This window comes from Hippoglossus hippoglossus, chromosome 14 (genome assembly GCF_009819705.1).
Source record: "Hippoglossus hippoglossus isolate fHipHip1 chromosome 14, fHipHip1.pri, whole genome shotgun sequence".
Lineage (NCBI taxonomy): Eukaryota > Metazoa > Chordata > Actinopteri > Pleuronectiformes > Pleuronectidae > Hippoglossus > Hippoglossus hippoglossus.
Genome location: NC_047164.1, coordinates 22,101,803 through 22,173,891, shown reverse-complemented (window position 1 = coordinate 22,173,891; position 72,089 = coordinate 22,101,803). Strand labels below are relative to the sequence as shown.

The window sequence follows — 72,089 nt, the reverse complement described above, 5'->3', positions numbered from 1 at the left end:
AATGAAGACATTATTAAATTCAACGCATCTTGATCAGCTCAAAGGTAAAGATGACAACAGGAAAGCGAACATAAAGGGAGTTTTTGTCAATCAAATAACATACCCTGAAACCACCACCTTTATTAAGCCTATACACAATAACTGAACAAAATCTCCGGGACACAAGCATCCAGCCTCCATGCTGACTTGTAACCAGTGTGAAACTTAACATGACTCAGCAGCTGATATTTCCATGTGTGGGCTCTAACTGTGAATAATCATGACTAACGTAAATGACCTTTCTAGTCCGGCCAACACCACGTACCTTATGGCATTATTCCCTCTGACATCATCTTCAGCAGCCACCCACCAACACCTGATGCAAGCGAGCGGCCCGTCACAGTTGTCCTTTGGGCATCGTCATCAAGATATTGCCTCTCGTCAGTAGCTCCCATGCCTCATGCACTGTGTCAGCTCTGTGTGTGTGTGTGTGTGTGTGAGTGTGTGGCCTTCAGAGTGGGAACATGAATGAGTCATCCACCTTTCTGTCCCCCTCATCTGCTCCTTCGTGTTGCTCTTCCACATTCCACTGACAGGGTTGAAGGGGAGCTGGGTTTTACTCAGGGTGAGTCACTACTGAATCTCCAGGTTCAGATTCCCACTGGGTCTCTTGAGTGAGCGGGGACACAGTCAGTCAGCATTTGGCCATGAATCAGGGCTCATTCATTGGAGGCTTTTATTCGCTGTAATATTCAGTGTTACAAATCTGGATGCAAGCATCAATCATCTACGAGAAACACTTTAAATCTAAAATTGAATCCATCAATTCTGATTGCACATGATAATGGATTTTTGTAATAAGAAAACTTTTGGAATCAGTCGGGTAGGTCGTCTCCACCAGTAGTTTTAATGTAATCTTACGGGGCAACTACGACAGTCGACAAAATGTCTACTTAAAGTGTTTATAAGTGTTATTCTGGGTCTTTACTAAGAGTCTTGCAACATTACTCACTCTCAACCGTGCAGCAGCTCATTGTCCCCCCCCCCCCCTACTTGTTGCCACTGTTAATCTCGCTTGTTCAATTTGCAGGAGCTCTCAGTTCATACTCCTGCTCAAACAAGTAGGGACGACCATCAAAGTCAACTGCCTTATTGACATCATCCACATCAGAAGAAGATTCAGCCATAATAGTTTCTCTCAGTAAAATCCAAACTCTTCTCTTCAATTCTCTGTCACTCTCACTAACGTTTCCACATTTGTCTTCCTGCAACAACCCAAGTCCCCCTAGTGGGACTTGTGTAAAGTTGTGTAAAGTGTAAAGAATTACAATTTGAGCCTTTTATTGGTGAAATAAAACTTTTTGTGAATATTTCTGACTGTCAGAGTTGCCACATAAGAATACATTGTAGCCACTGCTACAATTGTATTTGTATCGCCCATGTTCTCAAATGACAATTTGTCTCATGGAGCTTAATAAGGTACAACAACCCTCAACAAGAGTAAGGAAAAACTAGCATTTATAAACATAGGGCCCAGGTTGAAAAATACCCTTTAAGGACTCCTCAAGTTCCTTTCCTCTGCCTCTGTGTGTTTTCCAGTCTGTTATATGCCCACAGCAATGTTGGGCCCTACAGTACATCAGCTTAAGTCAACATGCACTGTTGGCTCATGGTCAAATTGCAGTGACAACAGGTGGCGCGGTAAGAGTGTAGTGCAACAAACTGTGTAAGCTGATGAGTCAGGAATACAAATGTATTGCAATCAAAACGTGTTCAAATTCTACAAAACCTGCCGGTGTACGTGCAGCTCTAATGTTCAGTGACGTGATGTTGCATCATCATGCTTTAAAGAGACGTACCGTGTATGACAATGTTTGCTGTAACTGTAACCAAGTATCAACTGAGGGGAGGAGTGCTGCAATCAAGTCACACACACACACACACACACACACACACACACGCAAAACTGCAAATTAATGAGATAATCACCCTGGGTTTAGTTTTTAACTTTGACCTCTATTAATTATCAATTCTAAATGAATGGATATACAATTCATTGTCTCAAACTATTTACTGCTTCATAATTGGCTGGTGGAGCATAATCTAGTGGTGTATTACTGTTTAGAACCAAGCCAGCTGAGCTTGGATTGACCCTCATGTTAATTCATTAGTTGTTGTTGACGGCACTGACTGCAGGCTCCTGCGTGCCCCACAGGCACAGACAGCTCCAACCCTCCACATCATCAGGAATATGAGTACAACACCTTATTCTGGTTCAGTGTCAGTACAGCTGCCAGGTGGCATCGGTCATTGTGTTGACACCGAGGCAAAAGGGTGCTCCAGTGTGAGTTCACAGCATCACTACCTACGCACTCTTAGATCATGTTAGGTGAGAAATGGTGTGGCGAACACTCTCTCAGTCACACTGTGAGAATAACAGTTCTTAGAGGTGACTGGTCTGACGTCATTCCGGAGTGTGAGACCTTTACATTACCGGAGTCACCGCGGAGACCAAACTGCTCTGCTGTCAGCTGCAATACAGTGACCGAGGTTTGAGATGTGTGTGGTAAAAGTAGGTGACGAGCATTCAAAAATAAAGGTGACTACAGAGGTTGAATTGGTTTGAAATGTAGGGAGGGGGGGGGGTCTCTGTGGTTTCATGGTTGCCATGGATACATTGACGTAGTAGGGTAATTAAAGGAAATTTATAAGCTTGTTCCTTTTCATTAATTGATGACCTATTTCTCTCCCTACTTTACCATCCACCATCCTTTTTAGGAAACTCTTTTAAAGAAAAAAGTGTTTAAGTTCTCCCATCTCTAAAGACAAGTATCTTCCTTTAAATCTCTTGAGATTCACTTTCATTATATGGCATATTCTTAACTATTTTTAATGTTTTTAATAGTATTTTATTTTGTTTTGGATTTTAATGCAATCTGTCTTCTAAAACACTTAAACACTTAAATTTGTTTTGAAATGTACTATATACATAAAGTTATTACTATTATTATTTTTCAATACTGTTTGTATGGGGTAAAAGTAATGATAGCAACAGCAAAGTCACTGAATACATTTAAGTAAAATAAGTAATATTCCTGAGGGAAGAAGAAAGAAGACATGAGTCAGTATCAGTCCTTCCTTCTGTCCTTTGTCCTCCTGTCTGTCCTCTGTTCTCCTGTCTATCCTCTGTCCTCCCCCCCCTCCGCTGCTGCTGTGATTCACTGTCTGCATGAACCACTGAGAGGGGAGGTAGTTAACTTTTACATGATCACTTAGACAGACAGACAGTTTTCATTTTAGCTTCTCCTTAACAAGTCTCTCCTAGTTTAACCAATGTTCTGTGGTTGTGTAAAACATGACAGGAGACAAAAGAGTTGAAAACACAGGCGGCACTAATAAGAGTCTAAAGGAAGCAATGCTTCTACAGAATGTTCGTGGACACATGCTGCAGCTTTTTGTGAATGACTTGGCTTGATGGTTGTGCACACAGTCATTAAAGGGAAAGTTGACTGAAAAATGAAAATCCACTCATTATCTACTCACCACTATGCCGATGGGAGGAGTGGGTGAAATGTTTGAGTCCACAAAACACTTTAGGAGTCTCAGGGGTTAACAGCATTGCAGCCAAAGTGACTCCTTCCTCAGACGTAATAAAACAACATAAAAACATAACATGCCTACATACTGCTCGTGTGGTGTCATCTAAGTGTCCGCAAGCCCCAACATTCATATTTGACTCGAAACGGCGTCATCACACCTTGTTTTAAGCCTAAAAGTGCACTACCAGAAGTAGCGATGCTAGCAGACGTAGCAATGCTTCCGCACACCCTGCGCGTGCCCTTGGGCAAGAGCTTGTGTGCAGTGTGTGTGTGGTTTTCCCGTGTGAGCGTGCGCACATGAACGCAGCTCAGAGGAGGATATCAGGACTTTTAGGGTAGGCCTTTTCAAGTCCAATATGAATGTTGAATACAAATGTTTTTACGTTGTTTTTTACATCTGAAGAAGTGGTCGTATTTACTTCAATTGTATTGGATTTGGCTCCAACACTGTTTACCCCTGAAACTCCAAAAGTGTTTGTGGACTCTAACACTTCAACCACCCCTCAATCGGCATAGTGGTTAGTAGATGATGAGTGAATTTACATTTTTCGGTGAACTATCCCTTTAAGGGTTAGTTCTTCCTGCTGTAGCCTGAAAACAATGTTGATAAGAGCACTGAACCGAAATAAGTTGTGGCCATAAAAATCCTAACAATGAGCTGAGTGTCCTTTAGAGCTGTGAGGTGCTGCAGTCTGGTGAAAATTAGTACTGATTTTCTCGGACCCCGCTTTGAGCCGCAGCAGAGGAGGAGGAAGAGGAGGAGGAGGAGGAGGAGGAGCAGTGGCCCTCCTCTCGGCTGTACACCCTCGAGGACCATGTTATTTCCAATCAACTCTCCCTGGATTAAAAAACTGAGCTGCCATAGGGAGAGAGAAAAGAAGCATGTTATGGGGGTTAATTTTATTCAGTTACTGTGAAATATTAATTTGAACTACAATGGAGAATGAATATTGTACCTGTGTTTATTGTAAATAGTTTGCAGACACATCTGATATCAATACATGAAAATACAATAAAGTGTCCAATCAGCATTGCTATGCGCTCTCTGAGTGCCCCTCTTGTTCTCTGTGGAGTCGTCACTACAAGCAACCTCTTTTGCATTCAAGCAGTCATTAACATTTTTAAATCTTAATAATAGCTGCTGTAGTAATATAATCAAACCATTTACATTTGGAATTATTTTTGAGTACTGCAGGAACCAATCATTCTTGATTCAGGTATTTGAGGGAAATGGAGAACTATTAAGAATGCTGAAAATGATGATGATTAGCCAAATCCTGGAGGAGTGCATTAATGGGTTCATCATTTTTGTTCACGTGCCTCTAAAGAAACTGAAGTGTTTTAGTGACCTGTTCTCATTCCACCGAGGCAATGATTGAAACTGAAAGCAGCGTCACCAGCTTTGTGTTTACACTGGGGGCAATGAGAGGGCTGCACCCTCCATCAGTTTTTATCAGACATTCAAACCGTAATTCCAGCAATGAGTCCATAAAGTCAGACTCATATTGGTTTACAGTGGAGCAGGGATCAGTGTGAGTAATTAGCTGTGGGACATAGTTGTTAAATTAACAACTGGGCTCTCGGAGGTTCCAGGCGGAGTGGGAGAATCTGTTGTAGGTTTACAGTTTTGACGTAAAACATCTGCTCCTCAGAAAGTATTTCAGTTTCATCACAGTTCTTCCTCTTTGCTGAGGGATTTTTGTGGTGACCTACAACATGAATAAACTAAACTGTCTGGCTCGTTCTGATTAATGTTTTAAATAGTCTCCTTTGGAAGTGCTTTTTTCATTTAGTTTCTATCGGCAGTCTCATGATTAACACAGTGCTGCAGATATTTTATTTAAACAATCCATATCAGACGAGAAGGTAAGTAAAAGAGGTTTTTCCATTTCAGACACACACCTGCTAAGTGTGCGTAACTTTTATTCTTCTTTTTATTCTTTTGTTATCCTAATGAATTGTTGAGACATCTGCAGATTTACTGGTTTTAGAATTTTATACCTTTATAAAATTTGCTCATACATCCCAACAAATAGTCATTATCATAAACCTGCACATGGCAAAGAGAAATGAAGGTGAAATCAGCAGCAAAGCACCTCTCTACATCATTTCTTTGCGTCTCCAAAACCTACCACAGTACATGCAAGTAATGTTGGTCATGCAGTGACCTTATTAAGGTCCGTCCCATCTGTGCTGTCAGAGAACCACCATTATCATTCAGTCGTATTGTCACAGGGGGGCGTTGTTGCTTCCCGTTTGTTCATTAATGAAGAATTGTCTATGTAAGACCAGCCTGCAGTCTTTCTTTTGAAGTCGAATGCAATAAATGAATATAATATAGTATAAATAATAAATGAATGACAGTGGCCATTGACCTTTAGCAGTGGCTGAAGACCATTTTCATGTCTTTGGGTTTTCAACAGTTGGTCAATTACTCCAAGTTGTATTTGGTCACAATATCCTCTGTCCATGTTTCACCCCCTGAAGTGCTGAGCGTCTGTGTCCCCTAACACTGAGATACATCTCACTGACATTACATTGTTGTTTCATCCTTGTAGCAGGTATACGCTGCATTCTTCTCTCAGTTTCCTGTCAGAGTATTATTATCTATATCACACAATATATCATCATATTCATATAATAGTTCCTCAGCTTCCTCAAGTGCATATAGGTTTATGGTGGAAATAAGTGAAAGTTATATTAAATCAAAGCACTACACACAAAAATAAGGAGAAAAGCATGTCATACATAATTATTATTGTATATTTTTACTGTAGTTTATCATTATCCCCTTGACAAAACAACCTGATATACTTTATATGTGTTACTGTGTACATAAGTCTGTGCATGTGTTTGTATCCATGTTTACATGATGTGCATTACACAGTATTTGGAATAATGTTCTTATTCTGGTTTCAATGTGGAATCTTACAGACATGAGCTAAATAAACAAAGCAAATCAGGGTGAATAACTGTATATTAATCTTATTTTGAATGGATATAATTAAAAAAACTGACGTAAAATGCAACAGCGATAATAAAATGAATGAGAATGAGATTATTGCATTTCATGTGGGAAAATTGATGCAGCCTCCTCATCTATTTGGGATGTTGCACTGGATCGGTGGCTGACTTTGACTGGACACTAGAGAGCAGCATTTCCCTACAACCTGGACAAACATTTCTGTTTCCTGTTGACAGTTGTAAACATGCTGTATGACAGAAATATACAATATACATTTCAGAAGAGTAAATCTTTGCTGTAAACAAATACAATGAAATAACATATGATAAACTATATATTGATATATAATTTATTGTGTAATGATAACAACCTGTTGAGATATTAAATCCAGCAATCTGTTGTTTTCATGGAAGAATGTGTCAGAGGAAAATGATGCAAATGATTGCACTCTTCTCCCACACGGGAACACATAGCCGCACAGGTGTGTGTGTGTGTGTGTGTGTGTGTGTGTGTGTGTGTGTGTGTGTGTGTGTGTGTCCCCTATGGTTGACACGTATAGTTCACATGCAGCTTCAAAGCTGCTTTATAGAAGCAGGAGCACTGACAGAAGAAGAGAGAATGAAGCTGTAAATCCAGGGTATTACACAGTGTCAGAAACTGGCTGCCAGTAAACTGCAGCCTGGCTATTTTCTTCAATGATTCTTCCTGCTGTCAGGGTCAATTTACAATGACCCCAGTCTCCCCCCCACCCATACAACCTATTTTTTTTCCATTCCACCCAGGACAGACGGGCAGTGACTTGGCTGTGGGCAGGTGTATCACACCAACAGGTAGCCTGTGAGCTTCCTCTGACCTGACAGAGCAATTAAATCACTTTCACAGTGTTCGCTGTGTGCAGCCGTGGGCTGAGACTGTCATCTGAGCATTTAGCAAAAGGAGAGTGCATATTGTGCTGAGAGGGGAGAGGACAGAGGGGGAGAGGCATGGTTTGCTCTCTGGCACTGAGGCTGCGAGTGGCTGAAAACAGTGGATTAAGGGAAGGGTCATGGCCTTGCTGACGGGATTTTTATGAAAATATAGCCATGTCCCACAGCAGTGTTTCCCTTTAAAATATATAAATAACGTTTGACATCACGGGTGTATTATTAACCGTGGTGGAGGGCACTGTTAAAAGGTGATGTTTCTTCTGGTCCATCAGACCTTATAATGTGTCTGGATCCTTGTCAGGTTAAAATGAAAGCTTTGGTTGAGAAATAGAGACTCAAGATTACAGTTACTAAATCTAAATGACCTCAGCAAAATAAGGGCACTAAACATAAAATATGATGTTTGCACATCATAAACAATGAGTATCAGTGTGCATGTGAAGATAAACCAAACAACCAATTCAAAACCAGAGAAATCTTCAGTTTCATAAATCCATTTTAGGAGTTTTATGTCAGGCAGAGAGAGGTAAGTAAAGTCGACTCTGTAAACAAAAGGGAGAATAAACTGAGCTCAGGGCTTCAGTCCACCGGATCCAAAGGAGCTTTACCCTCCTTGCTCCTCTTGAGCTATAGTCTATATTTAATACTGTTGTGAGATGTAAAGCTGGAGCATTGTACCACGTGACAGCAGATAATCCATGGATTCTATGGATATATTGTGCTCATGTGAAAGCTGTCCGAATTTCTTTTGTGCTTTATCCTATACGCCATTCTGTATGTTGATTTGATGACTGACTCCTGCAGACATCAGGAAGACCACCTTAAATGTGCAACAAAAGAGAAACGTCTTTTTGGATGTGCCCTACATACAACCATCGTGGAATGCATTCAATAGTTACATTACAATACTATAGGGTGAAGACTGGCAGATGTGGAGCCTGACCACTTGAACACTAAAGTGAATATTTTACTTGATCGTTCTATTTCATGCCCCTTTATACATTTCAAAGGGAAACATTTTAAATTAATTTCATTTACTTGACAGTAGGGCTGAACGATTAATTGCATTTGCGATAAAATCGCGATATGATAAAACGCGATTTTCTAACCGCAACGTGCGCGATTACAACGTGCGAAAGAGAGTAGGGCACTGGGCTGCATCAACATTTCATGCTGCCCTTTAACCTGTTACAATGGCCTCTGGCTCAACGGGATAGTCAGAAACTGACACAACTGAGACTTTAGTCACGAAGAGGAACAGCACGTCGGTGGTGTGGAATTATTTTGGCTTCAAAAAAGATGATGCTGCGCAGTGTCAGGTGTTGTGCAGAGCATGCCGTGCTACCGTTGCTACTTCACGGGGTAACACTACAAACTTGTTCCAGCACTTAAATAAATACTATAAAACCATGTACGACAGTTGTATGGCCAAAATGCCGAGCACCAGTGCGCCAGACAAGCCAAATACCTCAAGACAGGGATCACTGACCGAAATGTTTGATAGTGTCACTCCATATGACGTCGCAGCGAAGCTTAAAACGGTGGAGTTTTTTGCTACTACTACTGATATGTGGTCAAGCCGCACATCTGAGCCTTACCAGAGTCTTACAGTCCATTTTATTGATGAAGATTTCAACCTCAAAGCTCGCTGCCTACAAGCTGCGTACTTCCCAGACGACCACACAGGGGAAAGTAGTGCAGCCGGCCTGAGAGAGGGGCTTGCCAGCTGGGATCTCCACGAGGAGAAACACGTCTGCAACACGACGGACAACGCGTCAAATATGGTGCTGGCTGCACGGCTTAATGAATGGACGAGGCTCCAGTGTTTTGGGCACAGATTACATCTTGCCATTGGTAAGCAGTTAAATAAAAATGTAAAATGTGGGAAAGAATATTTTACACTAAATGTATCTAATATTGTGTTGGTCATATTTAAATCATTCATTACATTTTGTTGGGGAAAAAAAGAGGATAATAAAATAAAAAGAATCGCATATTAAATCGCAATCGCAATATTGGGGGAAAAAAATCGCAATTAGATTATTTTCCCAAATCGTTCAGCCCTACTTGACAGGTGTTGTTACATTTATATGTAAAAGTTAAAATGAGATAACATTAAAATACTGACATATTCAATCATATATGAGATATAACATGCTGAATGGGGCCTTTCTGTCTAATTAATACTTTTCCTCCATATTTTTCTTCTTTTTCATGCAAACAGTATCATGGTCTCCTAAAAAACATCACATTTCTTAGGATAAATTATCCATCACTATGTAAAATAGGTAGAATTACTTCCACCATGACCAGAAAAAACATTAAATGTTTCAGTAATATTTCTATATCAGTCCATCAATCATTATAATAAATTATCAAGATATACAGAAACATGTTAATCATGTGATTTTCAAGGACAGAAAATCAGTAGTTAATATTTTTTTATTGTGAGTATTAGTCATTTGTGACCATTTGTTGTTATAGTTGTTATAAAAGGTGTTTGTCATCTATTGAAATTTAATTTCTCATTTTATTTGGTCAAAAAGTTACTCAGTAATTAATATATATCTAAAACATTCTTATTATGACTTATTTAACTCTGATAAATAGACATTTGCAGTAACCTCATTTTACAGAAATACATGATGCTATTAATTCAATTCATTTAAAACGTACACAGTTAATGTTGTAGGACACAGCTCCAAACATAATAAAAAACAGGGTAGAATAGTTGCATGTTTATCATGGAGCCTCTGTTCAAATTGTGTTGAGCTAAAAATTGTGCAGAAAATCCTCTCAAGATCCACAATGGAGACTGGCCCGGACTGCCGGCATTCCTCCATAATCTCAACCCTGCACACACCCTCAACATTTGTTCACATTCACTCTCCCTTTCTTATCCCATCACATATCTAACCTCAGCATCCTCCTCTCCACTGCCACCCAGTCAAATAAAACAAAGGCTGGTTACTGTTTTCCGCTCCAGGTTACTGCTCTTTCAAAGACTTCATATGTCGGAACAGTTTGATTGTGGAAAGGGCAGATATGTGTGGACGGAAATAGAAAAGAGCGGGGAGGTTGGTGTTTAAAGGAAAAAGCCCTCGGGGATGTCTAAACTTTTACAAAGAGGAGATCAATAAAAGCAACTGTAACAATTCAGAGAACTGAAATAGTCTTTTAAACAGACTTCACATTGTTGTTTTCACTTGGTCCAACTCACAGTCAAGCATCATGGGATGTTCTGTGGAGCTACTTACTGGAAATCAGTGTTACACTCAGTTTGTGGATTCCTCTTTATCTGCATAAATCTTTGCCCACAAGTGCCTTTTATAGTGACTGTTCAGTCTGTGGAACAATTTTTTATCTGATGGTGGAAAGTGAGAAGTGTGTGTTTCAGCATCAGGTTTCTACAGTGGCTGGCTCAGTATACAATGTTTACATATCAATGAGTTTTAGTGCATCAGAAATCATCTGTTACCAACACATCAAACTCTGAATCTGAAAGCACGAGCAGATAAAAGACACTATAGCAAACTAGCAAATGCTGCTTGATGAGCGAGTGATAAAACGTTTGTGTACTCCATGCAATGTTCTTTAAACCTGTGTCACAAAGGAAAAACTCAACACACACTTCTGTTTAAGATTTCAACGAATTCTAAAAGACTGAGGTTAAAGTTTGTGACTCTGAGTAAGACCTTTTAAACCTAGAACAGTTTCTAACAATAGGTTTCTGCAACAGCAGACATTTTGATGCCGTAGTCAACTGAGTTCAGTTAAGGTTTCTCAGTAAGACTTGACTATGGACCAGAATGAACAATACCAGCCGTTGTTCATTTCATTTTTCCTCGTTGTGTTTCTCTGCGGTGACATGTCAAAATATCTGCTGTGAAAACACTTTTCACCACAAAACTCTCCGACTGAATTAGAACAAATCAACTTTCTGGCAGATTGGAAGTTTTCTCCCAAGAGCCAACTTCAACACAACTAATGAGAAGCCCCAGCACTGACAACAAATACACATAATGTCGTAAAACAGGAGCAGTAAAGGCTGCAAGGGGAAAATGAGACATCAGATATGCTTTTCTAGTCTTGATGAACATTCAACCATTCACACACACATTCATACAGTGCATCCATGTCTATGTGGATATCTATGTGCAGCACTTCCTCTATGAGAAGGGGCAATTTTGGGGTTCAGTATCTTGACCAAGGACACTTCACCATGACTGAGATCAAAGCGCTGGTTAGAGGACGAACCACTATCACCCCTGATCAATATAAGCTTGAGATCGTCTCTCTAGCCCAAATATTTATGGAGATAGCTTGAAGATACCAGACCATATATTTTGTTTTCTTAAACTTTGACTCAACAGCTCCAAAAATGTATCATCTGGAGAAACAATAATACTCAGTGATATTAAAACAGTAATACACAGGTTTGGTTAAAGTCCCACACACATGCACCCACTCAGAAAATACCCTGCTTCCAGCTATGAGAGTGCACAGGGAAAAATCTGAAGTTACACTGTGCCAGGAGCCATTAAATGAAGTAAAGACTGGTCCATTGTTACAGCAACAATAAACAAGTTGTGTCTTTAGTTATTCTTACAGAAAGAAGCCAGGAAGTGTCCACCTCTGTATTCATAAACATATGTGACTGAGGCAGCTGTGTTATTTAGAAACCTTAGTAATCTGTCACAAACAACATCTGACCTGCAACAGTAAAACAAGTCAGGCTGTTCTCAAAACCGTGAAGAGATCTTTGGTTTGATAAAAACAGCTCAAATAAACTGTGTAACGTTCACCAGAGTCTAAAGGGACAAGCAGCAGACTCTCACCGGAGTAAATGAAAAATAATTTTGTTTGTCACACCAGAAAATACATTTAAAATAACCTGTATTATGTTATAACGTGAAAAAATGTGCACGTTATAAGATAATATGGATAGTTTTTTAATGTTTCTGGTGTGACATTAATACACCTCCATAGCATTGTCAATGTTACTTGTATAAATAGATTTTTGATCTTACCTGCAGCATCAGTCCTACTTTCTGGTTTACTTCCTGGTTTGGCCAAAACAGGTAGCTCAGGTGATGCCTGATTAAATACAGAGGTCCAGCTACAATAAAGCTCCCACAGCATTTACCCCCCAATGGTGTTACTTGGTTTTAGTTATTGTCTGTGTTGTTTCCCCTTTCTTTTTTCAATTGGTTTGATCAGCCAGTCCACATGTCTCGTTGGTTGACTCTTTTTTTTATATGAGCCCAGTTTTTAACTTTATTTATTTGTATTTTGATAATGTTGTGAGTATAAAAAAATATTTTTTTATAAATGATCCTGTGCTCACTTGTTCTTTTCCTGCTAGGCCCCTGACAGAGCTCGAATGTGGTCTGGCTGGCCTGTTGTGTTAGTTATTTCATCTTATATCACAGGGACTTACTTATGCTTGGACAGAAATCACATCATTTCCAGGGCAGACGGAGCAATGACTAATGAGCACCTGTGAGAATCTGGGGAGCAGAATAAATAAATTCACCAGCAGCTTTAATTAGAAATCAGTGAGAGTGGTTTTCCATCCATCAGCTCCATGCACACGAATCCTGAGCCGAGGAGGTTCCTGTTTCAGTTGTGAGAGCGTACTGATATTCTTGGAACTTATTTTGGGATCTATTGCAAATTCAATACAAATTAAGACCTGCGAGCACAACAATCTGTTTCTGCAGAAAGAACCATGTTATTCAGGACACAAAATGAATACATAAAGGTGCTATTTTACACTCACAGTCAGAAATTGTTTCATAAAAAAGACTTACATTTCAGAAAAAAAAGAAATTAATGTAATGCAAATGTGTCATTTCACACTTATGTCTGGTTCATAAGATATCAGTTCAGAGTTGTTCAATATTTAATAGCTGATGTGCAGAATATCTGAAAATAGGGTCTAAAGGGAAATTATTTCAAAGTTATTAACACATCCTTGATGTTCTGCAGACGCCTTAATGTAACATAAAATTAGCTTTTCATTGATATTAGAGCACTTTTAGTGAAAATGGTCTGTATCTATATGGAGCTTCTCTAGTCTTGATGACCAGTCAAATTGCTTTATACAGTTTTGCCATTCATCCATTCACACACACATTCATACAGTGCAAATATCTGCAACTAGCACACATCCATCAAACAAGGCTGGCACCATCAGTGGTAATTTTTGCTTTACTATGTCGCCCAAGGATACTTTGGCATATGTAATGAAGGAGCTGCAAACCACCAACCTTCTGGTCAGCGGACGACCCGCTCTACCACCTGAGCCACAGCCGCCCAGAGCTATAGTTTATATTCAGCATGTAAAATGTAAAGAAAGATGCTACTGAAGAGGTTTGGTCATCTTGTCTTCATCTCAATGTGAGACATAAGAGTTCACATCTTGAAATCTGAACACATGCATGAAGACAAACAGTGAGAGAGGGACACATTTAAAATATCTACGGCATTTAATTAGGCAGTAGATTTCTTATGTTGTTTGATTTTGTTTTCTTCATTTATTTTACACAAAGGGCATTTAGCATTTCCCTTTTTTAGTAAAATTGTAAAAAGTGATTAGTACAAGTTTGCATCTGAGATAGTTTTGCATTAATGGTATCTCTTCTCTAATTATTATAAAGAATCAATTTTTTTTTTTATCTAATCGGTTGTTCAGATTCATCTTTGCAGGTATTTGCAGGAAGATTGTTCCCTAACCAGGAGACAGAAGAGGTAGGAGGACCCTTCACTTCAACACTGTTATTTCCAGTCCTGAAAGACCTGTCAAAATCTTTTAAGCAAAATTTGCAATACATGACAGAGAGGCCCTGCCTTTTTCATTTTAGCAAGTATATTATCCATCCACTAACTGCTTATCCTCTTGAGGGACTCAGGGAGCAGGAGTCAATCCCAGCTGACATTGGGCCAGAGGCGGGTACATCCTGGACAGGTCGTCAGCATATCACAGCGCCGACACACAGAGACGACCTCTCACACGCACATTCACACCTACAGTCAATTTAGAGTCTCCAATCAACCTTACCCCAATGTCTTTGGACTATGGGAGGGAACCAGGGTACTAGGAGAAACCCCATGTAGACACAGGGAGAATATCCAAACTCCACACAGACAATAGTGCTCACCATTGCACCGCTGTCCGTGCCGCCCGTCATACCAGAAATATAAATATTCAGTGGTGAGATGTAACAAAGTACATTTACTTACTTTTCACTTTTATGCTGCTTCATACATGTATATCACCAAATATCTATACTCTCTATTCCACTACAGTTTTAATATGCATTGTGTTACATGTTCACATTATCTTGCTCCTTCAATCAGAGCAAATCAGTAGCATAAAAAAGCAGCATCACTGGGGGACGGGGTATACTCGTTGGGGAACGGGGTATACTCAGCCAGTACTTTTACTTTTAAGTATTTTTAAAAGCAAATAAGTAGAAAAGTGTATGTGGTACTTTTACTGTGAGTACTGAGTACACTTGTTTGTAAAGTGTTTGAGTTTCTCTACCACTGAGTAAATTCTACCCTCAAGACAGTCACAATGTTCAGTTGTAGAGAACTGCTGATTCAGCTCTATTGTGATTTGGAGGCAGCAATTTGTAGTGTTGTTGAACTGTATAATATATAACAAGTGCCTAAAAATGTAGTACAGTACTTGAGTACATGCACTAGTTATTTTGCACCACTGGTTATATAGTATCTGATTATTTTAAACTGATTGCTGTCTGAAGGTACACTGCATTTCAGATGATTCATAAATAGAATGAACTAAAAAGCATCATAACACTTCACACTGCACAATCTTTTCTGCATCTTTGAGTTAGGGAAACTCAAAACTGTCATGACAGCATCCTACTGTCAGACACTCATCATGTCTAAGACTGACATCAAGAACATTGGCCTCAGAAACATTTTGCAGATGCATGTATCACCACATCATATCTGATTTATCATTTAAACCACATGATGGAATCGCTGGAGAAATGAAAGAGTTCCTTGATCTGCTCTGTCAAGAGTGGAGAAGGTGAGCGTGTTTGAAGAAATAAGAACAGCAGCACAAGCCAGATGCAATTGAGTCCCGATCCATGATAATTAGCCTTAGCTCAGTGAGCGTCTCGCCTCATCAGGAGTAAACTGAGGGGGCAGAGCTGGATCCGTGGAGCACAGTGAGGTGACACCGAGCCTCGCCTGCTGTGGCAAAGCATCTGGACGGGTGGCACGGGGCCAGTCGTTCTTTCTCTTTTTTTCAGTCACGTTTGAAGCTGACTCGTGTTTCTGTACAGATGTTGGCACATTAGGGACACATAAGTGAGGTCAAGCGGCAAAAGAAAGGGCCCAAATCAGCCTTGATTCGAGCTTCGTGCCACATTGGAGGTGCCAAGGGAGCACTAAGTCGCTGCGATGTGCTCCCTCCGACCCAACCAACCAGGCGTTTTTTTTGGCCTGAGCATCCCGTGTACCATGCATGCCAAGCGTGCTGAGATTTGTGACAGCTGTGGGCAGAGAGTAGAGACATTGGGTCGGTCTTGGCAACTGGAAAGGCGGGACAGGTGGAGCAGAGCTCATCCGATTGAGTCTTGCATGCGTGAGGGGGTGAGTGAGCCAAAGCCTCATATTATCATCATAATGCAGAAATCCAGTACATGACCCCTATCAGGGCTGCATGTTGATGCCTGAAAAGAGTAAACACGCTGGCAAATGAGGAGCATGACATTACACAGTTCCCTGCAACCCTGGGGGCTTTTTAATGATTTAATAGACGATTGTAATAACCAAGAGCTGCAAAATACAGTTTTAACAGCCACATAGATAAAGAAAAAGTAACTCAATGTTTGTAAGATGATACTTCCAACAATTCCGACAGAAAAAAAGAACTAATATTGATATTGTAAAAATAATAACATGTCTGCATTCTCCTCGTGTGGTCATCCAAGTGTCCCGAAGCCCCGACATTCAGAATCGTTTTAAGTCTAAAAGTCCGCAATCGGTAGTTGCGATGCTAGCGGATGTAGCGATGCTAACCCCAGGCAAGCCCTTGGGCGAGAGCTTGGGTGCAGTGTATGTGTGTGTATGTGAACATGAACGTGGATCTGAGGAGGATATTAGAGCACTTTTAGGCTAAACACTTGGTGTAAATGAGGCTGTTTCACGTCGGATATGAATGTCAGGGCTTACAGATACTTGGATGACATCACAGGAGCAGTATGGAACATTTAATGTTTTTTTACGTCTGAAGAAGTGGTCCCATTTACTTTGCTGCAACACTGTTTACCCCTGTGGACCCAAACACTTCACACACTCCTTCATCGGCATAGTGGTGAGTGGATAATGAGTGAATTTTCATTTTTCGGTCAACAATCAGTTTTAGGCTACGGTATTAAAATGGATGGATGAAAAATAACAAATTTAAATGTAAAGATGTTTTCAATAAACTTTGAAGATCAAGACAAACAAGGTTTGTTTCAATTTTACTTCTTTTGCTGCGTCACCCTCTCCATTAATTTTAGTCACCTGTCGTTTTCAGTTTGGAAATTACACCACTGACTACTTACCCGTATCATTACAAGTGTACAGACATCTGCTGACTCCAAAAGCTGAACCTTTTTGTCTCTCAGCCAGTGCATTTATAGCACATGTCAAAACACATGTTATAGCTTTTCTTTATTTAGTTTTTCGGAGCGAGATAAAAATAAAGGTTAGGCAGTGCAAAACGCCTATTACAGCGTTTACAGTATTTATAAAGACTTCCTTAAAAACTCATCACCTAAATTTACCACCGGAGGGTGTTTTAGAATGGCCGGGCTCTGGCCTTGGTGAGATGACATTGCTGACACTGACAGGATTGACAGGATACTGTGGAGGCAGGATGATGTACAGTACATGGAGGGTTTCACATGTTGGGTCAATAAAATGTACGACTAGATTAGAACGGTAGGAGAGCGAGAGAGAGAGAAGATGGTTATAATGCTATGTTACCAGCATCAAACTAACAGACTGAACAAGATGCAGAGATGACAGATGTGCAAATTTTGACTGAGACTGAATGACTTAAATTATGAGCAGATTAACAGGGTACATTCAATCTGGCAGTTCAGGGATGTGTGTGTGTGTGTGTGTGTGTGGGGGGGTGGGGGCTGTTCAGGCTGACTGACAATCCACCCATGACACAAAGTGTTGTTGACCATGTAAGAGTGTGTGTGCAGATGCTGTTGTTTTGACACCTTTATAAATTGAAGCCACTGGACTTCATCTGACATCCAGCCTCAACTAGACCTGGGAGGAGCTCCGTTGGCATGTGGCCTGCTTTGGTTAAACTTTGCAGTATAAAAATGGCTAATAAATAACCTTCCCTGCGACAGCATCCTCGGACAATCAATTTCCTTGCACCTTCACTGCAGCATCTTCTCTGTTTCATACCAGCATCGTTTTCTTCTCACTCTAGATGCCTCTCCCTTCTTTAAAGCCTTTCCCTCTTCTCCAATTCACATATTTCTCATTCCTCCTGACTCCATTCACCGCTCTCAATTTTTGACTGTAGTGTAACCACCTCCTTCCATCTCCCAGAGTCTACGGGTCAAGGACCCTATGAAATGCAGCTATAAAGATCCACCCACCCTTCCCCTATGGCACGAGTCCACATGTGGCTCGTTCATGCCGGCTGTCAGCTCCCATTACCTAATTGGAATTGAGATGCATCTGGCCTGCGTTTTTGTCGGCACTGCACTCCTAGTGGAGACACCCTCCGAACCTCCTCCCCCCACACCCTCCTCTACAGGGCACATTAGGACTCTTTTTCATGCTCGTGCTCATCCCACTGGGAGAGGGTCTTCTTTCCCCACATGTGTGGTCAAACAGTCGTGTACATGACAGAGAAAAAAGGAGCGATGGCACCGAGCAGATCAGAGCCGACTGCAGGAAGCCAACTCCTGTGGTTCACTGCAGTTAATAAGAGCAATGTTTAATTCATGAGATCTGTCATGCTACAGTGGCTTCAACTTTAATGTTGTTTAAAAAAAAATGATTACAGCAGCTTCTGTGCTTCTAACTCTTCATCTGTCAGGATCGGTGACCTCGCATGTCCAGCTCAGAGATCCATGACGACATTTTTGCGGCCACGCTCGCATCCAGGCGGCGCTGAGCGTCATGAAACTGGAAGTGCTATATCACCAGGCATGAGAAAAAGCTCGAATCACATTATTGACAGTAATTTTCACCTCGCCATAGCCCAGGCTGAGTTATTCCCTCTTCCACGGGAGGAAAGAGAAGAAGCCTGTCACATCAAATGGATTATGGCTCATTAATATCCATTAACTTAGCAGAGAAACTACTCGCAAATGACCCAAATTCTAAAGTGTCTGAGGACAGCTTTTGTACAATGAGAGCTTCAATACAAAAGGAAGTGTTAATTATAAGAGATGACTTTGCTCCCCTCGTCAACTTGTCCCTCATATTCAGAATACTGCTGCTATCATCCTGCATGTTTTCACTCAAATTCAAATGATGTTAAATGTGAAAGAGATTCATTCATAGCTGGAAGGACATTGCTGGTTTAAAGTCCCCGTTTCTTCAGAGATGTTGCAGGAGATGTGATAAGAGGTTAGAGAGATTGTCGCTGCTCTTCCTCCTCATTAGACTTGTTTGCGTTACCAAACAGGCACATCTTTTCTGTCTATCTGCCACGAGACGAAGTAACGGTCATGTTAAAGCAGATGGTTGGGTTTTCCACATCCCAGAGTTTGTGGTTTGAGACATTTGTCCGATTACAAAAGGAGCCTAAAATACTTTCACAATGAGAAAGCGTGATACGGCCAGCTTCAGTGAGATTTACAGCCTCGCCTTGAATACTGAAGGGTCTTCAGCTCTGAGAGGGATATGAGAGTGAGGAGCAGAGAGGGACGGCAGATATCTGACATCCATTTTCCCTGTGAACAAATGTGTGGCTCTTCCTCAAGGGATATTCTCCATCTTGTCCTATGTTCTAAAATGAAAACAAAAGACCGACGTAATTTATCCGACACAAGAGGCTGAATGGCGTGAATCTGGTCCACAGAGGAGCTCAGAGTTTCTCCTTTCACAGCAGCAGTGGTCTGATTTTTGAAATAATCTGAGATAATGCACATTAAAGGCGGTCTGACATTTATTAGCAGCACCTCAGCAGGACAGATTAAACTCCTGTTTTAATAAATTGGAATCAGTCTGTTTCACAAATGAAATGTTTGATTGCTGTTGTTCTCCTTGCTTGATGAGACGGAGCTGATTTAGTAATGATGAAATCATTACATGTAGTAATGATGATGTGGAGAGGAAAGAAGTCTGGTGGAGAATTATTACATCGCATATCACCAATCGATATAATGAACAGGATACTTTATTGTGTTGAAGCTGCATAACATTATAATGATGTTTTGTTCATTCTCAGTGGTATCCAGTGGTAGCACGATAGTGGCTGAGTTAACATCAAAGCTAAACAGCTAAAACCCCGTTCAAGCCTGGCTGGTCCGTGCATTAAATATGATATATACATATATTCACAACCTGAGACCTTTACTTTGAAGGCAAACTGTGTGTTTCCCTTTCGCGATTTCCATGTTAAGTTGGATAAAGCAAAAAATTGTCTAACATCACTTAAGCCGTGCTAACTACGTGGACACAAACACAGCAGACACACAAGTAAAATGTTTTAAAAACAGTCGTCACATGCTCATAAGCACACTGAAAACATTTCCTCATTGGTTTCAAATATAATTCATCTGTATTTTGGTTGGGAGCAGCAACAGCCAGAAATCATTGTGTCACCCCATACTGGACAAGAATTGAACAACCTGTCGGCAGAGAAAAGTATTTGTGTTCACAAAAAATCTACAAGGTTGATTAAACAAATTCACCCCAAACAGCAGTATTGACCTTTGGGGGTTGTCCAGAGAATTGGTCTGGACTTTCTCCGGAAGTTGCCTTTCACACATGAGCAATGCAGCAGGAGATTCTCCCCTCAGATGTAATTACAACAACAGAGAAATCTCTGGAGTGTTCAGGTGGCAGGAGGCAGGAGGCAGCAGGCAGGAGGCAGCAGGCAGGAGGCAGGAGGCAGGATTTAATGTATTAATTCAGCTAAGGGGATCAGTGGTTTTGTTTACGGCACCAAACCTCTCTTGACATACTTGTTGCCGTCTCCTACATTTGTGTTCATAAATTATAAAAAATATATATGTGGGCTTACGCACATGAATGTCAACTTGTTTTGAAATAGTTTTAGTGTGTCCCTCTTGGGCCTGCTGCGACCACAAATCAGTGAGTGCACATTACTACGAGTGATCCCATTTGACAATTTTATAACCCTCCTCTTCAGATCTGCTTTCAATGTGTGAGAATGTTTTGTTTTTACCTTTAGTGTGTCTTTTAGTCATTGATTCTCTTTTAGTCCTTTGTGTGTTTGAGTTTCCTTTAAAAGCACTACACACATGACATTTATTATTATTATTATAGCCACTTTGACATTTTTAACATTTGCTATAAAACTTTATCTAAGATGGTTTGTATCAGAATCTAAAATTATATAATAAAGTAAACCTGTAAACAGGATCCACATATTTACTTTCCTTCAATATTCTAATGAATGGAAGTAGGTTTATGTCACAAAAGAACTGTTGAGGAAAGACTTCAGCAGAGCACTCCAACTTGTGCAGGTTATTTTCAGACTCTCTCCACCTCTGGTTTGTGTCAGAGGGATCCATTTATCCAGAGTGCAGGCCTGAGTTTCCATCTCCTCATTGGTTGGAATCTGTGGAGGCAGCACATCATTACCTGACGCCTGACTCGGTTACGATTAACTGAGCCCTGACTTTCCCTGTTTGGTAAAAACACACACATCTGATCAGACTGTTGGTGAGTGTGGTGAACACTCATGATGCTCTTCTCTCCAATGAAAAGTCAAGAATTCATCACTTTCAGTTTGTCCATAAGCCACTCTGTTACATGTCAAATTCGATTTCCTGCACAGGTTACCATGGCAATAGATTGCTGTGCTGTTGAGTTGGGTAGATACATGCAGCGTGATGAGGAGTTTGAACTCTGAGTGATCTAGTTTGTCAGTCAGTTTTTAATATTTGTACTTATTTGCAGTTTCACATGAACATGATGCCATCTTGTATGAGGGTCTTAGAAAATCCTAACCCGATTAAAGACCGGCGTTTCCTGAAAAGGCAGCTGGGCTTCACTTTGGCACGCTCCTTGTTCCTCCTCTGTGGTAAGGACTTGCCTTGTGCGAGAGGGTAAATGTGTGTGCGCATGGATGATCTCACGTAAGCTCACCGAGGGGGCTTCACCCGCCTCATCCTCACTGACCACCTCCCACCGAGCCATCTGGCACCCTTTTTTACACATGACAGAGGCCTACTCTCTGTCTGCTTGCTTTTATTTGTTTGAGCGAGTGTGTGTGAACGCGTGACTGTGCCTGTGTGTGCACTGAACCGAGCCGCGGTTCTCCAGTGTTATACATGTAAACACTGCTATTCCGTGAGTTATTGATCTCGCCTTTTATCTCGCAGTGCAACCTGGATGCTCAGGCCGTCCAGGCAGCAGTAAATAAGTAAATAAATGTGGGAAAGCCTCCAACTCAATGGAAGCAGTGTTTCTATTTGTTTGCTACGTAAACAAATCACACACACACACACACACACACGTGTGTGCTGTTGAATATTTTAGAGGGATATAAATATTCACTGATAATTATCCAGGATTACTCTTTGATGCTAAATTAGAAAAATACCCAACTATGTCTTTGTTGCAATAAATATTTTTACAGATTAACCACCCCTGGTGTGCCTTCAGTATGTGGGTGTTGTTTAATTCCAGCATGAAAATAACCTTTAATAAGTTTAACAGTATAGGCATGAAGGTTGCTGTGTTAAGGGCTACCGCTTCACACTCGCTTTTCAGGTCTAATTTTAGCAAGACTTGCTTTTTACCCCTTGAGGATCAAGGTTTTTCCTCGGGGGCGACAATAGTACAAATAGTGCTAAATACAGTGGTTGAGCTTCTCTATGATAGCAGCATGCCAGCGTCATTCTCGATGTTTCCGTGTCAGATTTGCTGAGCATTAGAAATGATTACTTTAGACATACTGTGTCCCCCTGAGAAAAACTGTCCCATGTCTTTGATCTGAATTTATTCCATACTTTATATTTACTCTCTCGGCCCAAGCTTTGGATTCCCCCCCGAGCCTGCAGTGCATTTGGGGTCCAAGTGGGAATTACTAAGACTGGAGTAAAAATATTATTAACCCAAAGAAATCCGAAAGTCCCCTCTCCATGCCTCAGATTATTTTTCTGTTTCTGACCTTGGGGGGGAGCGGGGCACGGGGCAAAATGCTGCCATGGAGAATTTTCTGTGACAGAAGCTTTCAGTTTGTCTGTCTATCACTCCGTAAGATGTGAGACATGAGGGATATAAATACACTGCCTAGATACTCTTGTCTCCAGCCTTCGCCAATCCTCCTTCACGTGGTCCCTCTGATTGCACACTACCCGCCTCCCATGGCCCCCTCATGGAGGCCCGAGGTCCGTCTGAGTGCCGGGAGTGCTTCGCCCTCATGACTCTGATAACCACCTCAAAATAGTAAAAGCCTCTGTTAATTTGGCCCGACCATTTCCACGCAATGAGCAAAGCCAGCAATAGATCCACTGCTTTTATTTCATTAATCTTGTCTTCTTTTCTGCCTTCATGTCTGTGTATGGACGTGCATTGAGGCAACATGACAAATCTGTAAATCGGCTGATTACTTTTCATTGATTATAGGAATTATACCTTCTCAGCAGAGATGTGACCTTGTTGTTCAGTTGCTGGTCAAACAAATGTCTTGGTTGTGTAGACAGACAAGCTGAGCTGTACACATTGATGCAGTGACCCAGATCAAACACCTGCGACCAGAGGGGAGAAGACAGCACACAAAAATACCTCAACAGAGTGAGGGTATATCATGAAAAGTTTGGATTCAATTTCATTGCTTGATTTCCAAAGTAAAACCAAGGATTAAAAAGAAAACATTTTTGTTGTAATTACTCCAGTTTTTATACTGTATATCTGTGTGTCCAAATGAAACAGTATTAAAGATTGTTGGAAAAATACTTAATAAATAAAATATGAGTATATTTTGAACTGTTATTTTGATTCCCCTTATTAATACTGTCACATGACTGACTGCAGCTACTACATGAACTTATGGTGACCACAATATGCTCATTCGTTTGTATTTGTTCAGCAAGAATCGATTTCACTCACTGTAAAAACCAGCAGCTACTTATTCAGTGGAGTTTCTTTCTTTCTTTGTGCTGGTTGTTTGCTGTGTTCTATTATAAGGCCAAAGGAGCTGAATTTCAAATCATCTCTGTGCTGTAATTTAAATATGCAAAGCTGATTGTAGGCGTTTGCATGTCATGGCCAAGGTGGGATGTATTACTGCAGTTAAACCATACATCCACCAACAGTGTGTTTGGATAAACATGGAAAAGTCAGCACACAGTGGTAGATACACATTATCTGGAGAAGTGTGTTTACTCCATGTGACAGTGACCACATCGCCTTCTTTTGCCTCCACCAGACAGTCAAGATGCAGGACACATGGTCCTAATCTTCCCTTCTGTTGTTGAGTTATGGTGTTGAATAACGGAACATTATTATGTCATGGGGAAGCTGACGTTTGAGCTTTTATTTCGAAAATAACATCACTTCATCATTCTATCCTGATTGACATCTGTCTGTTTTTCTCTAAGATCAGAGTTTTGACCTCCAAAATCTGATGTCTTCATCTTTATGTCCAAGTGAACTTTTTGTCCGAATTTGAAGACATTCCCTGGGGACCTTCCTGAGGGATCACGTTCACGAGCATGTGTCAGATTAACAACCAGTAGACACACAGCTGTCACTGGTGCAAAGGCATAAAAATAGAGGATGTACAGACAGTTGACAGAGTTCAGGAGAGACCCAGAAAAACAAATGAGAGAAATATAACAACTACAGATGCAGCAGGGCACACGGTTTGTGAATATGGGCTATAGAAATACAATTTGATTCATTGATTGATTGATTTTGTCTGAAGTCTCTCTGAAAATGTTCTATAATAAACCAGACCAGGTTTTTTAAAGTCAAAATATAAAACGGCAGTTCGATCCCAGTCTCCCAGGTTGTATCTGGCCCAAGTGTATCTGGTCAAGATATTGAATGTGACTAATACATTCAGACATATCTTCTACTTGATTAACAACATTCACTACAGTAATAAAAAAATAAAAACAGTCACAGTTGTTTCTTTTAAAATGTATTTACTGTTGAAAACAGGTTGAACTGTACATGAATATAATTTATAGGAGCCCGGTTTATTTTGTGGTGTATTTCTACCTTTTGGGTTTAATCACAGTTTATAAATCTTATAAAAAGTATCTGTTACTCCAACCAGAGGGATTTTTCATTGTCTCATCAGTACCTCAAACTAGCTGCACACCCCCACTAGAGTATAATACTGGTGTAGTTACACTGCATATACTCACACCTCTATGTAAAATTTGTCATGCTTTTTGTTGACATGTGCTAAAACCACCCAAGTGGCTCCCTTTGTCACATTGGGCGCCAATCTTCCCCCGCCCTTCTTCAAATTACCTCAAAACATCATGACACAACGCCAGGAGGAGAATCAAACCATATAATATGTAAACCTATCAATTTTTCAGCGGACATTGCAACACAATATCCAGCAAACCCAAAGAGGAGCAATAAATGAAATGAAATGGAGATCTGGCAGGCGCCCGTCTGGATAACTGACAACTTCCCTCCCTCAGGCACAAAGCGAGAGGAAAGGTTTCACTTTTCACAAAAATATGCTCGCTGAGTGCAAAACGTCCTGAAGTATTAATGTGTGTTACAGAAACGACAGTGTGCTTTGAGAGTCAGAGCAGTAAGCCAAACATTTAGTAAATGAATCAGGCCATCTTGACTGGCACATATAGGACCGTGGAGTGCAGGCGTCATGCGCTCTACCTCTGAGGGAAGGAACCATTGACTGGGACTGCATGATGTGAGAAAGCATGTCAGCCTGAGTTAACATGAGACCGAATCCCTCAGCTGCTGAATGCTTAATCAATCAGGGCTCTCTCTGGTCGTGTGAGGAGCTGCATCAGCAAAGTCCACAGGGCTTGGACGGCCGCGCTGCTGTCTGCTCCCTTAGTAGCGCTGCGATGGCTTCACGGCCCGACCGATCGATAACTTGTACTGAGCTTGAACTTAAGAGGCATGTACTACTCTGTCTGCCTGCTTCTCAACTATGCTCGTATACATTGCTCATATCTGTAAAATTAAATGTGTATTAATTGAATCTATATTTCCTCTAAAGAGCTACGCAGTCAGTTATATTACAGTTATTTTTAAAAGGGTGCACACTCCAGAGAAATGAGTAGCAATGGAGTTAATTGAAGTTAAAAAGCAATCAGTTAACTTGATTGGCATCATGACAGAGGTCTGAAATACACAGACATATAATTACACCTTAAGGAATCAGGTTGACATCCTGAACCCTCTGCTCCAGTTTCTTCTATACTGAAGATGTGTCAGCTTTTTCAATATATAGATATTTTGTGTGTGTAAATAATATTCATGTAAAAATCCTCAATTCTCAGGTGAAAGAAGCTCTTTAGTCCTACTGGTACCATAAATTATTTGGAGCGTGAAGACAAAGGTGTATTTTGAGTGCCAGATGTATTTCAGATGAAAGTGAGCAAAGATTTACCGTCATCTACTGAACCTCACCTTCTTTGCACATGCCTGTCCAGATGCTGCACAACAGTCCTGCCATGTTGGCAAACAGAAAAAGAAGTGTGAGTGTATCTGCCTCCACTGGGACCAGCTCAGTGTCATGGTGAGGTGCAGAGGATTTAGGGAACTCAAATTGTTCCACTGTCGGCTCTGCTGCTCCGCTGATCTCCTGCTCAGCACATTCTGGCAGCTTCGATGACAAGTCTTTATGTTGCTTGGTGGAGCGGTGGTTGTGCTTCATCAGGCCGACGAACATGACTCCACATCCATTTGATGAAGTGACGGAGTGAGATGTCTTCACAGCTACCAGAGGGACTAGCACAACACTTTATACTGATAGTCATGGTTTCCAGCTGATGTATCCTTATGACTATGTTGATTCTCTGACTTTCCCCTAAATCATCACCATGACATTGAACTTTGTGGTTTTGAAATGTTTCAAGGGCTACTGAGAATTAGCATTTGGTTCAAGACTCTGCAGGATCAACCGTAGTGACTTAATTTAACTCTTAGGTCTAAGAAAAAGTACTTGAGACAGATTTACATTTGAATGAACATAGCCTAAATGCCTGATTTCAGAGTTTTCATTGAAATATTGCACAGAAACCATAAATCAGAAAACCTCATATGAGGAAGAATGATGTGTGGATTCTTCTTTTTGCCATGATGACACGTGTTTAGTCCAACACCTGAGGAAGAGGGTTTTTTTATGTATGCACTGTATTTTTCCCTATGTACCATTTGATAAGATGATGGTTCAAGTAGTATGTTACTCTTGTGAAAGTTGGCATGAGCTACTTGACACTCTGCTGTGCCCACCTCGAGTATTGATCAGTGGCTGCTCTTGGTCAACTAATATTCATTCTGGAGTCCAAACCAATAATACAAATTTTGCACTCATTGTTAAATTAATATGAATTTAAAGGCATAATTTTGACAATTTGAGTCTGTAAATTTACGTTTCTAATTTGATATATTAAAGTGTAAACTCCCTGATCTTGTGGAAACATACTGTGGATGTTTGCTGCGGATACTAACAATGCTGGTGAATGTTGACTCTTATTAAAGCCAAGCAAGCAGAGAGGATTTCTCCTCTTCTTAGTGCGCACCCACTCGTCCATCTGGTCTTTGAAAAGCTGCACAACTAAACTGCGGGCCCAATAATGCAATGTGTTCAGTTACTGGGGGGATTTCAGAGTGGAGAGGCGAGATGTAGGCTAGTGTGAGAGGGAAAAAACAAATGGTTTGCCTGAGGTGGGAGAGCAGCAGAAGGCTTTGCTTGTGAGCAGTCTGGTGGTACACGTGTCTGTGTTTGCCTGTAATGAGGACACAGAGTCACAGTTTGAAGTGTTTACAGAGGCTGGTGCACCTCAAGGTCACTAAGAGCTAAAGCAGACAACTGGAAGTTCCTCCAGAAATAAATATTTTTGCCTTTATAAACTCACATTTACATTAGTGAAGTTTGACTTTCCATATAAAGTCATCGGTTATATAAGCAGCATGTGCAGCATAATCAAATTTTCTAATGCCAATTAATTTGGCTTCCTGATGTACTGTATACAAGCTCCCAGTAATTGGGGTACTCATTTGTTTTGTGTTGCTTTCAATTACAGGTTGACAAATGGGTTTGTGATGATAGATGACTGGCAAAACCGTCAATAATTGAGTTAATTGTTAATGTGAGCATGATCTATAACCATTTTTTTATCTAATGGGCCACAGTGAACGTTGGATAAACTGTCTCCCTCCACTCTGTTGCTCTGCTATGTACCCAAATGGATGACGAAGCAGAACACATTCTGTAATACTCGCAGATCTGAAACAAAAACAAGGTGCCGAACATAAGTCAATGTAGTCGACACTGACATCTTTTACAAAACATCTGTGATTTAGTCGATATATTAACTTCTTATGATTCTTTTTGTGCCTGTCAGTTCAAGTACTTCTCATTCATCTCACAGTCGATTTCCACAATAGCTCCTAGAATCTGTTTGTTTGCTCTACATCTGACATTTTTAGCATTTTAAAGACGCTTGGCTACTAATGCTCATCTCTTTTCCATCATTGACTGAATTACCCCATTCACAAGGCAGTTAATCATGTTCAACAGCAGCGTGACTTGAATCTCCTCCATGATTTCCAATGCCGCAGACATGACAATGCCTGCCCTGCATGACCTCTTTACATAGCGTCAGCGTTGTTGTACATTCTTCTGGTAATATTGCCACCTTCTGCCTGAAAGGGAACTATTGAGTAGTCACGCATAAAAAAGACGTATTAAAAACTGCTGGCACTTTTTCACACATTAGACTATTTGTCTAATCTTCCTGGGTCTTTAGACAGTGGTCAAATTGCAGACAACAATGGGCTGAAGGAACCTTTTAGGTCCTGGCCAAAAGATTCCTGGGTGGAAGCGCCGCTTAAGAATGTACAACTAGTTAGCAGCTGCCATAAGCAGCATTGTACTTGTTATGGAACTTTTCTGGAAGCTCGTGAAAATAGAACTCAGGCAGCAGCTGATGTCTTATGCAAAAGGTTTTAATGTAGACTTGATGCATCAAGGAGACTACAAGGTGGAACAATATACAAACGCTAACACAGTAACATGAGCAATTGTCACCCCCAAGTCTGAAGATGTCTCCCACAGCATCCCCATATATCTCCCTCTACGTGTGTCACCCATTCTAACAGCACATCCATGAATGGCTAGAATTACTGTCACTCTCTATGTGACATGTAGGTGTTCGCATCCTATTGTATAGTTAAGCCTAAAGTATGCAGAACTAAATCACATTGTGTCCTTACGTCTTGCCACTGGTGAAATACGCAAAAGAGTTCAAGTTTGTGAGAGTTGAAGTTGGTGGCTCTCTATGCTGGGGCATCTGAGTTAGATATGAAAGTCCCTCAACGTAAACACAACAATGCACCTTTATCTTTAACCTAACCTTGGGTACTGCTTAGAGAGAGAAGGGAGTATGGAATTTAGACAGGCACTATTCTCCTGTACAGATATAATGTGTAATATACAATATATATAGTGGCATCAACAGTAATGTGTGAGGATGTTCAAAAATTCGTCCACAGTACTAACAGATGTACTACATCACCATGTCAGTATGTTAGCATCTAATACGTTAGCACTAAACAGAAAGAACCATTGAGGCTGATATAAACGTGGCTGGCTACAGTCTATGTCATAAACCCTGCCTTCCCCATGTTAGTGAATGAAACATGGACCCAACTGAAAAGTCCAAATACACATTTTTAGTTTAGATAGTTCTTATCACACTGATGTTCAAGCCTCCTTTTTTCTGGTCAGTTGTTGCTGTGAAAAAGGGGTGGGACTTCATGATTGGCAGCTGAGACTGGTCAAGTCCCCTGATTGCTACTGTGCCGACTCTGGTTCCAAATGACACCTTTAGCACAGGATGGCAGTACTCGTATCCGGGATATTTTGGTTTCATTTCAGGACAGTGGGAGAAAGAGGAGATGGATCATCTTTGCATGATCCATCCTACTGAGAACGTACATGTATGTGACAAATTTCAGGCCAAACATGGCACCACTATAAAGTCTGGAAATGACAGTCTTATCAGGATTTAGTCTTGTGGTTGCACTGAAGGAGTTTGGTAACATTTTAAAAGAGTGGTTCTTGGTGTTTAGTGGCTAATGGTTTACAACAATTAATCTAAAATTTGATTTATCAAAACTGAGAGGTAATATTATTCTCTATGGTGCAATTATCAGTGCTAGACAAATTTTCTCCAAGAATAAAGCTGAAGATATGAATATAGAAGAGCTGGGTACAGTTCTGTGAATGTGACTGTGAGACTAACACATGGTAACGCCTTGAGCAAATCAGCTCTTGTGAAGGGAATACTAAATATTTCAAGAAAAGAAATAAGTAAATACCCCTTCTGTTGTTTCATGAACTCCCAGGTTAATGCGTTGCTCAACATCTCTTACTCATGTTGTCCATCCAATTCTCTGCGAGTGCAATGTCAGAGAAAGCTCAGATAAGTAAGAAGAAGGAGAGGGAGGTTTGTGAATTCTATGTAGGCTTAGTGCCAGCAGCATGAGTTTTGACTGAATGGAGAAAGGGCGAGTGTTGTTCTAAGTGCTGAAAGTAAATCTGAGAATTCAATAAGTCTCTAGCCACTTCTATTATTCAAAAGACACCAGGAACACAAAGAACACAAAAGAGGAAATGCAGTGTGTATGTACAGTACGTGCGGGTGGAAAGTATGTGTGTGTGTGTGTGTGTGTGTGTGTGTGTGTGTGTGTGTGTGTGTGTGTGTGTGTGTGTGTGTGTTGCAGAGTTCTACTCCCCTCCATCCACATCAGAATGGGAAACCTGATGCGTTTGGTGCATAATTTAGTTGTGTTGTATCTGTCTACACTCTGTGGGACACAACATCATTGTTGTATTGAAATAACTGAACTGTAAGGAGAACATGTTCTGTTATATTTTCCTTCCTTCCTTTCCCATAACACAGTCCCCAAACTCAAAATATCCTCGTTTGGATTTTTTATTTTTTTTTCTCAAGATGATTTGAATACTGTATTGAATGAATATTGTTTTGACCGATAGCAACTTCAAGAAAGTTTTTATTTTAGTTTTTTTAAGCCACATTAGCAACTGAATGCTCACTACCGACTTTCCTTTTCTGCCACAAGCAAGTTCTCACCCATTAATCAAATTATACAAATCTAATTCATAGATTGACACAGTATTTTATACAAAACCTTTATTGTTTATAGATGGTGCATCCCAATTACTTTTAGTCCCTAACCTTTACTGTAGCACTATTATAAAGTTAACATGTGGGATTTTCAGTGATCAACAGTTGTTAATTGACATTGTATACATTCAGGAGCCTCGGGTTCCTCCTAGGATGAGTTGTAAGAACTTTGGTGATCCCCCCACCTTATGTAGCTTATAACACCCACACTAGCTAAAGCAATAAGTGAGTAATGTACAATTTACTTTATTAGTGCTAATACGTGCTATTATCTTATACATTATAGTATGCTTGTATGCCAATGGTTAACATGGTATATATTATACATATATTGCTGACCATTTGTTAAGATGTAATTTACACTAGTTCAAAACAATGTTGTGCCTCTCACACTAATTTCCTTAAAGTATCAACTTTGGGCAGAGGCCAATACAGAGTCCAGAAAGAACAAGGACATTACAGCAGCTGGCAAGTTCTCCATAATAATAATAATGTTGTAATAAAAGTTAAATGCTGAGTTGTTTTGTGTAATCTTGCGTACTAACAAATAAACCAAACCAACAAACAAATAGACAGGGGTGAAAACAATAATAAATAACACATGATATTCAGCATCAGCAGTGATTCCGACTTCCCTGGACAAATAAAGAAAAGAGCAACACCATGTGCTTCGGGGGGAACAAGGCAAAACCTTTGCAACTATGTTCACCTAATTCAAAGGAAGTGTTCTGTTCTTGCAGATCAAAGGCCGATTCATGGTTGTGTCAAAGCTATGCCATAGGTACGTACGAAGCCTACGCACAGGGCCTACGCCGTTGTGAGCATTCATAGTTGTGCGTAGGTGTTTGTGCGACGCTCTGCAATTACATCGCCGAAACGCTAGTGGGCGTGGAGCCGTGACTTGCGTGGCCGTAGAGTTTCTATGTTACTGTGTTGAGTTTCTTCCGGTTTCTCTTCCACTTATTTACAAGTTCTTGGGCATCTCTGTTTGCTTCAAAACAATGGCGAGTGTTATCATGCTGGGGATGGAGCTGATAGATGTTGAAGAGTGTAAGGTTGGCCCAAGCGGTTATGTTACAAATACTGAGACAAACCCAGTTATGCAGTCGAAGTGTGTTGCCCTGTGACAAAGAGCTATTACTTTTTCTTAAAGAAATGCAATGAATTAAAGAAAGACGTCAAAAAAAAGAGTGAGGCGAAGCAGGAGATTATAATACTGTCAGCGATTCTTATACCAAGTGGGCCAATCACAGCTCTTGCAGTTTGCGTCGCCTTGATGCGTAGTTATTATTTGGGAGGTGCACGTCAGGATACACTGTAGGGTTCTGCGTAGGGTACAGGTCTATGCACAGGGCGGCATATACTTGATGCAGAATTGGGCTTTAGACGTCAAAGAAATGTATCAACCGCTTTAATTTACTAATTACTACATCATAAGTCGCTAAGTCATCGTATTTTTCAGGAAGGTTTACTCCATTCCGTCTTAGTTAGGATGTAAAATGTCAATGTTCTCTCTCAGTTTCTCAAACAGGTGAAGCCAGTGAAGGAATGCAGAGAATCTACCTCTGTAAAGAAGCATGTTCATTTGCAGGTTGGATTGTATGGCAGGCACATGTGACATGAAATTTGCCACACTGCTGCAGAATGTAACACGCTACAGTGCAAGTATGATGTCTTGAAAAGGGCGTGAGAAACAGAGCAGTCTTGAGAAGAAAACATATTAAATAGTAATGTACACTAGTGTGAAAAAATTACTGTTTCATTTCACTGCGATGTAAAAATGTTGGGCACAAGGCAATGTAGCCCGTTGAGCACACGCTATTGTCACCTTATTGTCAGCTCTGTCTCAGGAGCTTGCTTTTGCTGCATTTATTATCATCGGCATGCATGTTTAAAAAACTAAGTCCCTACTCAAGGGTTTTCGCCATTACTCATTGAGAGGAAAACATTCTTCGAGCGCAGACTCAGCCTTGTAACTGTGAGCTGATGGCAGGGATGTCTGCATTTGGCAGTGGTGACAGCAGCCTCTCTGAGTAGGTGCACAAATCTCCCATGATTCATCTGAACAATAATAAACTGGTAATGTTTGCGCTTCAAGCTGTGAGAAGATTGATTTTTTTAACAATGAATTCAGGGGGGAAATTTACAGTACATCTGAACTCTATTTTGGCCTTATACCGAGTGATCTGCCGTGCCATGTTCATGGTGCGGGATTGACTTGGCATGACAGCAATAAAAGACTAGGGCGGAATTTCAGGTCCTTTGGGATGCCATCAGATATTACCATCTGGCATCCATGGAGGCCTGTCTGTGTGTGGAGATACACCCGCCATGCAGGGACTCTGACCAGCAAAGGACCTTATCACAGCTGAATGGAAAGAATAGAAAAAAAACAAATGGCCTGACAAAAAACAAAAACAAAAAAAAGACCACAGAAAGCAGAAAGTTTGATATATTTAGATTTTTGATGTCAGTTTTTGTTACAACGTGTCAGTGGAATACAAATGTGCTCCCCGTGTTTTATGTAACTGAGTTGTTTTTATCGGGATTAAAAACTCCGCTCTGCCGAGAAATCCTTGGCCAAGAAATAGGAATCATGACAAGCACCGCAGCTGTGCACACAGTGACATAAATATTAATGAGCAAAAACACAATTAAAGTCACATACACTCAAAAGTCGTAATAGCAGCAGTCAAAGGGCAGTAGTGCAACAACACATCAGCAGGAACAGGAAACGAGCTGAAATAGATTTAAGCTAAACAAAGAATAATCAGTCTCTCATTGAATCTGCCTCTGCATCCTTCATCATTTTAAACTCACAGACACACAGACCAGCTCACTCAGTTTTACATCATCTCCCCACAGGCTGCAGGAGCTCAGTACATGAAAGCCCCGCGGTCCAGTTCTGTTTGCCATAACACAATAACTGGGGGAAAAACACACACTTTAATGATCACTCTAATTTATTTTGCACTGTAAAACTAGGTTTTCCAGACACACATAAGCAGTAGAGAGTTGCACAGAAATGCTCCAGTGACCACGTCTGTGAGTTTACTAGGAACAATGATGGTGGACGTGTTCAGTGTGAGTAATAAAACTTCAGCGCACAATGAGACTTTGTGTGTGTGTGTGTGTGTTCCTCTACTTCTTTGTGAGGACCATTTTAAGCATAGACACTACAGAGTGAGGTCCTCACTGTTTGAGGGTTAGAATTAGGTTTAGGGTTAGGGTAACCTATTCTCACTAAGATAGAAGTATAAGTGTGTGTGTGTGTGTGTGTGTGTGTGTGTGTGTGTGTGTGTGTGTGTGTGTGTGTGTGTGTGTGTGTGTGTGTGTGTGTGTGTGTGTGTGTGCGCATGTATAACAATGTTTTAATGAAGAACAGACATGAAGGTTATCTCTAATCCAAAACAAGGAATCAAATATATATATATATATGTTTCTGAAAATCTGAATCCCCCTCTGTGTTTGTAATGTTTGAAGCAGGAAAAGTGTTGACATTAATCAAATGGTATTATGTCTGCCTATGTGAGTGTTGTTTTTCACCTCTCTGCCATGACAATTCAAAATATGTGCTATATCACGTGAAAGGATTATCATGCTTTAGGATCTTAATGACACCTCATAAGACGATGTATTTATATGACTATATTCATCATAACCTACCCTAAAATTAGATTTCCATACTGTGGGTGGATTGCAAATATGGTACTATTAACATTTCAAATTTAATTTATTAAAAACATTGATGGAAAGGACCATGTTTTTATTAGGGTGTTGAAATACTGTACAATGACTAAAAAAATGTGTAGATACAACAGCTATTAATGTTTTTATGGTACCTTTTTCGTTCATTTTAAATGCTGTAACAAGTGAAAAGATTTAGCTTTTGAATAAATGAAATAAATAAATAAACAGTACAAAATCAGCTGCACACAGTGGAAGTGGAACGGCCCAGGCAAAACCCTGCTTTTTCCCACACAGACTGCTAAGATGACAGAATCGTTTCTGATTGAGGGTGCTGCTCTGTGAGTCAAACTTCTTTTTCTTGAACATTTATTTCAAAAATTCCAATTTCACACTGAGATGGTTTTAATCACAGTTTCTAAAACCGTGTGCACAATCTGCTTATACACATCTTGTGTGTATCGCTAATGCACGAAGACGATCGTTCTACAGTTTAATGTAACTCTGCAACTGTGAGATGCTTTGAAGAAAGAAGCGACACCTGGAAGAAAACATCCAGTCACTGGATCCATCAATTAACTCTAAATTTAGACATCATCATTCTCATTGTTTATTTGTAATCGTGGTATTGGAAGTGTTTCTGAACAAATCCATACATAAAAAAGGGTATTAATGACTGTTATCTTTACATTTTCCCCTTTAGGAAACAGTGTGGTTAAACCCACACCTGATTCACATTGCAGTCTGTATATGAATAACAGATTTACATATGTTATGTAACACAATTCATTCGCATCCCGGCATAATTAGACATACTTCTATATTTAGACATCCTGTAAGTAATGAAGTACGTAGTGAGGACTGCAATCATGTCACAGACTTTTATGAGTCTATAATGATGCAGTATTGATACACACTGTGTGATCATGTCAAATGGTCGTGGGTATCTGGAGTTTCTGCACCACACAGATGCAGGTAACCTTGTTGTGCCTGTTGTGGAGCTGCTTGATGTGGCTGACTAGCGTGTCACAGGCATGGTCTGAGGAGCGTTTATATTCCTGGCTGCATCAGCTGTCAATGTAGAGTTATAACAAGGCTCAGAGGGAGTAAACTGCTTGATGCAAGCAATGAATGTTACTGGAACTGGAGGCCCGTGGACAGAGACGGGGACTGTGCGAAGCTGCGGTTGTTCTATCATGTGCATAAAGGTAAGAAAGCTCTGGGCTGACATGGCTGCAGTGCCTGTCACCAGGATCTGACATATGCACAGGCCTGCAGTCCCGGACATGGCTATGATTTACAGCCGATGAAAGATTGCCAGTGAATATTTTATGGAAAGCCTGTCGTAGCCTATGATGTTGGTCTCAGTGCTGACAAGGTACCAAGCTCAACAACTATTACACATTTCTATGGACAGTGAAATGGCCTCTCATGCACAAGAAGAGAAATAATTACAGACTGAATTTTGTATTTGCTGTCCAAGAAACCTCTACAGCTTGCAATTGGATTTATAGTGAAAGTGAAATTGCCTAATAGTTTTTATCGCCTAAGGTTTTAGTCATAGATGTCAATAACTGTGATATTGCCTCTTGACAGTTTCCCATCCTTCCTCTTTATTGAGGTAAACTGTGAATGTGGTCTGTTTAAGAGACTATACACTACTTTGTTATTCATCTGGCTAGTGCGTGGAGGGAACTCCCACCACGCACTAAGCCAGCACGCACTAAGCACTTCTCTCTCTCCCTCTGCATGCCACTAATTTTGTGCTGTTTTCTCTCTCTCTCTCTCTCTCTCTCTCTCTCTCTCTCTCTCTCTCTCTCTCTCTCTCTCTCTCTCTCATTCTGCAGGTACCACTTCAGAACTGCAGGATCCAGATCTGACACTACTCAGCAATTAGATAATAACAATAATCATCATCATCATCATCATCATCATCATAACCGATGCTGCTATCATTAACAACATTATCATATGTCACTCTTATTATTTTCATCACCTATATGGTTACACAACAGCCACCCCCTCTCTCTCTCTTCTCTCCACTCTTCTCCACCCACCTTTTCCTCTCTCCCCAGTTTTTTCTCCTCGCACCCAACCGGTCGAGGCAGATGGCGGCCCACATTGAGTCTGAGGTTTCTTCTTGTAAAAGGGATAGTTCACCCAAAAATTTAAATTCACTCATTAGCTACTCACCACTATGCCGATGGAGGGGTGGATGAAGTGTTTGAGTCCACAAAACACTTTTGGAGTTTCAGGGGTAAACAGCTAAATCCAATACAATTGAAGTAACTGGTGACCAATTCTTCAAATGAGAAAAACAACAGAAAAGAAAACATAAAATTGTCGGGGCATACGGACACTTGGATGACACCACAGGAGCAGAATGGAACATTTAGTGTTTTTTTCTGTTGTTTTTTCACGTTTTAAAAAGTGGTCACCATTTGCTTCAATTGTATTGGAACTGGCTGCAACACTGTTTAACCCTGAAACTCTAAAAGTGTTTAGTGGACTCAAACACTTCACCCGCCCCTCCATCGGCATCGTGATGAGTATAGATAATGAGTGAATTTAGATTTTTGGCTGAACTCTCCCTTTAAAAGTGATTATTTGTTCTCTCTGCAGTTGATAAAGTGTTTTCTGGTTGTGGGACGTGTCGTAAAGTGACTCAAAGAAATGTATGTTGTGATGTGGCGCAAGACAAATTAAACAGAACTGAATGGAATAATCCCACAGACACAAGAGGAGAGGGGCTGGAGGCCGGAGTGTTTCCTATCTGAGCCCCCAGCTGCTGCCTGGATCCGTACTGTATAAATCCACCGCAGTAAGAAGCCTCCCACCTCGTGTCAACTATAAAGTCCCGTCTGAGTGAGTGATGCTCTCGGTCGCTATGGAGACCACAATATAATAGATACCCCCTCCCTCCTTCTGTCCCTCCCTCCCTCTTCCTCTCTCTCTCTCGCTCTCCCACTCCCTGCCTACCTCTCTCTCCCTCGCTCCATCGGTCGCGTCGCCACTTTGCGCATGTACGGTCCAGTCAAACCGAGCATTGCATCGATTCCAAGATGGCGAAAGCACGTCTGGCTTGTCTCCTGACTCTCCTCTCAACTCACTGTAAGTACTTTTATATGCTTTCTCACCGGCTGCCGTTCCTGTTCTAACTCCCGGAGGGAGAAGCCGTCCATTACTCGTCACTTCTGCGTGTGTTTGGTCGAGGTTTTTCCATCTGAAATAGCGGAGTTCGCCTCAGAAAGTGTCTTCGGTTAAACTCGGGGCAGACTGACAGCGAGCACGGTCCTCCCGGCACCAAGCTAATATAGTTTTTAATTATCTTAAAAAAGGCAAATATAGTCGCCATTTTAGAAACAACTTGCTGTTAACGTCACTTGCAGATGTACGCGGAGAGGCGCTGGTTTTAAGCTGCTATTGTTTCCCCCTCAAACCGCATCGCTAACTCTGCCTCCACTGTTGAATGTCTGTTATTATTTTTAATGGTGGAAAAGCGTATGTTGCTGTGGGGTGAAACAAACTCTCCGTGTGTAGCCACATGTTAGCATGGCGGGTCTCACGGCAGGTCAGGTAGCGGCGCATTTCACAGCCCGCTCCAGCCGCCACGTTTTTGTCTCCTCTTTCGTTTCCTCCTCACTTTGGGATGAACAGAAAGTTTCAGTCTCGCGAGTGGACTTCGTGTGTGTGAGGTGAATGTGGTTTCAGAGCGGTTTCGCTGCCCCGTTAACTATTTAACGCGGGTCTGGAGCTGCGGCGGAGGCAGAGATGTTGGAACAAGTGATGCGAGATAACGGTTATTTTCCTCCTCCTCTCTGCGGCGGAATACAGCGGGGCTGTCCGCGGGAGGAGCCAGAGCCGGAGCCCGGGCCGCCGAGTGTCCTCGGCCCCCTCCTCCACCTCCTCCTCCTCCTCCCGCGGCCGCTGGACCCTTTCAAAGCGCTCCTGAGCTGGAGCTGCTGAAAACACAACCAGCCACTAAATCAATTCGTTTCACTGCCCCCCCACCTCGGCCGAAAGAAAGACTGATTACCCTCAGTTTATCATTCCAACAGTTGGACAAGATAAACGTAGCTCAACCTGTAAGAGACGAGGACTCCTCGTAAATATATGTCCCAAAAATTACTATTAATTTAACAAGATTGTATTTGTGATAAAGTAGCGAATGCCACTTGTTGCTGTGCAATGTAGCGATTAATTCATAATTTCTTTTATTTATGTTTGCTTTTTATATGTCTCAGTAAGTAAAAAACTTTAACCAGGGCTATGTAAATCTATAATTTAAATCATAAAAATTGAGGCTGAAAAAGAAAAGGAAATAATTCATGGGTTGAAGTAATGTACCCTTCAATGCATTCCTGATACGGACAGTAATCTCCTTATGGCCTTCTTTGATCGTGATTAAAAAAAACTAAAAAAACTTGGCTTAGAGTTTCAAGAGCGTTCCTTTTGTTTTATGTTTTCGATAAAGTACCTTTTCTCTGTCCACGCATTAATAAGTGTACTGTGGTGATAATGTTACCATCACGGTTTAGTATAAAATGTGCTGCTGGTTTTTCTCTGGTTTCTTGTTGGATGAAGATGAAGCAAGGTGTGAGGGCATGGTGATACAGATCAAAGGAAAGTGCTGACATAAGACCCTCCTGTGATCTCTCACGTGTATGAATTGGCTCATTCTCTTTGCTTTAATTAGGAATCGCTGTGGAGCTTGTTTGAAATCTGTTGCTGTGCTCGACACTGTTCTCTCCTGACATACCTCGAGGCTGTGTGCACAATTTTTTTTCCTGAGCGATACATTTCAAAGTCACTACTCTTAATGACATTCCCCTGTGTGAATTTGTGGCAGGGCATGATAGCAGCTAAATTGACATTTTCAGGGGGGAGCAGTGAACTGGCGAAGATTTAAGAATTTCTTTTGTCTTGCCTGGGCAGGGCTTAGCCATGTGGCCGACTCGCCCCCAGCCAGCTTTGCCTCTGTCTTTAGAAACAGGACAAATCTGGCTTGACGGAAGCTGGCCACAAGCCGTGTTATGAATTACTAATTGGTGCTGATAGGCACTTATTACTAATAGGGACTGACTGTAATTAGAATGTTTGTTGTATTTTGGAACAGCTCTGCTCCAAATTCAGTTTGTGACGTTCCATGAAGTGAGTTGGGCTTGTTCTGTGAGTCACACTCTGCTTGTTATTTTCGATTCACGACATTCTTTGGGAAACGACCAACTTAATGGCCTCGCAACTCCAGCAGTACCAAGTGAAGGCCAAAGCCAGCACGACTGAACATAGCTGCATATATCAGCACAGACATCTGTCAGCAGAGCGAAAGACGAGAGCCATTGTTATTTTAAATAGACATGCTTACAGCAGACTTTCCAATCTGATCTAATGGAATGCATTGATATTTTCCATTGTTGGCTTCATCTGAGCCATTTCACTCAAAATATTCCAAAGAAAGTGGTTCGGACTTTTCAGGGGACGTCGGCCAGAACCCCTCCTGCCAAGAGCATGGCCAAGATATGTGGAGTGGATTAGTACTGAGCAAATATAAACTTTGAGATCACTGCTTTGACACTCATGTGAACCACGTGCATACATCTGAACATGTCGGACCTCATTGCTGTATTTTTTTATTTAACTGTAACAACAAGAGAACATTTCATCAGTAGCAAAAATACAATTGTAAAAACCTGATCAGCAACTACCTGAAAAGTAGACTCAGATTGTGTACATAATGTTTCAGGCTCAGTTAATCACCTTTCACACTTGCTCAAGTGTTGAATTTGAATTCTCCTCCTTAGATAATTGGCATTTTTATGACTTCGCATTATCTTTGTTTTCACTCATGGATGTCAGCCTAATCCAATTGGAGCCTCACTTTATCTGAATGGATAAGATAACGGAGAAATCTGTCCTCTGGTTGTTGTTAAGCCTTCCCTGTGTTCTTTGCTGATAAGTCATTGCATCACTCACAGAGCTTTGACTGGGGTTCTCATTGGATGACGTTACCCAGCACACTTCAAACATTTGTCTGCAGTCGAGCCCAGTGTTGGCACTTTTCTCATTGTTTGGCATGTGTGGCACAGCCGTTTGGAGTGGCAGGAGTCAGTGTGCCCCAAGATAACTGCTGATAGCGGCTCCCCTCGGAGGTGCACGTTGTCAGATGTTTCCCTACTCACCCAAAGCTTGTGAGCAAATGTTTGAAGCACTCTCTGAATGGCATGTACGGCCCCTGTGGGCAAGTCACATACAGTCTGACATTTTACGGCAGAGAAGTAAATGGCAGAGTAAAACAGGGATAGAAAAACAAAAAAGGTCCCTTGCTGCACCGCATTTGTTTGTCAAAAGTCAGGAGTTCATCTCAGCAGACACCCCTGAGTGAGATGTGTCAGGGGCATAACACATTTATCATAGCTGTCATTCTGCGCTCAGCAGGAAAGAATTTTGCTGTTACCATGGGCTGGTTTGTCCTTATTGCCTAACTGGGAGTTGTGTAATACATTTTTAACAAAATAACACAGTTTTGCAATCATTTTCATATCACTGCAGTCAGCCATGTGTATGTGTGCACGGAATAAAGTCAAAGTGGCACATGGTCCTTCCTGTGGAATGAGCAGAAACAGCTGAGCAGGAGTGGGCAGTGGTGTTTGGAGCCGCGTCGCAGGCGTGACCACAAATATCTTCTGCGTCCCTCCCAAACCTGAGTGTGCACGTTAGCAAATGCAGCATTCCAAATAGAAAACACATGGAGGGAGAGTCTTTCTCATCACATGCGCACTGCCTAACAATCATAACCACCTGTTTTCCTCTGAGATAAAAGGGAGGCCTGTTGATGAGCTGGCTGAGGTCAGAGCCGAAAGGGGGAGTGGTGAAGAAAGCTCAGCACTGTTGCTAGTTGAAGGCATTCAGAAAACAAGCAGGGTGTGACGCTTCATCTCCTGAGACAGAAATCCACTTTAACTTGACACAGAGAAGGAATACAGCACCCCGCTTTTATCAGCGCTCGCTTGCAGGAACCCACGGCAGATGCCGAGGTTGAAAGGCAAATGTTAATATGCTCACGTTCCAGAAATGGCAGTGGCATGTGCGTGCTTCAAATGTCAATAAGACAACCATGTGAAAGAACCATAAACTGGAACCAGCCTCCAGGCACTGCGTACAGGCCAAAAACTCCATTTGAAAATGTTATAATGGTCTCAGTTTGGAGAAAGAATGTTCTCTTCTAATGTTTTGTCGATAAACTACTACCAGGGGTATGACCAAGAGGTAGTCAGGAGAAAGGGAGTTAATTGTCATCCTGTTTAGAGTAATGAGCTTTTGGAAATTATGTCTTTTCACCCATAGTCTGCTACGTGATTGTTTGTTTAGACAAAACATTATTATTCAATGTTTAGATACAGCAGATCAACAGGATAATCTCTAAGATGCCTCCATACTGGCTGTCTGAGCTTAGGGCAGCGCAAGAGTGGCTTCCTGTTTGATGATAACTGTGGTCACATGGTCCCTGGAGGGACGAGGCACCACAGAGGATTTTCTGCTCTTGTGTTCACTGGATACTGACGGAGTACATCAATAGGTCAAAAGAGACCAGCATCGATCAAGCATTGGGATGCTGTCAGCTTAGTGAAATAATTAGGGGTTTCATTAATGACATGGCAGAGGCAATGAACTGCATGTGGCTGAGCTGCTGTCGGTCAGAGAGGAAAGAGCTGGAGGCTGCGCTCCCGCTGAGAGTCATAACCAGATAATCGCTGTGGATTCATCTTTTGTTTACCGGGCTGTAACAAAAGGGCAATTACCATCTAAAAATAGCCACAAGGCCAAGTCATCTGACAACCTCAGGTGTTTGATCACAGTTCTTTCCAAACCATCGGCTCTGCCATTAAAAACATCCGTTGTGATAATGACCGTAGGAAAAACTTATATACTTACAACAGCTCAACATATCAGCTTTTTCTCTCTGGTTCCGGGATCGTTTTTTATTCGAACGTGAATTGATGAAAAAACAGCAATAGAACTAAAATAACATTACAGCCCAGATGATGTTTGATCGTGTTAGGTCACATAGGGATTCCAGGGACTATTAATGGCAGGAACCAGGGCCAGGTAAGCCCTACTATCATACTAAAATATTTAAATGAACTTGAAAGGTAGCCTGTGTCATGGCTAAAAGCTTTTCTGCCTCATTTTGAACCGGATTTTTTAAGTTTCCTTGGAGTTCACAGTTTCAGTTTTCATTTAAAAAAAAGTAAGGCAGGGAGACCATGAGTTATCAGTCAGTGATAAACAATGTTTAAGAAGATTCTTGGCAGAATGAAATATGACTGTACAGTCTTACTGACCTGAAATAAGATCAGAAATCTGTCTTTTGTGAATCTCATTCTCTGGATTATATTATAGAACCAGTGACTGATGATGATTAAACTCATCTGATGACATGTAGCCACAATACCAACAAGATATCAGGGGTAGCTCATAAACAAAACTGTGTATGTGTGTTTCCTTGGAGACGAGATCCCAGAGAAGTCAAATATAGTGCCTAGAATCTCACAACAGCTTGCGCAAGCTGGAGAAAAATAACTTTTGTCTGTTGTGACTACAGATTTGTTTTTCCTGGTCTTGATCGTCACCTTGGAACATCACCCTTAGGAAAGATGATAAGAGTTGATAAAAAGTAATTTTCTTTTCATGGTTTTTGGGGGAAATAAGTGACAAGCAGCAGTGTAGGAAAATCTCATCTGAGCTGTATCTGTGATTGATAGTGCTTGTTATACTATTACCATGAGATATCCCTCTGTTGAGCAGTTGCATGTGGTAGTGTGTTAAAATGTAGGTTGTATAGGTCTCCACACCTACATCTACCCCCTCCAGGCTTATTTCAAGTGAGCATCAAGCTACAGTGGAGGTATTAGGGGGTGTGGATGCACCTGTTTGACAGGAGGTCATGCCAATGGTTACGGGTAAATGCACCCTTTTACTGAGGAGACACTTAATGTCAGATGGGGGACTTAATGCGGGTTAGTGGCACCCTCTGGGATGCAGCGAAGAAATGATGGATGGAGCTTGGTCAGTGAGCAAGACCTAGTCCTTGATGTTCTCAACTTAAAAATGAATAAAATGAGGAAATTATTTATTACGTGCTGGCAAGCCTGACATTTTTAGACTCAAGAAGCACTGAGTGTAGCTTAGGAATTACAACCAAGTTCTGAAATATATTTATAACACCCTCCTAATTGAAAAGAAAAAATAATTTCTCCGAGGTTAAGAATCTACTGTATGTCAGGACATGATCCTAGTCATCATGTCTTAAAAGAGGGATTCAGTAGCTCCAAACTTGGCAGGACAAGCGGAAGACAGGGGATTTCAGAGTGCTCGGGGTAAGACATGACACAGAAATCTTGGTGCGCATCCAAATGAGTTATTAGTGATGATTAACTTGTGTGTGTGTATGTTTGTGTGTTTGTGTGTAATAGAATAATAGTAGTGATGCAGTAGATTTCTCAGTAAAGTGTTTCTTGCGGGTCACATTTAGTCTTTTTTTGATTTATCAGTTCAGTGTTACAATTAGTATTGAGGTGCATTGAGGTGAAATCCAGCGTCAGATTATCGGCAGTCATTCTTCACGCCATCTCAAGTTCATCTTAAAATAATATGGGAGACTGCTGACTCTGAGAATAAATCACAAATTAGATCTTGGTTCAAATTTGCTTTGGGACATTTGCTGCAACTGCCTAAGCCTGCTTTGGAATCCGAGCCTAATGGAATTCAGATGTCACTTTGACTTTTTATCAGCAGACATGACACTTAACAGCACAGGAGGCTTTTCTTGTTCATACCCAAAAAATATATCATCTTCATATAGGGGTGTGACCATTCTGAAACCAAGACCGAAACCGTTATACACACGTCCACAATCTTGTATCATGATACAGGGCGGTGAACTGCCTCACCCCCAACCCACTGCCACGGCTGCCTGTTGAGCTCTCATGACTTCACAAAGTAACAAAAGTAATTTTTCCTTTCACAATTAACACATGTAAATCAAAAAAATAACATTCTATTCAAATTAAATTTTGTAAATATTATACATTAAACCTATTTATTAAATCAAATATACTTTATTGTGCCCATGAGGAAATTTGTCTTGGACTAAAGTGCCACAGCAGCTGCAGAAGAGTACATTGTGTAACAAACAACAAAAAAAACACAAGGGCAGTTGATGTAAGACCTAGAATAATAATGCAGAATAAAAGTGAGTTCAAGAGGGATCAACATTATTGTCTTCCAACTGCATATACCACGTGACTATTTTTGGTCCAATCATGATCAAGTAAAATTAGAACAAGTCTAATTAGCTCAAGATGGATAACCCTGACATCAAGTCAGCAGTTAGGGAACATTTTGCTTTAAGACGCAGAATGAACTCGGCAACAAAATCCACCAAAAAAGCTCCTCTAAACATTCAATAATTAACATGTTATAGCTTGTTTCTTTAATCCGTACAAAAAACAAAGTGTAAATCAACAACCCTCCATTACTTTAATAGAGGGCTATTTGTTTGCAGTATTTCATGGCTGCGAGTGTGAACTTTCCGGAATCTCAGCTGGATACCTGGAAACTGCTCAAAGCCAATAAATATTTTAACAGACCAGATACTATGTGTTGATTAGTAAGCTTCTAAGCTGCTGGAAGGCAGATTTTGTTACCCTCCACAGTGATTTCCTTTCTTTATGCTAAACTAAGACGCTTGCTATAGCTTCATATTAATCTACTGACATAAGTTTGTCAAACTTCTCATCTGATTCCCCACACAAAACTAATAAGGACCCTCCGCCCCAAAATTAACTATAATTTTAAACTAGTAAATAACAGATAAGTAATGTATTTTTTCTCAGGTAAATTGTAAATGCTGTATTGTATCTATTTAATTGTTTCTTATCAGTCGCTCTGCTGCTATAGAAAGCCCACCAGTAACAGCACAGTGTGCGTTCAGCAGACTGGACAGATAGAGTTGGCAGATTGTTACCAGACTGTCTGGCCATATGGTGTGAGGGCTATCCCTTATGGGCTACTTAGTGGTAAATATGTTGAGATTGAACTGGAATTGATAGCACTTTTGGCAGAAAGCCATCTGAATGGCATTGATCTGAATGGTATTGATCTCGTACACCAGTTGCTTTTAGGCCAAATGAAAGATAAGAATGAAATCCAGACAACAAGATCTTCAGCTGAATGCTCTTCTCTGCTCAAAGTGGACTACCCTCCTTCCAAGTTTTGTTGGATGGAACAGGAATAAATACTTAAAGAGAAAAGAAATGGTTGATATTGAGGAGCATTAATGGAATTTCCTGATCCTGTCAGAAAAGATCATGAGTACCCGGATTGTCCATGCGTTTTAGACTTTGCGTGAATCAGGCTAGAGTGGAAGCTCAACATACAGTGCACAGCTCTGTGGCCAAATGTGTGTGAGGGCATACTTAGTTGAGCGAGTGCCTCAGATATTTGTCAGGATGCCACACATAGATGACGAGTTTGTAACATTGTGGCTGGCCCCTGTCTGAGCTCCAATCGAGGGGGCTTTACATGAGGGTCTGCATGGTTTCTGTGTCATAGAAAGCAACAGAGGCACAAGAAAGCAATTTGACTGGATTTCAGCGTGAGGGGTTTGTCAGGCATTTGCCATCGATGGAACAGGTCACTCAAAATGTTAAAGCTGATCACAGCCTTACAGTAAAGTACTGAACTGACATTATCAAGACTGTCCACTGAAGGAAGAGGAGCATAGGATTTAAAATATTTTCTAACACTGTTCTGTGTATTGACCTGGACTAAATGATGGAAAAGAGGAAGAAATTAAGGTCAAAACAGGATGAGCCAGTGAATATTCCACAGCCCATCTGCGTTAAGGGATTTCCTGATTTCTTTAGCCATTAAGATTGTAATTAAACTAAATTGTCAGTTTCTCAACATTTAGCCTCACATCCTCCAACAGAGCAGAGTCATTCCCAAAATGACCGTGTTATCTACTCTACCATTTCCTTTCACTAGACTGCTCTACTTCTGAAGATTAACATATTTATACAATGGTCACTATCGGAGCTTAAAAGGTAACCTTAAAAAAAACCATCTGGAACTAGAGTTTTCCTCATAGGGCCACAATAATCACATGGCATTATTATCTGGGATTTTCCAAGACAATGGAAAATATCCTTGTTGTGTGAAAAGATACCACACAAAAAAAAAAAAAAAAATTCTATTTTTTTAATGAACAGGGATCAACAAACCCGCAAGTTCACAGCTTTATTGTACGGTCAACTCTCTTTTTGTCCCTTTTGAATTTTCACAGTGAAACTAACGTACAAAGGATAAGAAAATTATATTAAAAATCAAAGCAAGATTAATTAGACCTTTATTAACTTGCTCTCATGTGCCACAATGCAAAGCTTAAAGTAAAGTACAATAGCATTTTTGTCCATTAAAAAAAATACGATCAAAATTAAGAATACAAAGAAAGGTTGTTTTTTTGTGTGCTTTCTTCATTTTCAAAACCTGGTGGCTTAATTACACACAATGTAACTTGACCACTCAGTGACATCACAGTGGAGTTCCACTTTGAGGAAAGCTTGTCTTTAAGGAAAGAGCATTTAACCTTGTGAAATTAGAGGACATTTCTAAGACAAAACTGTGCCTTGTATTTCAGGTGTTTGACTAATTTCTTCATTAGTTTCAATGGGCTTTCTGGTCTCACTCAGTTCTAAAAACAAAGCCACGTCTCAAAGTTATTCTCTTGAACCAAGGGAGAGAGAGAGAGCACAGATGTGCACTTCCTGAAATATTCAACATACAAAAGCAAAGAGTCAACAAATAATTTATTGAGAAAATAAGACACAACAGCAGAAAACAAGAGAACAAAAGCCTTTTAGTCGGCAGGGGTAAAGTTTACGGTGCACACACACGGCCTCAGAAAGTGTGTATGTTCTTCGTGAGAGGAGAAAAAACACACAACAGACAACCAACCCCTACACCCACCGCACTCCACCCCAAAGCCATATAACTCTGGCCCAATCTGGTTTGAGCTAGAACAATGATCTTATGGTTTCATGAGCTTTCCGCCACACTTTCAGAGGGATTCTGTATATCCATGCTGATGAGCGTCTCTGAACAGCCTCCGTCCAGCCAGCGCTCAATGTAATGAATCCCCCACATCCCCCCCCAACCCACTCCGCTGCCGGTCCCTTTCCTTGCCAAGAATCACTCGCGCAGAACTGAGCGACTGTACAGTTTTATCTCAGATCATCAACACTCAAGATCATCAGCGCTCACATCTGTGGGCGGCTTCCTTTGGGGCAATTGTTAGCGTGGTAATGTTGTTCAGCGAGAAGTGCATTTCTACAGTCAGGCAAGCTTACAAGCTCTGAAGGACTACTATTATGGGCTGGTATCCAGTGTAAAGGTCCTAGTCAGATCTGAGTATAGCAATCATTATGAAGGAGATCTTGACCACTTCTGCCTACTCTATACAACCATTTTTAATTGTTCAGGACTTTCTTTCTTTTTTAAACATGAACATCGCAGTAGTAGATTCTCTGGTCAGATGTGTTCACAACATGAGGAGAATGTCAGGAAACTCTCCGAAGTCAAGTGCATGTCTTCAATGATCTTACTATTGTTGTCCTTACAGTGTTGAGATTGATGCATTTAACCAGACTGAACCTGGAGCTTTACCAATCAGTGATGGCTTGTCAGCTCTTGGCCTGCTGAGCATGTCTCAGTAAAGAGTATTATGGAGTTGAGTTTTACTCCACTGTTCAGTTTAGTTTTTTTTAGTTCTGGGTATTCCTTGTAATGGGCAACAAGCTGACTGGTGATGCTAGTGTCTATTGGATGGGATATTGTCGTCACTCTGTTCGCTTTTACCAAGTTCTTGGTGAACATTTACTGTATGGTGCCTGTAAAGTGGTAATATCGGTATCATTTGGGCAGACAAGTTAAGGCAGAGATAAACTCCATGGGATTTGAATTCCCCCGCTGGTTCAAGCCCCAGATGTGTCCAGGTTTTTGTTTTTCCATTTGCATGTAAACACCAGAAAGTGCATTATAATCTTCTTAAAAAAAATAGATTCAGAGCTATGTGGGAAAACGTTTCATTCAAAATTATTTTTTCACATTATTTAAGTATGTGGCATCCAACTTTGTTTTGATTGTCACAAAGGCCAATGTTTTCTGTCTAATGAACATATTATTGAACGGAGGAGAACATGGGTGCCATAGCACACAGAGCAGTTATGTCTGACGCAAGCAGACACAGCAGGTGATTGAGGTCGCCAGCTGTCTGCTATTCTTACCATGAAAGCACTTTGGAACTCAGCCATTGTTTCCCGGACCAGTGGGTTGCACTGACTGTCCACAGCACACCTTTACTTCCTGTGCGAAAGTATACATGGTGGCATGGGTCACGTAGCAGCATGGAACAGAATGGGTGGCATGAGATGGTCTGTCGTTTGACTGTCTGATGCTTCTGTCTGGTATTTCCCACGGAAACCCATCAAGGATTCCTCCCTGAGCAGGTGATGGAAGTGTGGCTTCAGCAGCGGGGGGGTGGGGGTGGTCAGCAGCAGAAGCCTCAGATGGTTTCGCTCCCCAGCTGTTGTTCAAGTAACATTCCCTGTCCCACAGCTCAGCCAGCCTGTGCAAACTATTTGAGTGTAGAGTATGCCTTTATGCACATTTGTTGTCTAAGGGGGCTGCGTGTTGGCAAATTCTTCTTTGGAAATTGTACACTAAGATGTCTCAATATTTATCTTTGTTTTTTTATGTCAGGCTCATGATTTACGGTCATAAAATATTCCCAGTTATGTGTCTAACAAAATGGAATTTGGATGTCTGTTTTCAGTTTGTGGATAATGAGAGCAGGCGTCCCCACCCTTTTTAATAAGGAGTTACTCAATGTCAGAGATTGGAATAAACACATATCAAAACAAAAACTTCATGACATTTTAGTTGGTTGAATTTTGTGTAAAACCATGTTGGTTTTTGTGTAAATGTTAGATATTTCATTACAGCCTTCTCAAATTCAAACCTCCTTGTGTTCTCAATAAAATAAATAGTTGCTTGTTATCTTTTCACGTTCTACGTTTTACATCAGCCACAAAGAGACTTCCAGTTGGGCTCCTAGAGGAGAAAGTTGTGTCTCTTTTTGAAAATGACTTTCTCCGTTAAAAGTCTTGGGTTAAAAACAGAGAGGCAGTGGCGTGGTGACCCCAGCCCCCTCGACCCCGGCTGCCTGTCAAAGCTCATTTCACCTGTGACCATTCATCCCCACACAGTCACACACTTTTGGCGACCTCACATTCTGCACTCCTCTTCATGTACTTCACATTAGTGCTTACTAAGGAACAATGAAACAGTCAGAATTGCTTCCCACAGCATTATACAACATGCAGGCCAGTTGCCATAGCTCGTGATGGGCTCGGTTAAAGGAAATCTTTGTCAAAAAGTAAATCTTTGCAGCAGTATTGTGTTTGACCCTGGACACTTTGCTCGACCGTGCTGATTGACTTCAGCTTTTTTTTCCTCACAAAGTCAGCAGGCACATCCATCTTTCTGGTATTAAAGATATTTCATGTAATCAACAATCAGATACACTTCTCTTACTCACCCTCTCCTTAAATTGTATTTCCTGTAATAGCGCCTGGAGATTGGCATTGATAGCCTGTTTCAGAGGGCTTTAATTACACAGTGTGTCAGCTTCTAGGGTTGGGCACTGTGACTGTGGAAAACAGTTAACTCGAATGGCATGTGGATGGTTCATAGGAGCATAAACAAGTTCGTTGTGAATCATCAGTTAAAAAAAAACTGAAATTGTGTGAAAAGGAATTGTGAAATTCAGAGCCCTCACATTTTTATATTGTAATATAAATCATTGTTTTCCTCAGTCATCAGGCACATATCGTGTTAATCTAACCAACTTTTCCAGTATTTAGGGCCTCCCCTTCACAAGATGCTGTTTGTTCCAGACTGAAAACAGGCCAATTAGTCAGTTCGACTGCGGGAAGCCACTGTTGTAAGACTAGACTTAAGAGATACTGGGATTTGTACTGGGCCTGCTGTTTGAGAGCTGATAGCATCTTGATGACTGAGCTGAACACTGCTGGGAGGCCCTGTTATGGAGACTTTATAAGCTTCCTGCTGCCATCTCACACATTATGCTCCTGAGCACCACAAATGTGCAGTCACACAGTTCAAGACATGAGTACATTTGGCTACACTCTTGTTGGATGTGTTTTATGCACTGTTACATGTGTCTTTTGGCGTTCGTGCTTAGATGGTTAGTGTCATTTCATTACAATGAGCCTAGACGAGGAGCAGGGATATTAAAACAGCATTGATGTGTGCTGGGTGAGGCACACACCTCATGGAACCAGTTAAAAATAAAAGTCAGCAGAGTTGTACTGTATATAAAGATGACGTGTCTGTAAAGGCTGCATTGCAAAAAACACCCTTTCAGTTCTGCCCTTTTCAGCCCACAGCGTCCATCCTTGGAGCACGCAGGAAGTGAGGCAGATTAAACCTTTTGGACCTGCTAAGTCAACATGTCTCTGCTGTGCGGTGTTGTGTTATTGTTCGGTTGTCAGTTGAGCCTTAGCTCATCGTGGTCAGCTACGCTCACCGTCCACGTACTTAACAATGAGCGCTTATCTCTGCAGGCTGTGGCAGAGTGGCTCAGCTGCCCCCATGTCTCTCTGTCAGTGTGCCGGCCGAATGGGGCATTATTAGGCAAAGGAACTGCTGGCTGGTCAAAAAACACAGGACACAACGTGTTTATATCAAAGCAGCAAGATAAGCCTGATATCTTCAAATGTGACTATTAACATATAGTTTTTACATGTTGTGGATGAATTATTGGTTAATCAATCCTTTGTGGTGTTCTAATGGAATGCTTTGGAAAAGGGAGAATATTTCTATTATGGTGTGTGTGTGTGTGTAGGACATCAGGTGGGGGAGGTTTGGGTGTGCCTGGTGGAGGGGACAAGCAGCAGAATGTTATCCAGGGATTTACCACCATGTATTATTATCTGACCAGTTCATTGTTGACTCACAGGGAGGATATAGATTAGTACACAGTAGCAATAGTCCTTTATAAAACCCTGATGTAGTGATCGGTTTAAAATGGCGTCACAATCATGAACTAATACTGCCCATAAGCCAGTGCTGGAGCTGTACAAACGTTTATTTTCATCACGTTTCAAAAAGGCCTGCGTAGAAATTGCATTCCTAATTAGGATTAAGGAAGGGGTCAGGCAGCCTGGACTAGAATGTGAAGCATTTGCAACGAATGCCTCTGATGCCATCTGTGCAGAGTGTGGTGAGGAGCTAATTCTGGCACTGAGTGTGGTGCGATTTAACACAGATTTCTGCAGTAGAGGCTCCGATTCAAGCTCGGGATTTGACTCTCACTTCGGCCCACAAAACTGCTGAATTAGCCCCCACCTCTAACTGTTAGATCTCCTTTAAGCTGACGCCATAACGCTCCCCAATTCATTTGGACATCCAACATGTGTGGCATGTCAGATTGTTCACATAACAGGGATGCTGCGCCAAGGGAGGCCAGCTCACCCTCTTGGCCTTATGCTTCGATCTGTTTTGACAAGGCGTTCTCAGTGTCTCCTTCAAGAGGCTGACCTGGGTTAGAAAAAATAAGCAGCCAATTATTTCATCATGAAGTAATGCTGAAGGTTTCCCAGGGTGCCTGGGTGAGAGGCAGGGAGAGCTGCCGCTGCTTACACTTCTTACCTGGGAGGGATCCCAATTAGCAGACTGCGGGGGCTCTGGCTGGTGCTGACAGCCATTATAAATAGTGCTTGGACATTTGAATGCTAACCTCTTCTCACTCTAGTGAAGGAACAGCTCACGACCGCAGCATATTAACTGTGATTGGCCACATCATTGCTAAGCTGCACTGACATTAGCTTTAAGACTAAAACAGAATTCTGTCTTCTACCATCACTTGTAGGTTTATTATCTCACTTCCAGCCCTTGTTTTAGATTTTGTATTGACATTGCATTGACATAATACAGAATGTGTTATTTTTACTTTTTCACATTTAAAGCACAATAAAATGCAGTGGTTGTGTCTTCAAAAGAGTTCTGAGTGCACCACTAGCCGTTTTCTAATGATGTTTGATTTATTACATTTCCAATATACACTGCACAGTTGACAGACTTAGTCATATTTCGAGTTCAGACAGCAGGAGGGGGGGGCACAGTGTTTCAGCAGAGAGTGCAATACTGGAATTACACTGCATCTCAAATATAACTTGATGGTGTATCATGTTTTCCATGAGGATCTCATGCCCGGACTTTCGGTCAATAGATTCAGAGTCTACATTTCCACATTGTACGTGTTTGATGGTTATTGTTCCCTCAGTCACAATAGCCACAGACTATTGTTCTGCTTAATTAAGCATTCATTCACTCCTACAGCCCGGAACTGTGTCACAAAACAAAGGTCTCCATTGGCATGCATGGCTGCTGGGACCATGTGAAGAGGCAGTGTGATACCAAACAACAGCACTATTTTTATACAGCAGCCAGGATCTGATTATCGGAGGGCCGAGATGCTTCACATGACTTAATGAATGAATAATATTATCATTGATCATTCACTGGACATCCGTTCTTTCTAAATGCCTCATTGTGGAGAATAATTTTGGCAGCATAAAGAAGAAGAGCCTTGTGTTTAGACGAGGTTGGCACATCAAATGTTGACACTTTTGGTAAAAATATAAACTTTATTTATTTTTATCAGCAGTAAATGTGCTGTTGTTGTCAGTCATCATATGATATACTAACAAATGGTTTAAAAGGGTTGTGATTACAGTGTGTAACAGCATAAAAAAATATGATTTAATGCACTGTTACCCATCATGTTGAGGAAGATACTGTGTAATCATTTTGAGTCTGTTATACAGCTTTACATCTCAGGTCCATCTGATTTATGACTGATGTAAATGAACACGCTTGCAGAGTTAGTATTTGAACATAAAATAATGACATGACATGATTTGTGGTGAAGGTATTTGTCAGGCTTTGCAGGAGATGACAGAAAAATAAGATCTCAACTAAGATATTGTCTGTGCCCATTGCAATTTCCTGTTGTAGTTTAATCAAATCTAAACGAGAGATGGATCAACATAATTCACTTATTCGGGAGAATGAGTTATTGCTGAGTCTGAGCATTTTAGACGTTCATCTTTCCTCAACAGCCATTTAGTGAGTGTGGAGTCACCCTGATGTGAAGCAATGTCTCAACACAGTGACATCGGGGCAAGTGGCCCTTCGTGTGTAAGGTGGTAAAGTAAAAGTTGCTTTTGCTACTCTGTGATCCAGCCCTGTGAGCTAGACTTACTTAGCTCGAGGTCAGAGTGAGAGCAGGTCAGACGTAGACGCTAACGCTGACGCAAAGTGACAGGTTCCCAGGCATTCAGTGACACCATCGGCTCCTCCGCTCCCCTCCATCCTCTCATTGGCTCAGGCCTGAGTCTTTGACCCTGCCTAGATCAGAGGGCTCACCAGCAGTAAGGCACATGGGCTGCCCAGGCCGTACCGGGTTCGCAGATGAGGGCCTGCAGCAGCCGCATATGTAAATGCAGAATAAATGAATACACAAAGACCCCTTGTGGGCAAAGCTGTACCGTGGTTGAGTACACCTGCAAAAGATCGGATGCATTTGAATCAACTCAAATGGATTCTATCCTACTCAGATGTTTTTCCACCAGGAGCAGAGTGGTGGTTGGGAAAGAAAGCCAGTCTGGGACATCACCCTGACTTCAACTTTACATTTGATCAAACGACTGTTCCTCCCAACTTCATTTGGTTCATATCAAGCCTTTGAGATCAATACAATTAGCTGTTTGTATTCAGATGGCTTTTCCATCCATACTCTAGCGATGTACTCTTATGTACATACATTATGCAGAAGCACCATAGACTTTTCCTTTACCTCCTCTTCCTACTGTTTATCTTCATCTCTTTAAGTTTTCCCTGTGCTTTATAAGGCTGATTGCTTACTGACCACTTAGCATTCCGAACACAGTCTTAGCAGGGCCACTTTCATCTCTGAAAATTAAGATTCTGCAGGTTGTATGCAACCTGGCCACAGGAAGAGGAACTATCACTGGGTTCATAAATCGGCACACTGGAGGCTAAACTTCAAGTTCAAGGAAAAGATCAACATTTTGGGGAATTCGTATATTTGCTTTCTTGCTAGACCAGAAATGGGGAAGCAGATTAAATAAGTAAGATATAACAAGGTTTAAAGATGCTGGTTAGGCAGATTTTGTTATCATTGGACAGAGCCAGGGAAACACTTTCCCTTCTGTTTCAAGTCTATGCTAAGATAACAGCTGCTGCCTGTAACCTTATATTTAGCATACAGATATGAGTGGTATAAATCTTAAATCTAACACTCCACCAAAAAGTGAATGACTCTATTTTCCAAAACATTGGAATATTCCTTTAAGATAAATGTTTAAATAACCTTTTCTAAACGGATTCATGTTTACCAATCACAGAAATAGGAAGGAGGAGAAGCTGAGCCCGAAATACCAAAGTGCTGTACGTAGCAAACCGTGAACTTAGCAGATCACTCCAGCCCTTATCAGCATGTGATACATTTATATGTAGGTTTAATATAGCTGCATGTTTTACATACATGTGAGGTTTGCTGCTTCTTCAGTGACATGCTGCTCGGGGTCCTGCCATTTAGGAGCTCAAACATGGTGACATTTGCTTTGCAGGCAAGGAGCTGCTGTGTTTTTTTTCATCTGTGCATTCTCCTAAATGTTATCCTTTCAACGCACTGCTTTCACCATGTTTGCCACACAGACTGACTCTTCTCCCGCGAGGCTCCTTTAGTCACGTAACAGATAAAGTGAATGTAGGCGATTAGCATGACAACAGCAGCAGAAGTAAGAAAATGCCTTATGCTTGTGTCTTTATAATTTTGTAGTTTAGCTCAAGCTTAGAGCAAAACAAAGCTTCAGTCTTTCATGATAAAACTAAATTGTTTTTCAGCAATTTTACTCTCCAATAGAAAGGGATTTCCCCAGTTGATCAAACAAAAAGATTATTCATCCACAAATCTAAAAATATTTTTGCATTATCTCATGAACAGTTCCGATGTGTTACTGAGAAATATCATCATAACAGACTAACAGCAGAGAGGTAAAAGTAGGTGCGAGTGAAGAGAAAACAGTTGAACACGCACATGGGGTTGGGGAGAGTCCAACACTGTTGGATGACCACAGCTGTGACAATACAACCTGAGGGTCGATCTCCCTGCTAGCTCAGCCCTAAAACCTCTCCCTCGCAGTCATTGTGTCAAGACGTTACTATTTCCATGTAGGCGGACTTCTGAGGTCTGTTTAGTCACTTTCTCCCACAGCTACCAAAACAGGTGGGATCCTGTGTCTCTCCGGTGACCAGCGGGGGTTGGGGGTCGGGGGAGTGGCCGCAAATAAGACAGAAAGAGAATCCAGTTACTATGGAAATATCACCAATATTGCTATGGGAACTGGAGAAGCAGTGCATGCTTTGTCTCAGATCTAGCTGTAATCGTCTCTCAGAAAGAAGCTTATGATAATATGTGATGCTCTTATGAATTAATTTGTCAGGCTTTGTGTCCCAGCTGACATCATAGACTTTTATCAAATGGAAATTAGCATCTCCTCAGGGTAAAGCTTGCAAGACATGAGAGTGCTCCAGCACTACACTGTTCAACTTTTCACTTGCCTCAAGTCAGCACCCTGTGTTTGCAGTGCTTGGTCTAGAGATCCATAGTGAAAGGGACGTTTGGCATGACATGATATTTCACTCACAAGATTTTACAAAGACATGTGATTGCAATATGTTTGTTTTACCCTCAATAGCCATTTTATTGCCTCTATGAGTAAAAGTTGTCCTCACAATGATGACATCATTGTGTGACATTTTGTACATTTTTGTTCATTTCAGTACTTTTCCCTTCAAACACTTTGGAAATGGCGATGTATCCTAGTTTGACCACATTGTGTCTGCTTAGGGCTCACATTGAACTTTTGTACACTTTTAAAAACGTAGCAGTCGTGTGCACAGCCCAAAACAGTAACCTAGTTTGTATGAGAACATAAACATTTACACCCTTTTAAAAGCAGCTCTGTTTGCTTTCAGTAGAACACATTCCAACAGAGACTCCTTAAAGGGATGCACAAGTGAAATCCTGCAGGAGACCTGGCAACCTCTTAACTCAGCATGAATTGTGAAAGACAGGTCTTTATCCAGCTATCTGAGCAGAGTCATACAGTCACTCTCAGGGCTTAAATCGCAGGAGTAAGTGTGTCAGTTTCGGCCTCATTCAAAACTTCCTCTGGATTTTATAGCTGAGAAACTTGCTCTTGTTAATTTCCTCCTTAAATAATACAAAATGTATTAAAAGTATTACAAAAGAGCAGAAACAATTGGTTGATTAAAAGCAGAGACAGACATAATATGTGATATATAAATATTGTAATCTCAAGTCTCCTCAGATCCAGTCACATTTTTCACATCATGTTACATGCTCCAGCTCTACAATCCTACACACAGTCAGGATCTAAATCTATCAGCCTTTTTTTTACCACTTTTTTTGCCCTTTTCAGCACAAATGTCATCGTATACTAACTGTGCAAGCTGCTGGTCGGCGTCCATGATCGTTCTGTTTGTTCAAGAACACGCGACAGTTGGTGTTCTCGCAGGGTCATCTACCTCCAGAGCAGTGGTTACAGAGCAGTTTTTGTGTGTGTTGTCGAGTGTATTTATTCAGTGGCAAGGTTTATGCTCCTTCCTGACTGTTAAAAGAAGAACATATATGTTAATTTTGGTTCTTTATGGTTTGTCCAGGTTTGTATTTCAAGCTTAATCAATCTCTCCTATCTAACTATCCTTATCAAATGTAAGGATTCACAGTTGTTATCCCTTTTATAACATTGTAAAGCTGATATCTGGTCAGACAAACGAAATAACCCAACTAAATTGATTAATTGATGAAACCTGATTGGGTGTGAAAAAGTTATAAAAAAATGTAGTTGCAGCCCTACATTAAACTGAGGATCATCCACTCTAGAAGTCTTGAGTACAGAAGTGTAAAGAAACAGGTCATTCAGTCCTGTTGTAGTTAACAGGTTTTGGGAAATTAAACTGCTTTTTCACTCATACATGTGAAACTGTGTTTAGTGTAACTATGGTAACCAGTGTTCTGTCTTACAGTTGTGTACGCACTACTGGTGAAAAACGTCAGTTAAGCTTCTAATAGCACATTTACAGAATAGTGTTAATTGTCAGTGAATAAAAACAAAACAGATGATGTCACATACAAAATCAGAAGCTGCATTTTTAAATATTCACAGGTCGACTCTTTGACACTGATCTGACCTCTTTATTAGCTCATTATAAGTCTCATAACTTACCTGAACACAGATTTACATTGCTAATAACCTGCTAGTTAGTTTGCTTGCTTGGTGTTTTCTTGTTGACTTTCCTTAGCTTTTGATGTGATGGTGAACATGTTTCTCATTTCAGTTGTTTTTTTTAACCTTTATTCAGTGGTGGTGGAGAGAACAGGCTGCTCAGGATGATGTATTTCTGTACCTATGGGTTAATTAGAGAATGATGAACCTGAGTGCCCAGTTAAGACTCCCTCAGCATTTATATTCTTCATTTCTCCACCACAGTGCTGGAACACGAGTTCCCTCCTCACCAGCCCAGCCATTGCTCGCTGCCTTGGTTTACATGTTTAATTTGGAAACATGTAGCTGAATACGTATCAGGTGGTATAGGACATGTTATCATGTAACATTAGCTGCATGCAGTACCATGTACTGTATGTTCTCATATTCCTGGCCTTGCACTACACGTGTGTTTGGATGCACATGCACATTCTGCTTTGCTTGTGGAAAGGCGTTAAAGCTACTGCTTGTAGCGCATGCAACACATGCTATATATATATATATATATATATATATATATATATATATATATATATATATATATATATATATAAATTATATTTATGAGCCATTGAAAAATATTTTTTTTGGAAGAGGTGAAGAAGTGGCCTTGGAGGTGTCAGTTTTTGACGTGACAGGCAAGTGTTTTATTGAGACGACCAGGACGAGGGAAGAACACAAATTGGCTCCTCTGCACTTCATGTATCCGACAGTTCAGAAGCAGCATAATAATGAATCGTCTACGTCAACAGCTTGTTTACTTGCAGAAAACCAGACTCGGCTTACAGGCTTCGTGCAACTTAAGCAGCGCTCAGATATGAGAAGAGTTTCCAAACAGCAACTGGTTGATAGTAAGTGTGTACTTTGATGTCGGTGCCTCTTAAGGGGCGTGGGAATATTCTCCACAGGCACGAGGCGAAGATGTTCCACAGGGAATATCACTGGTTGCTTAATTGAACCTTTCTATTTATGATACCAGCCTCACCTCTCTGGATTCGCTGAGCAGCAGTACAGGAAACAAGTGCGGCCTCCCATGGGGAACAACAGACGAAAGGAGGGATTCATTACACAGTGCAGGCATCAAGAAATACCAAGCTCCTCTCTGCCTATTGTATTATTCAGTGATGTAAAACCTGGGGGGGTTTATGAGGGCATTACACTAAGATTACAGAGAAAACCCTGCACCCATCATATGGGCAGAAAGGAAGATTAAAAAACTTTGATGCAGATTTGCAGATTGCCAGATCTCACACAGCTGTGTCTTGGCAAGAAAGAAAAACAGAAAAGAAAATATGTAGGTCAGTGAGCACCTGCATGGTTTAAAACAGGGAAGCATTGTCCTAACAAGGGCGATTTCAGTTTTTATAATATCTTTCAAGGGTCATTCTAAATGATTGAAGACATAAATCACACTACCCTCTAATATGATGGCTGGAAATGCTTCCATGTCAAATGGTAGTGATGATGATGATGCTGATAATGAAACAAGCAGTGATGACTCAAAAATGACAAGCCGACAAGTTTCTCGCTTCAGTGTTCCTTCAGTATTTAGTGCCATATTATTAACCTGCCCTGTGACAGTTCTTCAACACAAACTCACTTTAGAACGATTTGACTTTGGTTCTAGAAGCTCTGGACGAGTAACAAGACTCGTTCACAAATTCCCTTTCTGAATGAGGTTTTAGCTTCTTAGATATCAGCTCACTCGCCACAAAATTTACCTCTGTCAGAGCGTGGGTTGGTGCGAGCTGCTTGTTGGACACAAGACTCCGTCGAACACCGTTTAATTTATGCAGAAGAATTTGTCCATTCTTAATGATGCTGAGCTCGAACGTTTTCATCACTGTGACCGTTTCCCTGCAAACTAGCCACACTTCTCTGTCTTTTATTTCAACAAGAAAATAATTATTTGTTAATTTTTCTTGGGAAACACATCTACTTTCCTTTTCTTGACTGTTGACACGATGCTTGTCAGCGATAAAATGTAACAGCTACATGTGTTTCCTTCCCCCTAATCGTGACCTGACAAGCATACAGCCAGAAGGGACCACCCTGAAGGACATGTTAGGACGTTTTCACAATGGCCACAATCTAATAAAAGAAATAACATGTTGTTATCATCCGCTCCATTGGAACGGAGGGTGAGGGCAAGACCTTTAAAGCTATTCGACGAGACAAGAACCCAGACAGGATGAGTGGGACATGACCAGGGAAGGATGTGTCAGACTGGGAGAGAGATGGCAAACACTGCTCTCATAACGCACACTTAGTGCTTCCAGAGCTTTCATCAAACTCACTTTACTGGACAGTCCAGCTGTTTCTTGTTGTTTCGTAGTTGGTAAAAGATGAATCCTTCACTGAAAGGATAACCAGGAGGAAACAGTGGTTAAATGGATTACTTACATATTTAGGAACCCACTGGTTGGTTTTGTCATGGACACCCAACATTGTATCTATTTTGTTGGTTTGGTCGTTACTATTTATATTGCAAATTCACACTTAAAAACTCAAAGTGAAGTTAGTGAAACAACCATTAACTTATTAAAAAAACACTTGATTTAGTTATGAACTATGGTTTCTGCTGTAATATTCCATCAGCGATGAATCAATGGAGTTCAAATTTTAAACTGTGTAAAAAAACAATGAATGGTTTCATAATATTTTGGCACTTACACCCTGAACAATGTCTCCCTCTGTAAGTGGAGTGCAGGTTAGGGTTAGGGTGAAAAGTTTGTCTGCTACTGTAACAAAGTGCAGCATCATATAACCATCAGAATTCAGGAATCATTATTGTTTTGCTTATGTAGAATTTACATGAACCTCACTGGCCAGTTTTGTTGAGTGGGGGTTTCATGTCTTTCACTGGATAGCCGTTTCCAATGCAGAACTCTCAAGCTTTTTATCTCCACGTCAAGCTCACTTAGGTACCTAATCTGCACTAATACTCTCAGAATTAAGGCAGAGCACAGGGATGGGGGGCTAAATTCCATTAGTTCTGTCGGAAACAGATGAAATTGAGTACTGCATCTAATAAAAAGTCATAGTACTTAATTTATCACCTGGAATAATTTATTGTCAACTTTGGATTCTATTTTAGCACAACATATTCTGATATTTTGGACTCTTGGCATACTTGGCCTAGTTAGATTTGGTTTTAAGTTGCACAGTACATGCAGTACATTCGAAACCTAAACCCACATATAAGCACTAACAAGCCTCACACACACAAGCTTTTGTCAGTAAAGTCAGAAACAGTAAAAATAGCACACGTGCACATTCAGTTAACTGACAGGATTTCCTTTGTACCTTTCAGTATCATCAGGAGGTGGCTTACATTTGCCCAAAAGAATAGCAACGGTACACGAGGCGCTCATAAACACTGGAAGTTGAAAAGCGCTTCTCCTCCGCACACAGCTTTAATTCTGCCAGAACTGTGTGTGCTTTTGTGCTTGTTGCACTGTGGAGCTGAATGTAACTAGGTGTCAGGCTGTGAAGGGATATGTGGAGTTTTGACTGTTATATTTCATATTTCTGAAAAGGAGTGCGCATTCTTCTCCTCACTTCTTTTGCAATTCTTTGTTAAAGTCTCAGTCAGAAAACTTTTTTTCCCCAACTTCTTCATTGAGTGCTGTTAAACTAAACTCAATCCTCTTGGGTCTTAACTTTGACGTCTCTGCTGCTGTCGCTCAGTGCAGAATAAATCACATCGGGAGATGCTAAGCGAAATCAAATGTTTATTCAAATCAACACTTAATTGTTGTCATTAGCTGTTGTACTGGTGAGCTTCACTGTTCTGTGTGTAGCTTTGAATATGACACTACGATAGGATTATTATTTATTTAATTAATTATGTATTCATGTATTCGCTTGTGTATTTTGCCCCTGGAGAGGTCAGGGTCGACCACAGAGCAGCAGCCTGGAGCTTTTTTGCTGGGACGATGCTTGCATGTTAGACGGCTGCTTGGGACATTGTTTTCTAATTGAAGGACGGTCATCATCAGTGTTATTTGTCAGCAACAGTGTTAGTGTCATCTAAAAAAAATTGCATCTTTCATGTAACATTTAATGTGACGAGAATCCAAGCATAGTCTGGTTCTGCAAATGTACTTGCTATTTTCATTCGTCTGTAAATACAAGAATAGCCGTGTACAGGCCAAATCAAGCGCACAAAGTCACTGTGAACGCTAAACTTTCCAAGGAGCTTCCTGAGGGCAGGTCTCTTATTGTCAAATGTAATTGTGACCTAGTCCGGGCAGTGTTATTACTGTCAGCAGCGGCGAAAAACAAGCTGTCGTCTTGTCATGATCTCGAGAAAGACTGCAGGCTAATCAGCTTACCCTGTCTGCCTTAGTAGGTGACGCTAGACACTGCTGTGGATCCAGATGACACATGGTGGAGGTCAAGTTATCCCTGTTTCTTTCAATGAGGGGCCCAGCACCACATCTAATACTAATTAGTAGCAGAGCACAGTTACTGCACATACTGTATGCACCAATCAGGGGCAGGTTGAAACATGCGAACGGGGGACCAGACTGGGGCACAATATTTATTGATTTGTTTTATTTTTTATGGGATGTTTTATGTCTCTGGAAGTGTTTCTGAGTTTTTTCCTGACTTAACATGTGTAGATGTGACTTTGAATGCATTTGTTTGTGGACCATAGGCTGTCACGATGATTCAGCAGTGACCCCTCCCAAGGCCCTATCCCTCCACCACATACCAACACAGATCTTTCCAGGGTGCTTTTGCACCATTAGCCCCACATGGGTAACAGCATCCGGCCCAGAGAGAGAGAGAGAGAGAGAGAAGGGGAGAGAGAAAGAGAGAGAAGGAGAGAGACAGAGAGAGAGCGAGAGAAGGGCTCGGCAGGCAGTTGAACTACTGGCATGGTGAGCTTGCCCTGTAAAGGGCACATGCCTCCCTGCGCAATTATCCACTGTGCATAGAAACAGCACCCCCACCCTAATCACACACTCAGACACACACAATGGTTTGACCAACACGACTAAAAATGGACACTGAAAGAACGAGGCTGGGATGTTAGGATCATCACACTGATGTGGGATTGACATTAATGTTTAATTACATTGTGTTTGTGAAATTAAAGATGTGGGGGTTTTAACAAATATCCCTAAGGAGGGTATCAAAACAACCCCAGCACATGTGAGGTCGTCAGCTGGTATTGTGCATATAGCATGAGATCATCACTGTATCATGAAAATTCATGCTCCATGGATTCTCATATGGTCTCGTCTCTCCTCTCTTGTTTTGCAGGCTACTTCAGTGTGCTGTCAGTGGTACTGAGGACGAATAACGAATCGCCATGGACCGACGAGTTCGACAGTAAGAGCCAATGACCAAACACCCACACACAAAAAAGACCATGCAAATGACAAATTTCTTTTTCACATCAGTCTTGAATTAAATTATTGATGTAATAACTCACTCTTTGTCTATCCTACAGAAATTGAGTTATCGTGTTTGATTGAGTCCATTTCTACAAGCAATCCCAGAATTGAATGGAAGAAGATCACAAACGGGGGACCGAGTTATGTGTACTTTGACAAGAAGATCTCAGGTAATGTTTAAGACGCACAAACAAATCAAATTAGTCAGTCTCTTGTATTTATATATTTATTTATATATTTATATTATTTATATATTTTTTATTTTTATGTTTTACATGTATTTCTAACATTGGTGGACATGTTTTTTCTCTCCTGACAGGTGACCTGGAGAACAGAGCAGTGATCAGAGAACCTGCCACATTACTGATTACCAACGCCACAAGATCAGACACAGCAAAATATCGCTGTGAGGTCACTGCTGCTGATGATCAGAAGTCATTTGACGAGATTGTGATTGACCTTGTTGTAAGAGGTACTTGGACTTACCTTCATCATCAATCTCTCTGTGTGTGTGTGTGTGTGTGTGTGTGTGTGTGTGTGTGTGTGTGTGTGTGTGTGTGTGTGTGTGTGTGTGTGTGTGTGTGTGTGTGTGCATAGAGCCAAAGGTATGAGACAGAGAGTATCATAAAGGTTCTTGTGAATGCAGAAAACAAGCTATTATTGTGCCCTGCTTAGCGATTCACACTTCGGATGCTGTAAGATGAGACCGTGCTGTAGGTCGCACCAGCCCTTTGGCATACATATGAGGATGCGTTATGACTAGACCTGCCCAGCTGCAAAGGCGTGTTCTGGGCTATAAGAGGAAACCTCTGAAACTGCATCTGCTCTGAATTGCAGTTCTAAAGAAAGCAAGCGCGTGTTTTGGTGGCGTTTTCTGGCACAGGCCAAAAATCATGCGCCCGTCCGGCCCTGTCAGTGCAGTCAGGCCAGTGAACCATGAGGGGTCAGAGTGACATGGGTTTTGAAGGATCAAAGTCAATCATAGGCTGAGCAGCATCGTGGAGAAATGGTGTCAGTTGTTTCCTCTCTGTGATGCTCAGCAAATGTAAAAACTGTGAAGACCCAGTTCAGTGACAATGGTCATATGTTTTGTGTCACCGCAGTGAAGCCAGTGGTGCCAAAATGCAGTGTCCCCAAATCGGTGCCTTTTGGGAAGCCAGCTGAGCTGAGCTGTTTGGAGGAGGAGGGCTTCCCCAAGTCTCAGTACCAGTGGTTCAAGAACAGGGAGGAGATTCCCGAAGACCCGAAGACAAGCCTCAAGTTCTTCAACTCCTCATACATTCTCAACGCAGAAACAGGAACTATGGTCAGTATGCGTGCGCATGTCTTTTCACAAGGGCACACATAAGCAGTAAGGGCGGGGCAGCAGGGATGGTGGCCTGACGCCCAGGGGTGGGGGCAGATATTTTGGGGAGACAGTTGATGGTGCAAGAGGGCTCGAGCCACGAGGGGAATCTGCTGCCCTCGTTTGCACATTCCTCAATTCTCGCTCGCTCTCCAGCGCTGCTCGATCTGCTCAGTGCTCTCTCCTGTCAACCTTCATGCTGGCCTCTGAGATGTGACACGTTACAGCAAACTACAGTGCACGCGCTCCTTATGTGAAACTGTAGCTCAAGTCATAACTGTAAACTGATGAGGTTTGTTTCACTGTGCTCATCTTGTCTTGGCTGTTATTTTTAAACTGATCACAGATAACTCAGTTATCACTCTCCTTAAAAAAAATCCCTTCCACTGGTGTAGAGGGTGGAATTATTATTATTATTATTATTATTATTATTATTATTATTATTATTATTATTATGTTTTAGATTGGGTTGCATGGGAAAGTTTCAGAGTGATCATTTTGATCTGAATTTAATATCTTGCAGTTTAAAAATATATATTTAAAAAGTTTTCCCCGGACCAATCATATTTTATGTGTATATACAATAACATATAGTGTCACCATAAGGGAAACAACAAAAACTACGACAGAGCATAAGGGCATCTTAAATAGATGAGATTGAGATTGAGATTTTGAGAATAAAGTTGTAATATTACAAGAAAAAGTTATACATTTATGGTAAATGGTCTCTATTTATATAGAGCTTTTCTAGGCTTGATGACTGAAAGCGCTTTACAGTACAGTTTTTGCCATTCACACATTCACACACATTTTTGGGTTCAGTATCTTGCCCAAGGACACTTTGGCATGCAGAATGGGAAAGGCAGATTGAACCGCTGACCTCCTGGTTAGAGGACGACTGCTCTACCCCCCCCGCCACTCACCCTTTCGAGAATAAAGTCGTAATTTTAAGCTACGTGTCATGTTAGAAGATCAGTCTGTTGCCTGTGTCAAAATGAGGGGCATCTTGTTAAGTTATTCTTCAGCATAAGTTTCACAAATAACAAAATACTCTTTTGGCTCATCAGCATCACTTTATCATAAGTATCAGGAATTTGAAAGGATTGTGCAAGAAAAAGTGTCTATTCCAAATAAAGAACCACCGGAACCTCGAGTCTGTGTCGTGTTTAAAAGGCACCACAAGCCTGTCCGGTATGTTCCCTTAAAGATTGACAGTGCCCTGTAACAGTGTTAATTTACCATGTACAGTTAATCTATACACATGTGTGTATGTCTCCTCCTGCACTGAATTCCATGTCTCGTTTGTGACCACTGCATGAGCTCATGTGTTCACTGTTTTATCAGAAGCAGTCAGCCACAGTCTAATTCGGTTCAATTTTCATATTTAAAGTCATTTTCTCTCTTATCCAAATGAATATAAATGTGGTGTGAATGTCACTTCTTCTCTACTCACACTTACTCTTAGTATTCCTCTTTCCATCCATGCGGCAGGCACCATTATTTAGTCTGATTAGGCTGATTTTATTTTAATTTTTAAATTAAAAATAAATACAAATTCAGTTCAAATGACTTGTGACAGGCTCTGTCGTTATCCAATATGGTCTAAAAACTTATATAAACAAGGTTTGTGTTTTATATGAGGGGATTTTTGCATTAATCATATCTAATCAGTTGCTTTGTGATTCCTCCCATGCAGAAATTCATCGCAGTCAGAAAAGAAGATGCAGGGGAGTATTTCTGTCGAGCGAAGAACGATGCTGGATACTCTGAGTGTCTACCCCAGATGATGGAAGTCTGTAAGTGCTACACATGCAGTGTTAAGATGAATATCCTGTGTGATGGTGACCTATACTCCAACATGTCTTTTTAACATCAGGTTTAGCAGATGTTTAATTTCTCGATTGTTACTGGGACTCCACAGATGATGTTGATTTGTTGGGGATTCTACTGGGAGTGCTGGTGGTGGTCATAGTGCTGCTGTGTATAACAGTGGGGATCTGCTGTGCATACAAGCGAGGCTACTTCTCCAGCCAAAAACAGGCAGGAAACAAGTAAGACATCGTCCCATTCAAATAAACAACAAATGCATGTATTCCTCAACCTATCATCCTCAGAACCACCGTGTTCTCTGTGTCCTTCAGTTACAAAGTTCCAGCCAAAGGAGATGGAGTGGACTACGTCAGGACGGAAGATGAGGTTTGTAGATAACAGTTCACAATGAGTGCCTGTAGAAGTTATAAATGATACTGTGATAAAGATATTAAAGAAGTCTAATCAGTGTTTCAAGTCTCTCTGCTGGAAAGGTGGAAAATCCGTCCGTCAGCAGTAAAACAAAGAATATAAATTCTGGTTAATGGGCTAAAACATGCCAAACTGCCTGTGAGCTCCTTTAATGAGCCACACCCAGGCCCCATATAGTGATGACTCAACTGTTTTACTGAATTGAAAATCTGTCTTTGATGTTAAAAGACGATTGAGTACTTGGCAAGAGGAAAAAAGATCTAAACTAAATTTGGGTTTGACTGTTTTCCTCAAAAGGTGAACTGGCTCAAACCAGATTTGTCAATGTTGAATTGCAATGACTCATGATAAAGGTCCACAGAGTTTCTGGATCAAAACTGGGTATGATATGGTTTTAAAAATGAATGTGATTGACACAATGTATGCCTTTGCTGTCTTCATGGGGCTGATAACAGACTGAACTAAGTAAGAGGATGCAGTATATTTATTATGCAAGTAAAGGAATGCATTGTATTTTTAACAGGATTCAGTATTTAGCAGCAGGTCATGTGTTTACATTCCTACATGGTACCAGAGGTATCAGGTGTCAGACTATTTACAGGTGTGAGAGGACACTAGAGACCAGCCGGTTCAAGACATTATATTATATTATATTATATTATATTATATTATATTATATTATATTATATTATATCACATTATATTATATTATATTATATTATATCACATTATATTAAAATCTATTAAATTATATTAAATTATATTATATTATATTATAATATATTATTGCTATCAGGACCATGTAGACCACATTTAAACCTGTTGTTTAAATGTTTTGTCTTTACTTGTTCATGTGGGATCGAATCTTAGACGTTTTATTTCAGTTCTTCTTGTTGTAGTTGTCAGAAAAGTGAATAAAGGGTGTGTTGTTTATGACTAAATCAAACCAAGTGGAGCCTCGTAGATTTACAATGGGATTAAGCGCATCTTTGCCTTAAAATGCTTTTTTTGGAAACAGGGCTCTGTTCTGCAGCTAACATACAACAAGTATAACTCATCCCCTACTTAAGTGCTTAAATTGTTCTGTTCCTAAATTCCCTTTTTGTAGCCTAGCAGGAGAGATCAAAATCTCTGCCAAACCACAAAGTGAACATACAGCGCCTCTTCTTTAGTCTAGGAGCAAAAATCAGTATCTGCATGAATGTTGAAACATTTATGATGAATTCCTAAATGTTGCTCCTGTCCGGCTTCACGCTCTCTACAGGGGGATTTCCGGCACAAGTCGTCATTTGTGATCTGAGGAGGGAGAGGACGGTGAGGGGCATTGTGCTGAGTGAGAGACGTGACGTGTGGGACCGCGCTCCACGCTGTCTGACCACGGAGCTGCCACAGTTCATGCTCTCTGCTCTCAGCATGACTGAAATCCAACCACTCAAGTTTGCCAAAGGTGACAAGATTTCACAGAACAACATGTAAAACAGCCGGGGTGAATCTGTCAACTTCTCTTCTGCTAAATTATGGAGCTCTTACTTTACAGTTACTGCATGGTTTTCAACACTAATCGAGGTGGAGAAAAGGAGACAGCTCTTTGTTCTGCAAGGTAGAAAAGGAGGCGTCTCTCTCTCTCCTCCACAGTCAGTCTATCGTGACGCGTTTCTACTGTAAACTTCTAGCTTCAAACATTTTGTCATTTGTAAAACGTTTCTTTTCTACTGTTGAAATTTGTCAGACTATTTTTGATGGAATATATTTTAAAATGCCTATAGATAAAGGTTTACTTTTATAAATATTTGTAAAATACTAACATGTGTTTTTTTATTATTATTATTATTATTTGGTTGTGGATGTAAAGAAAATGTGTCATACTTTAACCACTTTGCATCAAGCATTTACACCTTTGCAATCAGAGCAAAAGAGAGACAAACTGACTTGTATTAGCATATCGAGATGTGCTTCTTGATCGGCAGTCTTACATATTTAATTTTCTGCGCTGGGAAGGTTTGGTTTCTGTTGCGAGAGACTTCCATGTTGATGTTTGTAGATAGTCTTAGTAAGAGGCTTTGAAGAGTGCCAGTCAAATGCTGTGAAACACTGTCCACAATCAGTGCTGCGTTTTCTTCTGTTTAAGTGTCCTTCTATGCTTGCTGTTCATCTTGTATATATTGAACTTAATGACCAGGTTAGAGTTTTGCTGTCATACATATGTTCAGTATTACACTATAATAAGAATAATTATAATATTCATAATAATAATAATAATGATACAGGGTTTGCAAGTTAACCCTCCAGATCCAACCAAAACAAATTGTTCTTTGAGAAACAACACATGGTGCTTGTGAGCTTCACAGTGTAACAGCCTCTATGTGAATTCTAAATGGAAACAGATTGGATGATCACAGAACTCCGAGCTTTCAGGACCAGGTTGATTTATTATTTGTAAGCTGTAATTAGAAAAGGTGCCACCAACATCAGTGAAAAGGTTCCACCTCTTCAGTAGACACACAATCAGGCACAATATCTTCTCCCACCTGAATCCTGCTGCACATCTTACTGATGTCCAATTAGATTTTACTAATGCTTCATTAGAGTAGAGTTTGTTTAACATGTCTGACCTTGAGTCAGTTAGATGTAGGACATTGATTGATTGAAGCTCGTATTTGTCACCTCTCTCAGTGAAGCTGAAGGCTCTCAGAAGTGACCCTACACCTGAGTGGTACAGGGATATACAGCCGTGGTCTGGAGGGTTAACACTTGTACTGATTGTATATAGATTTCCTCTCTCTCTCTCTTTATCAAGATTATGTAAAGTGGTGAAAAATGTAAAAGAAAAAAAAAAATACATTTCCTATTTGAGGCGATATGAAACTCTTTCCATTTGTAAGGCTGAGAAAAGGTAACATCTTATCATATCATTCAAACCACATGAAGATGAGCAGCGCGGCAGATTCACGATTCCACAACTGTATCAGTTTAATGAGGTATTCAGAACAAACTGCTCACGTCTTCAAAGTTATATTATTTTCTGGCTTCTATTATTATTATCTATAATTTCCAACACCATTTTCTGCTGTTATTAATGTTTCATAGCAAAGTTTGGTAAAATGTTACCTGAGTATCAGTCATGGTCGAGACGATCAGCCCAACATTGCACATAGGAAGTTGTCAACACTGCTCAGTCTTTTTTTTTTTTCAAGTTAATATGTTGCATTAAGGAACCAAGAGAAAGAAACAATGTATCATTATGCATAAACTTCATCAATGACTCCTGTTACAGGTACATTACAGTTTATGGTGAGGTACAAGTCATGCAGCACCAAGATGCATCAAGTCCTCCTCTTCATTTCTACAAATGTCATTCCTCTTAAGTGCCTTCAGCCTTTAACATCGTCACAGTTTCTCTGTGCTCTCTCCCTTTTGTACATTTCTACAACGCTGTCAGGCTCGATGTTTGGCTTCATTTAACCACAACACGTACGGCGTTTGAGAGGAATGATGCCACCGCTAAATTAACACCTCCCGTCTTTACATATCTGCAATTTTTGTAAATAGTTTTTGTTTTCATAGATTTGAAGGTGCAGACACATTGAAGTAGAAATATATTAGTGCCTAAATATAGTGGGAATCATTTTTTTGGTAAAGACACACGGTACTAAGGCTAAAGAAAAAAAGGATACCCTGTAAGTGGCAGTGTTTATATGATCTCTGGGTTATAAAAATATAGCAGTATTTTTTTCCATTTATAGCACCAGTAGTGTGGGGAGTTTTATTTTGAAAGCCGCCGCTGTGCCACTACTTTCAGAGTTGCAGTGTCTCACAGCTGTATTATTCAAGTTCTATAAACCAGAGTTCATGCAACGAGTCGTACACACACAGCAGACAGGGACTCATGTGCAGCAGCTACATGTCAGCCCCCATCTCCCCCTCACGTAGTCCTGAACGTGTGTGTGTGTGTGTGTGTGTGTGTGTGTGCTAAGACGATGTCAGGCAGAGGTGATAGAGATTATATTTGCATCACACATGGTGAGATGGTTTCCAAAGTTGTTCTGTGTTCGGGGCCACGTTAAAGCAAGATAACTCACCATGGTCTTTCTGCTCAATGAAGGCAGCGCTCCACTGATCCAGCACTGTTACTGGTACATGTAAGAAAACCGGATTTTCTGAACTTAACTCACACACAGTGGAATGTCCCTTGAGGGCCTGCTTTTTGTTCTTTATTCTTTTAGAACCACTCAATTTGTGATTAATAAACTCACTTCCTATGTTACTGGTGACGTCTGTGTTTGCGTTTTTCTTCTGGTGTTTTTGTGTGACATGAGGATTGTTCGTCTGCACTGCCAGTCGCATCATTTCAATATTTCTCTGCTTCTTCCAATCCTCCACTTCACTGTCTCCCGCTGTTCTCAGAAATCCTATTCAGTGTGAAGGTCCGTCCAGTGTCCCACTGAGAGCATCTTTGTTGATCTAAAGCCGAAATCTATTAGTGGGAGTTAAGCCATTTCCATTTCCTGCCCTGAAAACAACTTTCTTGTTCCTTTCTGGTGACGGCCAACTGGCAGCAGGTTCCTGGATAAAGAGCTTTATAATCAATGGGCTCAGCAGGGATGATATATTGTAGTTTTCTGCAGAGCCAGTGGACACTGTTGTCCAAGTCAGGAAGTCAATTCAAGCGTGTGTCACCTATTGCTCAACATGGGAGGAAAAAGCAGTTAAAAAAAAAAGATTATAATAACCTCAAGAGCAGTTCCAAACATTTAGTCCTTTAAAAAGAAAAAGAAAGGAGGCTGGCTCATTAAAACTGCACAGTCGTCCTCAGAAAGTGGATGGAAATACAGTGT

General features: G+C 40.9%; 1 protein-coding gene and 1 long non-coding RNA gene across 2 annotated transcripts in view; one reads left to right on the top strand and one right to left on the bottom strand.

The window, feature by feature from the left end:
• The window catches only part of LOC117774341, an 11,879-nt gene extending 3,251 nt beyond the window's left edge, over window positions 1-8,628 (bottom strand). Inside the window, exons 1-2 of the long non-coding RNA XR_004616054.1 lie at window positions 8,513-8,628; window positions 2,492-2,495 (exon numbers count right to left, since the gene is read on the bottom strand). This is a non-coding gene — a long non-coding RNA (uncharacterized LOC117774341). The remainder of the gene's footprint in view (window positions 1-2,491; window positions 2,496-8,512) is intronic.
• A 29,094-nt stretch (window positions 8,629-37,722) lies between these two features.
• Window positions 37,723-71,523, top strand: jam3b (junctional adhesion molecule 3b). Its single transcript, XM_034607420.1, has 9 exons — window positions 37,723-37,849; window positions 63,535-63,603; window positions 63,725-63,838; window positions 63,988-64,140; window positions 64,772-64,974; window positions 66,710-66,809; window positions 66,935-67,064; window positions 67,155-67,209; window positions 68,519-71,523. The coding sequence occupies exons 1-9, from the start codon at window positions 37,801-37,803 to the stop codon at window positions 68,552-68,554; spliced, it is 909 nt and encodes a 302-aa protein (XP_034463311.1). The 5' UTR covers window positions 37,723-37,800; the 3' UTR covers window positions 68,555-71,523.
• Window positions 71,524-72,089: the final 566 nt, after the last annotated feature.

Bases quoted from the DNA above. Each gene is read 5' to 3' on its own strand.
- jam3b (XM_034607420.1), top strand. From the start codon at position 37,801: ATGGCGAAAGCACGTCTGGCTTGTCTCCTGACTCTCCTCTCAACTCAC. The intron at 63,839-63,987 runs GTAATGTTTAAG...CTCTCCTGACAG, and splicing joins CTTTGACAAGAAGATCTCAG to GTGACCTGGAGAACAGAGCA. The intron at 64,141-64,771 runs GTACTTGGACTT...GTGTCACCGCAG, and splicing joins GATTGACCTTGTTGTAAGAG to TGAAGCCAGTGGTGCCAAAA.